This window comes from Myxocyprinus asiaticus, chromosome 34 (genome assembly GCF_019703515.2).
Source record: "Myxocyprinus asiaticus isolate MX2 ecotype Aquarium Trade chromosome 34, UBuf_Myxa_2, whole genome shotgun sequence".
Classification (NCBI taxonomy): Eukaryota; Metazoa; Chordata; class Actinopteri; order Cypriniformes; family Catostomidae; genus Myxocyprinus; species Myxocyprinus asiaticus.
In genome coordinates this window covers 8,665,683-8,717,884 of record NC_059377.1, presented here as the reverse complement: position 1 = coordinate 8,717,884, position 52,202 = coordinate 8,665,683, and the positions used below count along the sequence as shown (strand labels likewise).

The 52,202-nt window shown below is 35.8% G+C and overlaps 2 protein-coding genes across 4 annotated transcripts; one reads left to right on the top strand and one right to left on the bottom strand.

Annotated features, from left to right (window-relative positions):
• Positions 1 to 1,016: 1,016 nt before the first annotated feature.
• Positions 1,017 to 25,008, bottom strand: LOC127424863 (neurocalcin-delta B-like). 3 transcript variants are annotated; one of them, XM_051670363.1, is made up of 5 exons: positions 24,863 to 25,008; positions 24,342 to 24,649; positions 8,628 to 9,024; positions 4,046 to 4,151; positions 1,017 to 3,781 (listed from the first exon to the last, which is right to left on the bottom strand). In XM_051670363.1, the coding sequence occupies exons 3-5, from the start codon at positions 9,003 to 9,005 to the stop codon at positions 3,687 to 3,689; spliced, it is 579 nt and encodes a 192-aa protein (XP_051526323.1). In that variant the 5' UTR covers positions 9,006 to 9,024; positions 24,342 to 24,649; positions 24,863 to 25,008; the 3' UTR covers positions 1,017 to 3,686. The 3 variants fall into 3 exon arrangements, with proteins under 3 accessions (XP_051526323.1, XP_051526322.1, XP_051526324.1); XM_051670362.1 differs by lacking the exon at positions 24,342 to 24,649; XM_051670364.1 differs by lacking the exons at positions 24,342 to 24,649; positions 24,863 to 25,008 and adding an exon at positions 23,200 to 24,332.
• Positions 25,009 to 43,044: 18,036 nt separating this feature from the next.
• Positions 43,045 to 51,146, top strand: LOC127424856 (proteasome assembly chaperone 2). Its single transcript, XM_051670354.1, has 7 exons — positions 43,045 to 43,249; positions 43,348 to 43,519; positions 44,866 to 44,924; positions 48,956 to 49,074; positions 49,515 to 49,688; positions 50,363 to 50,483; positions 50,728 to 51,146. Exons 1-7 carry the CDS (start codon positions 43,193 to 43,195, stop codon positions 50,806 to 50,808), a joined length of 783 nt encoding a protein of 260 aa, XP_051526314.1. The 5' UTR covers positions 43,045 to 43,192; the 3' UTR covers positions 50,809 to 51,146.
• The last annotated feature ends 1,056 nt before the right edge of the window (positions 51,147 to 52,202 follow it).

Here is a 52,202-nt window from a genome sequence, read left to right as displayed (position 1 = left end):
CAGTTGACTGTAGGTAAATTTAAACTGTATCCAGCGCTGTATTCGTAAATATCCCATTACTGTTTTACTGTGTGAGAAACTGCTCCAAATCATTCAGTGAGAGAGCGCTCTGAACGAATTGTACTGAATCACGAATCAATCCAGATTGTTTTGCAAGCCCGTTTGGCCAATTCACTGAAAAGAACCGATTCAAAAGAATTATTCATTTGCAAATTGGTCATCGTTAGTTCTTTTAAACAGCCAACAGAAATACGGGACACATTTCATGATTGATGAAATATTTTGAGAGTAAATATTTCTCAGGTAAGTCTCAGGTAAGTTTCTCACCCACTTGCATTGTATGGACCTACAGAGCTGAAATATTCTTCTAAAAATCTTTGTTTGTGTTCAGCAGATGAAAGAAAGTCATACACATCTGAGATGGCATGAGGGTGAGTAAATGATACGAGAATTTTCATTTTTGGAAGAACTGTCCCTTTAATTGCTTCTGTTCATCACTTTTAATTCAGTTATTCAAAATAGGGTGTTTTCTAGTTCAGTGGTTTATATTAAGTATCATTTTATGTTCAATTTAATGTTGTCACCTTATTTGTTTAAACCTTACAAAAATTACCCATGGTTTTATTATAGTTATACTGCAGTATCCATGACTGTAGTAACCTAGTTAATTTTGTACTAACTATGGTTTTACTACAAATGCCATGGTTAAACTATGGTTACTGTAGTAAAACCATGGGTAATTTTCAAAAGAGAATGTCACCCTTATTAATTAATTAGTGATATATTATTTAATTCTGCAATCAGAACTTGTCAATTAAATAATATCATGCCATTGTTAAACATGTATATCTAAAAATAGTTTCTTCTTTAAATAGCTTCAGTGAAGTTAGCAACTTTTTGTTAGTAGCTTGTAATGTAGCTGACTACTTTCTAAAAAGAGTACACTGGCTTCCTCAACACTGGTGCAGACAGAAGGTAAATAATGCTCACCCACGACAGACAAGCAATTTCTTTTCTTTAATACTTTTTATTTTAGATATGATCAAGTTTATATCTACACTTACATAATATACAAGCTACCATACAAAATGATAATGACAAACATGTAGTTTGACAGATAACAGTTGTACAGCATAAACTGACAGAACACTGTTTATTTTGCCATATATATTTATCTGTGTTTGGCACTTGACCACATGCTGCTGTCTTGTGCAGTTTAGATATAAAATAAACCAAATGCTTGTTATTTTTTTGTATGAAGGATATATCACAAAAATGCAAAAGCTGCAGGAAATAATTACATTTTTTGTTGGTTTTGATTGCAAAAAAAAAAAAAGCTCCTTCGTGAATTGTTCGGTTTAAACACTGAGCATATGGCTTGAAGAATGTTTTTAAACATTATAACCTTGATTTCACAGCAAATTAGGTGGAAACCACATTTTATATGTTGCGTTAAATATTATGTTTGAATGAGTGCTTGTGCGTTTATGTATAAAATGGATTTGCATTACAGAGAAAAAGCACATGTCATTCTTTTATAGTCTCTGGCATTTTAAACTAATCACTGCTAACCCTGAGGTTGTGTAGACATATCTTTACACATACATGATCTGCCGTGATGGCCTTTCTGACAAGTGGTGACTGCAATACATGCATAAACAACACTGAATAAACACATCAGTACTTGAAAAGCACCACATACATATCGCATACATACAGAGACACATATTCATCATTAAACATGCACACATTTCCCAGAAAATGCAGAGAATACATTCCGTTTGAGGAGCTGATCCACATGTAGTACGTGCAGTATGACTTGAGCTGTAATTTTACCTAGCATATAAAAATAAAATAACTAAAAAAGACCCAAAGGCCAAGATTTAAGTCCAATTAAAGTTCAGTAAGCATTTATTTTTATTTTTTTGCATGTTGCTTGCATGTTGACAATGCAAACATATAGCATTTGTTTAGTGAGACAATCTGACAGAATCAAGGTGTGGATAGAGTAAAAAGAACCTATAAGCTGGTATTTGATAGTAAATGTTGCATTGGTTCATGGTGGCTTGTGTATGTGCATAGTAATGTGTGGTCTTTGCTGTTCATTGTCACAATCCTACATATATATATATATATATATATATATATACATTCACTGTACAAATGATTATTTGGAACAAAAGAAAATGTCATATTTGAATAATAACAGCGGCTTCGTTATAATAAAACAAATTATTTTATTTTTTTTGGTGTGGTAAATTGTTCATCACTTACCCACCCAGTAAAACCATAAATAATATCTACATTTTCTTTGTATAATACTTTCATGTTCCATGTTTTAAGCAGCAAAATAAATATAACTGTTGTCCGTATGAAAATATTATTTTGTTTGGTTGAAATTTTATATTTTCCAACTATTTGTTGTTAATATTTGCCCTACACTGCAAAAAAAAAAAAATAAGAATAATAATTTAAAAAAATGTAAAAAAAATAAATAAATCTTACTGAGTATTTTTGTCTTGTTTTTCCAGTAAAAATATTGAAATATTCTTAAAATAAGATACATTTACTTTAGAAGCAAAATTACATTTATATATATATATTATTTATTTTTTTTCCCCAATAGACAAAAAGTTTTTCTTGTTTTAAACGTAAACCCCCACCAAATTTTGTTAGATTAACAAAATCTAATATTTTAATCATTCTGCTTCTTTTTCTTGCTTAAAAAATCCTTAGATATTTTAACCAGGAAAAAAAAGACAAAAATACTTTTAAAAATATTACAATTTTGTTTTTGCAGTGTCTGCAGTGAGTATTTAAATATAGAATTTATAGAATTTTTTTAAATAATTAAAAATGACATTTTTAATTAATTATTTTATACGTTATACTTGTGCTCCTAAAAGGAGTACCATCGTCTTAAGTACATCAACTGCCCCTTTAAGATTTGCTGTCACAGGCTCTGACATCATAATGCAATAAATGTTGCATTAAAATAAAAATAAACATAAAAACTTCAAGTAAAAAATTCTGATATGGGCAAGTGCTGCCCAAGTACCTCTCCTCAATAGATTTATGTGCTGAAAAGAATTGAATTACTAGGAATTCTAGGAATGATATTTGTTATTGTATGTGTAAATTGAATTAAATGAAAAAATTCTTATAACCATTTATTAATAAACTATATTTTGGTATATAGTTTTTGTATAAACAATCATATAGGTGCATTTGAAATACTCGGACAACTTTACTTAAATGTGCTCTAAACCAACCTCGGTTAACGCTAAAATCTAACACTAAATCTGTGTTTGTTATTTGTAAGGGGGGTACATTTCAGTACCAAAGGTTTACAACAGGATGTGATGTCACATACATCACCACCTATTGTGTCAAAAAAAGCTCTATACGAGGTCTCCAGAGTGCGGAGAGACACGTGAACACAAGCTTTTTAGTGTGCAGGAAAGTATGTGTTTGCGTTTTTCAGTATGCAAGTTTTTGAACATTTTCAGATGTGTGTCCATGGAAAAATGGTTACATGTTTCCATGTTTCCCTCTCGCCTGGTGAAACACACAGACTCTTAAATGGGGTGGAGTTTTGGAGTCCAGGCTCTGTTGATATTACAGTTATATTTAACAGAAAGACCTGTGTGAGAGAGGTTATGACAGTAGCGGGACGCTCTATTGATTCACTGGCCGGCACTGCTTGGGTCACACTGCAACAGTCGCACGATGGATGGGTCATTCTTTGCGCCCTCTACAAACTCCTCCAGTGACAGCTTACCTGAGGGAGAACACAGGTCAAAGGTCAAAAATGAACAGCTATCAAACAGCAGGAGTGAGGACATCATGTAACCAGACTATTGGACATTTTTGAAATAGCATACTACCATACTACACTGTACTTCTCTAGTATATAGTATGTATATTGAGCACAGTATTATTTTCTATATGGATTGAATACTCTACCTGGATGACCTGCTACATTTGCCATTTTGAACACTGTACAACTGAGCTCACTACAGAAGGAGAAAGCGAGAAAGCTCACCATCACGATTTGTGTCCATCTGGCGGAAGATCTTTTCTGTGCGTTTCTCAGGTGTGGACTCATCCTCTGGCATCTTCATCACTGAAGAAACCATCTTATATATGGCCTGAGGAACAAACATCAAAGAGAACATCAAAATCAGCTTTACTGAAAGCGTTTACTTGCATGGAGTTTTAGAGTTGTCTTCTCACAGAGAACAAGACAAAATCTCTGCTCCAAAACTTAGTCAGCTGCCTTATTGTCTACTGCCTATGTAGGCTGCTACCTTCTAAGACAGCATCCTAACTGAAATTGAACCTCATAAGTGAGTGATTTGAAACACTTTTCATAACTAAGAGCACTACATAGTTTGAGGGGTGCCCCCTTGAGTGTCCCCTTGAGCGTCTCGCCACTGAAGTACAGGACAATAGGCGTCCTGTATGGGATGTTGTCATTTTTGGCCAAAATATGGGACACTTGGCAACCCTGCACACAGGAGATTCAATTGCAATAAAGATGTTCAGCCATGGCGTCCATTTTGTAGGTGAACCCTGAAGATTAATTCGCCATGGGTTCACTCTGGAATTTCCTATGAGTTTATTGAATAGGGATTTTTTTTTTACTTTAATAAAATAAGTAAAATAAGATCTGTGGTCAAAATTACTTGAAGAGACTTTCAGATTTTGCTCTAGTATATAAATTGCACACAGTCATAACGCAAATATGGATTTTGAAGCCGTTGTGTCTTTAAAAAAAAACAGTCTTCATTTTGTAAAACACGTTAACTCACATGCTAATAGTAGTTATCGTCCTTAATTAGCACTGTGGCAGAAACATCACTTTAAAAAAAACATTTGACATTTACATTTGAGGTATAATTGCATGTAATTTATGTTCTAGATTAAAACATAAGAGGTCTATTCATGTCATTTTAACCACTTATTTTACTCAAATCTAAAACTGCCAATTTCAGAGTGGAACCCGTGGCTTGAAAATGCTAATTGTTTTCTGGGTTTTTGGACTGCAATCTGAACAGCTCTAACAATTCCAATTGCAGTTGATGTTAGCATGTTGCTAATGCTAGGCTAATGATGTGATACTCTAATAATTCAGGGTTGCTAACACACGCTTTCAGTCACACACTCTCACGCTACCCAAATAAATCTCATGCCAAATATCAAGACAACATCATTCATTGTTAAACAAATAAAAACATAGCAACAAATCTTGCTAGTAGAATTTTTCCATTTTTGGGTCGCCGAAGCAAATTCACACAAGCGTGCTCCAGAAACAGCATAACCAGAGCTCTGGGATAGTGCAGACAGAGCGGAACAATTGCACGACTCTACAAGCTTTCCCACGATATCTCGCTGGAGACCATAAAACGTATGCACTTTATAGTTTAGTTTCACATTAAATCTATTAGGGGAAACTAACAGACTAACTTCATTTTTATGTATTTTATGGACATGTATTTATTAGGCTACTCGTTTTTTCATATCAGTTTATTTTTAGGAAGAGCTGCACTGACTTACAGTAACTAGGATAAAGTTATGACCCTATTATTATAAATGCCAGTTAAACAGTGGAAGAATTATGGCAGGGTAAACATTCATAAGGGCAAGTACAATGTAGAATGAAGGGGTTTAATGAAAACAACCATTTTCACTAGAAGCACAGTCCCAGCTTAGTAAACTGGGATACTCATACAGTCAGAATATTTTAACTAGCCCTATAAAAATAAGGTGTTATTTAAATTAAGTTAGTTAAGTTTGATTTCCCGTAGCATTTTACAGTAAAAAGTAAATAAATAAAATAAATAAATATTATTCCAGATATCAAATGTAAACATGAAATGCAATTAAGTCATTATGCTAATTAATTTATTGAAATTATGTAACCAATCATCTTTGAGCTTGTGGGGGATAGTGTCCCAAAGCCACCACTGAAAACCCTTTTTGGACCCAGGAAAACCCCTGGTTGTGCCATAGTGTATTAAATTGTAAATGCCAGGATAGTTGGCGCAAGTGAGCACAAAAAAAGACGAAAAAAGATCATTACTGCCTCGTAGGGTTTTATTAAGTCTTGTTGTGGTGTTAGAAACTAAAAATAGTAGGCCTACTAGTATCAAATATGCACACATGTCCAGGGCCGCAAGAAGGTATGGCAGGACCCCGGGGCTTGAACGGTTCACCCGTGCATTAATGCGGTCCTGGCCATGTTGTCAAAATCTTACTTCAACCAAGTATCCAAAGTTGGCAACCCTCCTCTAATAAGTATAAAAAATACATATCACACACAAATATTGGGTAAAATAGTCAATATTTAATCAGATTTCAGCTTTTAATGAAATATAAATATATTTATTATCAACTCTTGACTAGTCAGCCATATTGGTTGAATATCTTCACAGAGCTCATCGCAGTGCATACAAATGAGGTGTCTTAGAAGGATGCATAATTATTCTGCCTGTCTTTTGGAACAACTTTTAGTGTCACCAGTGCTCTAAGATGCCTTCAAATTTGTCTAGGTAGGATGCTCCTTATAGGCTCTGAAACAGAGCTAAAATCTGCCTTTTTGGAAATCTTTTTCTTTGACCAAACAGTTGTGGTGCCTCTGAATATAAGAGGACTCTGTGTATGATTTGAAACAGGAGCATTCACTAGCTAACTAATTTAACATCACCATAGTGACTTCTTTTTTTCCGAGACGCAAATGGATTGAAAGGTAAATTACAGCCATTTGCATGCACTCAGCTGTCAGATTCAGAGAGTGCACTTAGAAACTTGACGCATCTCATGAATTGCTGCAAAGGTGTGAAATTCACCTATACATAAGAAAAAAAACCTTGCCTACTGCACTCAGACTGCTCTAATTGAGCAAAAACGCTGGACACAAATGAAAATTGCGTCATGAAACTATTTATTTATTTATTTATTTATTTGAGTCTGTTCAAAAAAAGGGAATAAAACCCAGAGATTATAGGTAATATGATACTGTTGATTTGCCATATGATATAATTCTTGGACTACAGTGTTGGGTATATCACCTCTGTAAGCATTTAACCATTGAAAAGTGTTTTTTGATGTCCTCACTGGATGGTTGAATATGTTATTTCAAGTGAATGCATCTACAAATTTTTACAGTATTATAATGGATATGACAAGTTAGTAGGTTTGGTCTTGACCCTCTAGGACATGCTGCTGCTGCACAGTTAGACATTCATACAATCCCCTCGAAGCATCTCTAGAAATGTGGTGCTGGGGAGGAGGAGGCTTTCAGTGAGAAAACTCTCGTAGTTTTGCAAACAACTGATGCAGTTTAAATGCTAGACAAACGGTGGTATGCAAGCTAACAGACTATATGTCAAAGCCAATTTGCTTAACGGATTGCATCAAAGGACCTATCAGACTTGGCCATGAAATACGCAAGTCGATTGGCTAACAGATTTAAGATCAAAAGATCAATCAACTTACAGTATGTAGAGTTTCATGACTGAACTCAAAGTAATTTCTTTGGAACAGGATTTGGACCTATGAGATTTGCCTGTGTGCAGGGCTACCGGGCTCAAAAGCAAAGAAATAGAAACCAAACGGATGGCCTATTGCTTGTCACTGTCATGGCTGTTTGAGGGGCATTTACACTGACAGCTATTTGCAGCAACTAAGTGATCTAGCAACCAACAACACAGATGCAACCTCAAGCGGTTTAAACACTGTCAGTGTGAAAATACATTTAGGATAAAAATAGAATGAAAGCTGAAAACATTGATTAAAATGCTGCAAGTCGGGAAATCACTGTACTGTTAGTCACTAGTAAACGCTCCTAGTTTATCCAACGATAATGGCGGATCACTGTCTTCACTCATATTGGTAGGCGCCACATTGCATCACTACACATTTGCATAAGGTTTTACTCTGCTCAACTTTGTTGCATCGCCAATGGTCGCTGTCGCTCATATTTCCTCAAATCGCCAACTCTCTATTAAAATGAACAACTGGAGTTGGAATTAAACCCATTAGGCATGTTGGGGGTGGGACTATCTGACTGTTTGAACAACAACAGCAGAGGAGGGGCATACTCAGAAAACTGTTTTGAAAATATTATTTATTTTTACAATTCCCTTTGGTGGCGCAGAAATTACATACTTCAGCTTTAATACATATTATCACAAAATATGATTTAGAATAAAAACATTTTGATTCCTAAATTAATTTGAAATCTATATTAATAAAATGTATTCAAATCAAGTATTTTTTTTATTATTTTCATTATTATAATTATTTACAAATTATTTTACATAAAAGGACAACACACTGTGTTTAAAAAAAATAATAAAGGTAATAAAGGTAAAATGCCCCTTAAAATCCTTAAAATCAGATCTAAGGGGCAAATATTGCCCCATAAAAAATTTACTTTCTCATCCTGGCCCACCCAAAAATTCTGTTTCAATAGGAAACACGTCAAAACATTATAGTAAACTGTGCTCATTAAGCAATTTCATGGGGTCTTTAATAAGACTGATCGTTTATCGCTTTGTTGTGTGATGACATAGTTCAACCGAGCATTATAGAGGTATAAAGTCACAATCACCCAAACGCACCTGTACAATCTCTAGCATTTCTGCCTTGCTTATGTATCCATTTCCATCCAGATCGTACATACTAAAGGCCCACTTTAGCTTCTGATCCAAACGACCACGTGACGTGACGCTCAAAGCAATGATGAACTCTCTGAAATCTATTGTTTCATCTCCATTGGCATCGAAGGTCCGGAAGACGTGCTCTGCAAACTTTGACGCATCTCCGTAGGGGAAAAAGTTGCCATAGATCTTCTTAAATTCTTCCATGGTGAGTGCACCGCTAGGGCAGTCCCGCAGGAATCCCTTGTACCACTCCTGGATCTCATGCTCAGTAAAGTCTGTGTTTTCCATCAGGTCCTGCATCACCTCAGGACGGAGCTTGCTGTTTTGCTTTCCCATTTTGATTGTCTAGTTTAAACTGGAGAGATGAGAAAGAGAGATAATGGGAGGAAAGTGAGAAAAACAGTTACTAACATTCTGCCCAACATCTCCTTTTGTGTTAGACAGAAGAAAGAAAGTCATACTGGTAAGGAACAAAATGAGGTTGAGTAAATTATAAAAACATTTTAGCTTTAGTTTAGTTTAGGTTAACAACAGAATTCAATCTGTCTCTGAGGCACAGAAGAAGTGAAACAGAGACGCTTGCAAATAAAAGATATTTGCTCATTGTTTGAGCTTTGATGGGACAACCACTTTTTTGTGAATGTACTAGTATGCATGCAAAGCACTGCATATCTGCCACGTATCTAACACTCATCTTCCTTTTCTCATCTGTCAACTGAACTTTCCACTTGGAGACCGCAGCGATGCTCTCACCTGCTGCAATGTGTGTGTGTACAGCATGTGTGTGTGCAGCTGCACCAAAATCATTTCCTGATGCAAATGTCTTGTAAAGACCTGCGTGTGCTTGCAGTCCTACACAGCCCGAGCGCATAAGATCCTGACAGCACATATTAGGATCAGACTATGCAGAAGATGCTTTTGATAGCTTGATAGGATGACATTTAAAGCACATTTGTGTAAGATTTTAAACATTTTCATCAGACAAAGAACATGTGTATAACTAAATTAATACATTGTAATAGATGTTGGGACATAATTATGTCTTTAGAAGGTCCTATAGGTCTTAACAGGGTTGAAAGTTTTACTGTATAATTTGGCAATTACTAGCCTTGTGATCAAGGTTGTGAAGCTAAAAGGTGCATTTAAGAAAAATGTATGCTGATATGTCTACAAATATCCACTGTTCAATAATCACTTGCTTACTACACAAAATCATGATAACAGTGTGGACATTTTAAGATCGTCCCTTCACTTCTTGAAAGGATGATGTCGTCGATATATATGGAATAGTTTAGTACTTTAAAAGGGGAAAACTGATGTCCACAACTTAAGTCTTTTTAATGATTGTTAAAAATCCACTATTAGTGTATATACTGTATATATATATATATATATATATGATAATGTTGTATTTCCATACATTTTGTTTGCACTAAAATCCATTCAAAATGGACATTGTGCATATTTACTATAGCAAGGATAAGTTGGAAACAAAAGAGTGGGTACAAGCCAAAAAAAAAAAAAAAAAAAAACATCGTCACAAAAAAAGAAAGAACAAAAGAAAGTTTCAGTTTTAGATTATTTTTTTTTATTTTTTTTAAATGTCTGTATTAAATTATAGAAAAAGCTGGCATCAGCTATTCAGTTATATGCAGTATGTACAGTATATGAGGGCCACAGATAGCATCTGTTATATAGAATGGCCTATTATTCTCATGGGCTACTAATGGTGGAGTGACAAAATATGTAAAGATAGCTAAACAATAATGATGGAATAACCTGTTATAAATGGGTGAAAAATCTTATAGACTACCATTGCAGGAGGGACCTGAGCCATATCTAGAGAGACCAGAATATCATAGAGACTTGCATACAGGGCTCTGTTTAATTGGGCCAGTAAGCAACCACAAAGCAACCACCCAGAACATTCTAGCAACCTCCAAGCAATGCCCTAGCAACCACCCAGAACACCCTAGTAACTTTATTGCAATGCACTAAAAACCTTCAGAACAGTGACCCCCTCAGATTTTTGAGCAAATTGGGTTTTGATGCCCCATCCAACCAAAATCTAGTTTTATATATCAGAGCCATGGAACTGAACCTAATCTTCTGAGGCCTGACCAGACCTTATACTGACCCTCATCAGAGCTAAAGAGCACCTGCTGACCCCCTGTATCCCCTCTCTCAACAAATGAGAGCCGGTATCATGCCAAATCCAGAATAATTACTCCCTTGGACATCAATGCGTTTTCACTGGCTGACAGAACTTCTTTCGGGTATTTTATTCAGTTAGCAAATCTACAATATCACTTGTTAAGCCTTATAGCTTAGCATATCGCGCACACACATTCACTCATTTACTCATCCTTGTTCCAAAGCCGTATTATTTTCTTTCCTCAGTGGAAGACAAAAGGAGGCTAAATGTAAGGAAATGACAGCCTCAGACACACTTCACTTTCATTGCATAATTGTTCCATACAGTGAACGTGAAATGTGACATGCCTGAGGCTAACATTCTGCTTAACATCTCCGTTTGTGTTCCACGAAAGAAAGAAAGTAATGCTGGTTTGGACCAGTATGAGGGTGAGTACATTTTTTTTTTTTTTTTTTTTGGGTAAACTATACCTAAGCAGTCTTAGTTATTCAGGAAGTAGACATCATATGCACAACAGACCAACACTTGTGAAGGGAACACACATAAAAAAGCATCATGACCAATCAGAGTTTAATTGCTTAATGGATATGCAGCATGTGTATTATTTTGTGGTGGGTTGTCATGGTAACAGATGGTCTAATCTGGCTGTCAGTGAAGCACAAAACACAGCAACATCCTATCAAATAATGTGCAATTACTGTATACCACAATGGCAATTATCGCTAAAACAAACAAAAGAATGAGGCCACTCTTATCATGCACGGCTTAATGAATGTGGAGGGACGCATACGCTCAGGAATATAAAGAGACTTTTACATTTTCTGAAGCAAATATGTGTGTGTAATGTGTGCGCACATGCAAAAGTCATCACCGCAATGCTGTGGTCTTGTGAGTGGTTGCCAGGGCATTGCTATCTGGTTTCTATTGTGTTCTGACTGTTTCTTTGTAAGTTGCTATGGAGTTGAAAGAGTGTTTAAAGGTGAAAATCAGTCCTAGGGTATGGTGGTTGCTAGGGTGTTCTGGGCGGTTGACAGGGCATTGCAGTTGTTAGGGTGTTCTGAGTGGGATTTTTGTATGTTGCTAAGCAGTTCAAAGAGTGTTTAACCATTTCTAGGATCTTGCTAGGTCGTCATTAGGGTGGTCTGAGTGGTTACCAGGGCATTGCTGCAGCTGCCAATTTTTCTGTTTTTTCAGCTAGTTGTTATATGGTTGCTAGGTGGTTGCTTACTGGCCCAAGTCAAAAGAGCTCACCCCCAAGCAGTGTTGAGGAATGGTTAAGTAAAATGTAGCATTGTACTAACTATATTTACAGTATATATACCTATATTTTTCAGCAGTGTGGCTTGACTATTTTCACAATAGCTTTTCCAGTAAGGAGGTACATTTTCCAACAAGTAACATTGAAACTTCACGAATCGGTTCTTTTGGACACTTAACCCGTACAAAAAAATCTAAACTAGCCACAAACTTGCCGCAAATTTGCTGCTCGTTTTTTTCACATGCAAATGAGATTTTGATTCACCCTAAATGTTTGCCAGAAGTCTGCAGCTCTTCGCGGTAGTGGTGAACCTCCGGCAAACCTTTGTTAACAATGGACAATTTTCTGTAAGTTTGCCGCAAAGCTCATTTGCATGTGAAAATTATCAGTGGGGAATTTGCGGCAAGTTTGTGGCAAATTTGCCATGAGCTCTCGATTTTCGTAACGGACTGTAAATAAACTAGTATATTGAATGATTCCCTTACATTTAGCTTCTGGAACTCAAATTCATTTTAGTGAATCATTTTTTGGGAAGGTTCATGAACTAGTTCACATAAATGATTCACTTAAACTCTGTGCAGTCTTAAAGGGACTTTGCCTTTTTTTTTTCTTTTTAGCTAAATTAATTGCTGCTGTTAACTTTATTTTGATCCCATTTTTATAAAACATTGTGTTTTCTAGTTTATTAAGTGTATACTAAGTATAAATTTATGTTTAATTTAAGGTTGTCATACTATTTGTTTAACCTTTACGAAAATCAACCATGGTTTTACTATAGTGATATTGTTGAAACAATGATGTAGTAACTGGCGAAAACCATGTTTGTTTTTTTTATTATTATTATTACAATTAACTATGGTTTTACTAAAACCCCAATTCTGAAAAAGTTGGGACAGTATGAAAATGCTAATAAAAACAAAAATGTGTGATTTGTAAATTATATTCACTCTTTGCTATATTGAAAGCACCACAACTAAACGTTATATGATGATTTTATTTTATTTTATTTTATTTTTTTAAATGTACAGTAATTTCAAATCAGCTGATTGCAACATGCACCAAAAAAGTTGGGACAGGGGCAGTTTAAAACGAATAACAATTTGACGAGTTAAAATAACAAGGCGATTTGAAACAGGAGATAAGGAGCCTCCAGAAACAGCCTAGTCCTCAAGAGCAAGGATCATTCGAGGCTTGTCAATTTGCCAACAGATGCTTCAGCAAATAATCCAGCACTTTGAGAACAATGTTCCCCAAAGACAAATTGGAAGGATTTTGGGCATTTCACCCTCTAAAGTCCACAACATAGTTAAAAGATTCAAGAACTATGGTTAAATCTCGGTGCGTAAAGGGCAAGATGAAAACCACTTCTGAACGAGCGTGATCTCTGATCCCTCAGACATCACTGTTTATCTGTAATGGATATCATGAACATGGGCTTGGGATTACTTTAGTAAACCTTTGTTAGTCAACACCACTCGCCGCAGCATCCACAGATGCAGGTTAAGACTTTACTATGCAAAGCAGAAGCCCAACATCAACACTGTCCAGAAGTGTTGCCGACTTCTCTGGGCTCGGTCTCATCTTAGATGGAAAGTAGAACAGTGGAACTGTTTTTTGGTCCGAAGAGTCCACATTTCAAAAAGTTTTTGAAAAACACAGCCGTCATGTTATTCTGGCCAAAGAGGAAAAGGACCATCCAAGCTGTTATAAGCGTCAGGTCCAAAAGCCAGTGTCTGTATGGGCCAGGAGTGTGTCAGTGTCCATGGCATGGGTAACTCGGCCAGCTGTGAGAACACCATGAATGCAGACAGATATGCACAAATTTTGGAGCAACATATGCTGCCATCCAGATGCCATCTTTTCCAGGGACGTCCCTGTATTTTCCAGCATGACAACTTCAAACCACACACTGCCCAGATTATTAAGTGCATGGCTGTGTAAGCAGAGAGTGTGGGTGCTAGATTGGCCTGCCTGCAGTCCTGACCATCTCCAATTGAGAATGTGTGGCGCATTATGAAGCCCACCATCCGGCAATGAAGACCCCGTACAATTGTGCAGCTGAAGACTTATATAATGGATGAATGGGGGAAAATTCCACTTTTTAAACTTAACAAACTTGTGTCTTCAGTGCCTAAATGCTTAATAAGTGTTATTAGAAGAAATGGTGATGATTCACAGTGGTAAACACTCAACTGTCCCAACTTTTTTGGAGTGGGTTGCAATCATCTGATTTGAAATTACTGTATATATATATATATATATATATATATATATATATATATATATATAAACCAAAAAAAAAAAAAAACAATGAAATTCACAGGGTAAAACATCATATAATGTGTAGCTGTGGTGCTTTCAATATAGCAAAGGGTGAATATAATTTACAAATCACAACTTTTTCGGAATTGGGGTTGTACAGTCGTAATGTACCATGGTTTTACTTGTAAATAATGGTATTATTGTAAGTTAACATTGTTAATTTAGCATTTACTATGGTTTTACTACAAATACCATTGTTAAACTTAAACTGTGATTGGTTAATGATCATAAGGGTGTGTCACTCAAATTGAATATATACTCCTTGAACACTTTATTAGGAACACCTATGCACCTACTTATTCATGCAATTATCTAATCAGCCAATATTGAGGCAGCAGTGCAGTGCATAAAATCATGCAGATTCGGGTCAGGAGCTTCAGTTAATGTTCACATCAACCATCAGAATGGGGAAAAAAGTGGTATCAGTGATTTCATCCGTGGCATGATTGTTGGTGCCAGACGGGCTGGTTTGAGTATTTCTGTAACTGCTGATCTCCTGGGATTTTCACACACAACAGTCTCTAGAATTTACTCAGAATGGTGCCAAAAACAAAAAAAACATCCACTGAGCGGCAGTTCTGCTGACGGAAACGCCTTGTTGATGAGAGAGGTCAATGGAGAATGCCAGACAGGTTCAAGCTGACAGAAAGTCTACGGTAACTCAGATAACCACTCTGTACAATTGTAGTGAGCAGAACAGCATCTCAGAATGCACAACATGTCGAACCTTGAGCCAGATGGGTTACAACAGCAGAAGATCATGTTGCTATAGTGTTCCTAATAAAGTGCTCAGTGAATGTATATCTATAATATAGAAGAGTAGCTACTTAAGTATGGGTCCCTACTTCAATGAAAAAAAGTTTTTTTGTTTGTTTTTTTGTGGCCATTTTATCATCCACTTGGTGAAAATCATGCAGGACAAGTTAAAGTTATGGGTTTGTTAAAATCCCTATCTCCAATTATGAGCATTAATAGTAATAGAAATACTTGCATTAGCATAACACCTAATAATAACACATTGTGGTTAGTTTTAAAAGTGTTGAGGTCTGAGTGCTATCACCAGATTTTGAGAAGAAACAGACTCTTTCTAATCGCACAGAGACATCTGTCATTATCCTGTCTGTGCCATCACCCATGAAATCACTCCTGATCCCTGCTCAACACAAGCCATGTTCTTCAGAGCTGGAGCTTTGCCTGTACTTATAAAGCAGAGCTTGTAGCCTGCGGGATCAGTGATGTTCTTGAATTCTCTATTTCCAGGGTCAGCCACTCAAAGATCTGTGTCTCAAATTAACTATAAGACTCTTAGAGCCTTCAATACCTCACAGTGACGCCACACTTACATAACAACAAGCCGACGGATTGGCTACAGGTGAACACAAGGTCCTGATGTCCCCACAGTTAGGCAAGGCAGGTGACAGGTAACTCAGGAACATATCACACATGACCGTCAGTCACATCTGTTTGTTGTGAGCAGACACAGTGCACATAATAACCTTAATTCAATCAATGTTTACATTAGCGTCATGCTAACGTCCAACTAGCCATTTAATCCTGAGCCCAAACAAGATGCAAGATGAGACTTTGAAGCCTGTTGGCCAAAGATGATTTAAACGTAACCAAAGTTGACCTAACCATAAGGCATACAGTATACAGAGTTAGTACACAGCAGAATCTTATAAACCTATATAAAGCACAACAAAGCAGCCAAAGCTCAGGATGAGAATACAAGGCTTTATCTAACATCTAATTTTATTTTTTGTCTTTGTGCCACTTTTTTATTTATTGCTCACTTTATTTACTTATGTACTCTGTATTTTTTTATCTTGTTTTCCAGTTAAAATATCTCAACTACCCTTGGACACCCAGTCATATAGATTTATTATGTATTTAAATTTTTCTTCCTTAAATGCGTTTTTAGGAAGCCACTGATTATAAAAACTTGATTATTAAGCATATTTTGTTTTGGAGTGAGTTTTGTGTGACTTTAGCAAGCTGTGTGATTCAGTATGCAATTTTGTTCTTTTGATAGAGTTCAGAGTGTCACCTGCTGTTATGTGTAGTTTTATGCCATTTTAAATAATAAAAAAAAAAGTATTAATAAAAAGTATAATTGCTGTAAACAAATGTTGCAATTCTGACTTGAGAGACAGGGATAGATAAATTGTCTTCAGAAACTATACCTTAAATTAAGTTTATTTTTTACTGGTGTTTTTCTTGTTTTAAGCATAAACCTCCCTATATTTTGTTAGATCTATGCCAAAAACAATGGTAAGAAAACAAACATATTCAAGATACCGTCTATGATAACAAGCATTATTTTATATTATTATTATTTTTTTATTTTTTATTTTTTGCTTCTAAAGTAAATTTTACTTGTTTTAAGTATGTTTAGATATTTTTTTTAAAAAGATAACATTTAATTTAGAAAATTATTTTTGCAGCATTTCTTTATGGACAGTGGAGAGATGAGCTCAACATGTCAGAGAACGTCAGACAAAAAAATAAAATAAAAATAAATAAATAAATAAATAAATGTACCAATGATAAGAAAATTCAACTTAATTCATGATACAGTCTCTGTAAACAAGAGTGTGTGTGTATATCTATCTATATATATATATATATATATAAATACTTTTATGTTTTGTTTTTTTTTGTTTTGTTTTTTTTTTTTACATTTTTTGCTTCTACAATAAATGAATGGGTTTTTTTTTTTGAGGATGTTTAGTTATTTTTACTGGAAAACAATATAAAAATTCTCTGTAAAAAATGATTATGGCAGTGTTTTTTGAACAGTGAAAGAATACAAGACAAGAAACAATACGGCAAAGTAATAATGAAATGTTGCAGGCCAGATTGGAACTTGCACCACCCGCATGACCATCACAGCTCAACATGTCGGAGAAAGTCTGCTAACTGCTACACCACATCTCCAATGGTAATTCACAATTTAATATAATATTTAATTTAATTCTCAGCTTTGGTGTAACAAACCCTTTGATGCATCAACAGACAACAGGTAGAAGATCCAGCTTGCCTTTGAAATCAAACTAATGACTTGGCCGATTGTTTTGCCTGTTGACGTGATTTGTGTTGACAGCCTTAAACGAATAGTTAACACAAAAATGAAAATTCTGTCATTTACTCCAAGGAAGAAAGAAAGTCATATGGTTTTTGAACATCATGAGGGTGAGTAAATTATGACAGAATTTTCATTTTTGGGTGAACTATCACTCTAATGCACTTTCAGAATGATGACAGAAAGGAACACTTTCTGATGGAGAGTCAAACAAATGATGTGGATCTCTGCACAGGAAGGTGTGTGTCACAGAGGTTTATATCTCCTCCACCCTTCAAAACCACAGTGGGCAAATAAAACCCCATTGGCATATCTTGGGGGTATTTTTTATTTACTATTTATATTAAATTAATAATTTTTTAATAATATTTTTTGAAGTATAAGTGTAACAGAATATAGTTAGGTTTATGCTTAACACATTCAAAAGTTTCTTAATTCAAGATTTGTTCTTTGAAAAAAAAAAAAGTCTTAGTTTCTTACACAATTGCTTCTCAACTAAATGTATCGTTTTTATTTTACTGGAAATCAAGACCAAAATCCTGGTAAAAAATTTTTTTGTACAGTGTGAAATGTATGTAAATGGAATATTATATTAAAAGTCATATTAGGAACAGTCTTTCACCACCAACTGCATGTTTTTTCGCAGATCTCGTGATTTTCACACATAGCTGATAAATTTAGGTCGACTCTTGCAAGGCTGTTGGTTTCTATGGGCTCGCTGTTGGCACCAATGGTTTACCTCAATCTGCAGTAAACATCTGTGCAATGCTAACAAGTCTGTGACACGTCAAAATATAAATGTAGGACTCATTTACATCTATTCCACCCAGGTTTCACTTTTTTACAGACAAATGTGATTTTAACGGTTCAAAATGCAAACAAGAGTTCTGTGGTTGAAGAAAAAAAGGAAAAGTCTGTTAACAAATCTGGTTACGCATTTCTTATTTATTTATGCAATACAAATGACTGATGTACTGTACGTCAATAACCTGTGATATACTTCACTCATCTCGTTTCAAATCCCAATGTTTTCTTCCATGGTACACAACAGTAATTTTACTATTAAAATCATGGTTAGGTTTTGGATTTGGTTAAGGGGTTAGATTTTATGGTTAGGTTTAGGTTTGGGTTAGAAGTTAAACTTAGGAAAAATCATCATAACATTGTTTGTTGGTTAGTTTATTTTATTTTATTATATGGGAATAAAAGTTGTGTGTTTTGTACGAGCAAACTTTTCACAATTTCTTACGATTTTGCCATCTCGTACTATTTTTACCACTTGTCATTAGACCAGGTTGATGTGGCTCAAATGCATTATAGATGGGAGATTTATATGGGCCTCTATAAACCCAGTGAAGTCTGTATAATAATGCTGTCACACAGCTTACAGTACAAAAGATGTATAACCTCTGATTTTCATGCCATCTCCCTTCTTCCATATCTCAAAATAGAACAAACAACTCACATTTAACAAGACCTGCCTATGCATTTATTAGGGATGCACAAATACCACTTTTTCTCTTCCGATTCCGATATCTGAAATCTCAGTATCGGCCGATCCCGATCTGATACCAGTGTTGTTTTTTTGCATAATCAGTTTAGAATATCTTTACAATATTGTGTGGAACTAATTGGGGGTACTCTTTAATATGTAAAGAAACACAAACCTCTAACTACACATTATTTCAATATAAATGTATAGCTTATTAAGAAACTTTATTGTTAACTAGTTTACTGGATAATGTAGCAGCAAAATTAACAGTAATTCCAGTATAAGTCATCAGTAGAAAAGAAGCAGTTTTCTTTGCATACATTTTTTAACTTGTATCTGGATTTTAAATCTGTTTTTTGTTCAATTTAGTTGTAAGATATTAGTTCACTTTTCAGTCAGTTATTTTTTTGGAACCTATTCATCTTAAATATTGTTATAATTTGTAAACAAATAATAATGATTATAACAATAAATTATTATTATCATTGACTTTTAGAATTTTAAATACAGTAATATATTCAATCATGCACCTTTAACTTTAAAACCTTCTGGCTTTTATTTTGACATTCTGAACTCTCCAGGAAGTCCTGTAAGTGGTATGTAGGCGAGTTCACAGTAGTTTAATTCGCTTCTTATTCAAATTCTGGTAAAATGCTCCTCCGGTGCCATTCGAAATATAAGTGAACCGAACTATTGAGCATCTGCATCTGAGATGTTGTTCGTGAGTAGCGCTCAAATATTGTGCACCACATGAAGGCTAAAATTAGCAGCGAGTGTGTGTGTGTGTGTGTGTGTGTGTGTGTGTTTGTGTGTGTGTGGGTGGGTGTGTGCGTGTGGCTGGATTTGGGTGGTTTACGAGGACATTGTTTTAGGTTACAAACTGGTAATTACAAGAGTATTATGCTATAAATGTGGTTTATGAGGACATTTCTAGTGTCCCCATAATTGAAATTGCTTAAAAAACATACTAAACTATGTTTTTTTTTTTATCTAATAATGTAGAATTTGTTTTGTGCGGGATAGGTTTAGGGGATAGAATTTATAGTTCGTACAGTATAAAAATCATTATGTCTATGAAGAGTCCTCATAAGGATAGCCGCACCAACGTGTGTGTGTGTGTGTGTGTGTGTGTGTGTGTGTGTGTGTCAACAGAGCAGCGCCATTCACTAACGCACTGGCGTTGCGCGTGCATTTTATATTTTTACTTTTTAGACAAAGCTATCTCACATCTTCAAGTGGCTTTGAATAGTTTCCGTCTAAAAACGTCAATATCGGAGCCGATACCAATCTAGGTATCGGATCGGTGCCATCCCTAGCATTAATAAGTGGTGCAGCCAATGAATGCTAATCTTGTGTCTGATGGTGGAATCAAATATGAAATCTTCTCGCAGTGGTCCTGTATTAACTGTGCAGAACAAACAATGCTTAAAAAACTTCATATATATAAAAATGCATAAAACTAAGTTACTATGGATTAAAATGTTGGTCACATGTGTAAAGGAAAAAGTAATGTATTGTATCTCAATATTGCAGGTGTGATATTACAAAACTGCAAAATGAGAAGGACAAAGGGAAGTTAAACTAAAAAAAAATAGCTCTTTGGGTGAACTTAATTCAATCATGGACAGTGGTTCCACATGTTTGAAATGAGTTATCTTAACTTAAAATTACTATTTTAAAATTACTATACTATTTTTTTTATTTATTTATTTTTATGTACTAACTAGTGAAAGTGAATGTCAGCATGATAAATACATGCTGGTTGGAAGCACTACAGAGTGTAGTTTAGTAACTATGTTATGGTTAGCACAACATTTGTTCAACAAAGCGAGCAAATCAGTTTCATGTCTTCATCATTAGCTCAAGCTCCACTCTTCATCATAATGGAAACCCCCAAAACTCCAACATAACAGAAACTCTTCTAAATCTCAGCATAACAAAACATTAAACACTAACAAGTATCCCCCTTTATATTCATCTTGCACAAAACACATAAAATAACACTTCATTTGAACAATTAATTTCTCCCTATCGAGTTCCATGCAAAGCATGCTGTATTAATACCACAAGAAGTATTCATGTAGTCCCAACTCAAATGGATTAAGTAAACTTTTTACAAATTTAAATGGATAAAACCAAATGAAATGAAGTTGTGACAAAATGTTCTAGAATTTTGTTGCTTTAGTTCATTTTAATTAAGTAAACTGAACAAGCAGCAAAAATCTTTTTTTTTTTTTTTGTATATTCAAAGGTAATTATAAAGAGTTCTGACCTAACCCTGATCAGCAAAGGACGTTTTCACTTTAGATACTCAATCTGGTTTCTCTCTCCTTGTACCTGCAGGATTAACTTCTAGGCTCTGTGGGGCTAATCTGGAGCAATAGGATATAAATATAGACTCATGTCTGTTATGTAAGGAGCACTAAATATCTTATTATAGGACATGGTGATAAAGAAAAGCAGAAGGTAGATACTGGACTACACTGTGCAATGTGCTTTTTTATCTCAATATTACCAATGATTTGAGAAATGAGTGGACTAAAAGTTCTCAGGACTAACCAAACATGCATCACTGTCAACTGTGCATAAATTTGCTACCTAAGTACTGCAACAGTAATGGAAGATGAACAAAGGAACCATTTTTCTCTGATGAAACAACAATATCTACTGTATATAACATTTTTGTCTAGTTCAAATATAAATGTCCAACCATCAAACAGCATCAGAAATCAGCATTAACTCTTTGTTAACTATCCTTGCTTAACCCTGTCTCAATCCTTTTGTGAGAACAATACCAACCGCCACTGTTTGACAAGTGGCGACTGAATTCCAGTTCATGCTGTTAGTGTAAATATTTGTGCAGCTCCTATTTTTAGAAACCTTATTTATAATGTTTACTCTTGCACTTTTAAACCATTGTCAGTTAAAGCAATAGTGACATGACACTTAACAAATTCACGACAACAGGAAATGCTTTAACATTAAATGTCTCAACACTCATAAATTAAATGTAGAGCAACTGAGCCGTGAAATGACTGTCGCTCAACATCATGGCTAATTATCATGCTTTGATGTTCATTATTGTTCTCAGCTGCTATCATTGTGAATGTATTTACTTTAGCTTATCATTGGAGTGATAAATTGTGTCCTTGGTAATGGCTCAGGCTCATTAAAAACACAAACAATCTTGACACCTCACAGATTGAGGTGCCACTAGGCATCAAGCGTCATTGTGTTTCAAAAGCTCTCAGAGACATCAATGAAAAGCTCTCGAGACCTTCTAAAGGTATGCTATACTGACACTAAGATTCAATGAGAAGGTAAATGGTTGGAAGGGCTTAGATCTTTGGAGCAAAAGAAATTCAATCTGGATATTTACGAATCTTCCACCAAGTTTATATTTTGGCTCTCTTGAGGTGCACGACAAAAATGAAGATATTAATGGATAGCAACATTCATGATGCCCTAATCCCAATCCCTAAAATACTAGAGATGAACTGGCTATACTGACAATATCCATGCTTTCCTTCAAAGTGCGTACTTAAGCTTTTTGAATATCAGAATTAGAGACAGCTTTGACAAAGCAGTTGTTGATAAATTACGTCAACTTTTTCAAACAAAAAGATTTTAGGGTAACACTTTACAATAATGTTGTATTCTGTAACATTAGTTACCTACATAAATTACATGAAGGAACAATGAACAACACTTTTTCAGCACTTATTAATCTTGGTTAATGTGAATTACAGCATATAAAAGTACATTTTTAATATTAAAATTTGTGTATGTTAACATTAGTTAATGCATTATGAACTAACATGAAATAACGATGACCAGTTGTACATTTATACATTAATAAAATATTAACCAAGATTAATAAATGCTGAAAAAAAAGTTGTTCATTGTTAGTTCATGATATCTAATGCATTAACTAATGTTAATGAATAAACCTTACTGTAAAGTGTATGTGAATGTAAAAAGCGCATATTTTACTGTAAATTTCTTTACTACATTTTTCACCATTTTTAATAATATTTTTGCCAACACTAGATCAATTTAAATACAATTAATATGATTCCATAAAAACGGTATACTTATTATTACACAAATATTCAAAAAATGTTGTTTTAAATAGTTTTAGATGGACTATAACAAGTCACACTGCAGTACACCACTGTCACTTTTCAACTACTCACTGTCAGATTGCCTTCTTTCACCCACCTTGACATAATTGCTGGAATTCTGTTTCACCTGTTCACTTTTAGGACTTTCCTCCTTTGTTTCCACTCTCTGTAAGCTCTATCTGTCACCAAAGTTTAGTTACAGCTCTTCACAGGAATCTCTGCAGCCCTTTAATCGACACTCCCCTCTCCTTTTCTACATTTCCTTCTCACTCTATCTCAGTCTCTCAGCTCTCTGGGGCTTTCCTAAACTCTCCCGCAAATCTGAGGCTCTCTGTTTCCATATCCCTACAGAACGTCACATATTTCTGAGCACCCACTTGTTTCTGAGAGTGGGCTAAAACTCTCTCTCTAAACAGCATTTTTTTTTCTTTTTGCTTGCTTCTGAACTGCCTGCGAGATGAAAACTTCATTTACGTCACTGTGCAACCTACATACATGCCACGACACTGTGAAAGGGAAAAAAATAGGCTTCCTGCAACCTGATCTGTTTTGTTAAATGTATTGAGAGCACCTCTTTCACTTTGTTTATCAAGCTGAAGTCTGAACCTGAATCTCCCATTACATTCCAGAATTGTTTCAGTGGACATGTGATCCGGCCCCTCAATAAGGTGAATTCAGTCTGCTGAGGCTTATTTCCTCTTTCACATAAATCCATGTGACTTTTGTAAACAATAGGTAAGTTGTTTAAACTACAGTGTGACTTAGAAACCTTTGCATATGCATAGTAAAATAGTTGCAAACACACTGTCTGACTTTTTCATACGGCACTGAAGTTTAGAATTTACAATATCAGCTCAGATTAATTTAGAGACTACATGGTGAACTTATACTTTTAGAATTCATTTTTCACACAGGTCTATTTAAAAAAAAAGCCAAAGGGTGATTAAACATGGTAAAAACTTGAAAGAAATTGGTGACCAGTCAAAGCACTTACAATATACACTGCAAAAACTAGTAACCTGCAACAGTTTGCTAATAGGAGGTTTTTCTACCTGGTCTAGCCCTTAAAAATTGTATTTTTGAGTTGAATCAAACGAGGCAATTTAGATGTTACCACATGAAGCACATTTTTTTTCAATATACACTTTCCTTTATACATTTATATACATTTGAACCTAAAATCATGTTGGACATGTTATTTGTCAACTATCCCTGTGTCTAAGCTGCTGAAGTATATACTTTGCTGTCTTAAATGGCACTTCAAAGTGAATGCTGAGGCTTTAGCATCCAGGTGAGAAGCTCATCATTTGGAATCAGGTGGTGTTCCCTCCTCTAAGCCTTATGTTCCAGGATTTATCCAAAGCCAACAGGTCTACTATAAATCCACTCTGGTCGGCTCCTGGCAGCTTCCTCAGAGCAAGAAAGAATCAAATCGAAGAAAAACATGGGCAGCCCTGGTGCTCCTTAATTCTGGGTAGAGGTGTCCTCATCCTACAGTATCAGCTTTGAGAGTGGCATCCATCCTCTTCACTTTTAGAGCCTCGACACTGTACGTCAAGCAACAGTTTTCCTTTATTTATTCAAACCTCACTGAATACCTCAAATATGACAGATCTTGATCTTTTGGATTCAAAGTCCTCTTCCTCTTTTTGACAATGGAGCATGTATGTCCAATGTAAAGTATAACAGCACTTGAGTCTTTACCTTTAAGGAAAACCCAGCTAAGCACATTGTATTTTGGACAAACTGACAGAACTCACCTCAGACTGTTGTTATGGTGCTGTGCCGTGTGATTTTAGATGGCCATAACCTGGGGAGCTCTGTGGAGAAGAGGCGTTGGGTGGCCTCAGAGGTGAGATGCAGTCGCAGGTATCAGTAGCACGCTTTGATGAAACCAGCAGAGGCAATGAGAAACTCCACAAGACTCAGCTTAGTTCAGAGCAGGAAACTGCCTCCCACAGTGACGTCAAAGCTGCTGGTCACATGACTCCTCTGAAAAGCCTATCAGAGCCACCGTTGCCCTGGCAACAGGAACTCAGCAGTGACTCTTGCTGTCAATCTGTCACTTGCTTGAGTAATTCTCAAAAAGTCTGATGAATACAATTATTACACTGAAACTAATCCAAAAATTGAAAATCTGGGATTTGTTTTTGTCATTTAAATCTGGAAATTAACTGAGTTTTAGGATTTTGAAAAAGAGAAGTTAATATGTAAAATGTAGAAGAAATATTTAGGATTCTGGACATAAGGTGCTCTTTGGAACATTGTCAAATCATGCGGGATAATATGAATCATCAGGTTTTGTACAAACTTGTGAGGTTCATGCTAACTCAAGTGCATGCTGTCATTGATGCAAAAAGGGGGACATACCAAATACTCAGACATTCTCAAACTGATGTCAATTTTTCAAATTAACTTTTCACTCAAATGCAAAACTCCATCTTTTGGACCCAATGCAATGAAACTGTCCAAAAAATATTTATTGATTGAAATGTACACAAATATGTGCAATGTATTTATCTGAAGAATTATAGTGCAAAAAATGCATGTGCTTTTCGCATATAAAGTGCATGTTTGCTTTTAGGAAAAATGTGCTTTTGTTCTGCAGTTCGGCTTGTTTGGTTATGATCACATTGTAACGCACAGGTTAGGGAGAATGTTCTCCCGTTAAGAGCAGACGTCCCTCACATTGGAGTACATGCTTTACTTAAGCAGATTAAAGGGAAGTCAAAGCCTTCTCTCATTAGCCTTAACGTACATGCACCTTTTAAGGTTGCATGCTGAGTCAGTGATCTGCAGGGCTGCAGTCAGCACTGGCAGAGATGAATGCATTGTAATAGAACAGGAGCACATGCAAAATACATGTAATGCAATTCCGTGTACTGTAGATCGCTTTCGATTTGCATGCACAATGCATGAAACATAACACATTATAATACAACTTTTATAATGAGTGCAAATTCAGGCACTGTTTAAGAAGTATTGTATAACTGAGAGGCTGCTCTTTCAAAGCTCAGAACACTTATGGGATATTACAGGTTCAATACAAGTTAAGCTCAATCGATGGCATTTGTGGCGCAATGTTAATTACCAAAAAACAAGGTTACAGTGAGGCACTTATACATAATACATTTAAAGTGAATGTGAAGAGAAACAGCTGAGATACTAAGGTGATCTCATTTGTGATTTTTCTTTTCTATGTGTAAACACTGAAATAACTCTCCATCTGATTAGATGCTCTGATTTGCTGGATAAAAGCTGGCCTTGTCCATCTCACATAATGTTCTACTGGTGTAAAGGCACCAGTTAGCCCTGAGCCGGTCCGTGCAGTGCCACGGGCTCTTATCTTTAGATAATGTCAGCTTTAGCATGGATAATGAGAGCTGCATGGAGGGTAGAGCTCTCTCTGATTATTTGTTACCTAACTGCCCATTTACACTCCATGGGCATGAGGAGCGGCTATTTGAGTCAGAGGTGAAGAGTAGTGCGTGCTGCTGTACGGTGCATATGTGTGTGTTTGTGTGAGGTGTGTGTGCAGGTTTGCCCTTTGCTCACTTTGTTCTAAAGCCAAGGCTTTGGAGGGCTTATCTGGTGAAGAGAATGCAACATTAGTTTCATGTGGGTTTTGCAATGTCAGCAAAAAGGTGATGATTTCGCAGAATATCCTCTCGATTAATATGACTCTTCTGCACAGTGAACTCCGAATGCAGTTTCTAGATTTGCATGTTGCACATATCTAATACAGCACATCTTCCTCTTCAGCATTTTACAGGATGGAGAAAGAATTTGCTATAAGCTTAATTAAAAGTGATGTTTGCTAAGGCGAGCATCTTTATTACTATTGCACATACTTAGAGTTTTGAACAAACTCATAACCCTATAACTATGAAACTAGTAATACTTGTAATTTAGTGATAACCTCCTGAGACCCGAGCATGATTGCTGTGTGCATTTTCAATTTCCCTTTTTGATTCTTAACTAGTAGTTCCTAATAAACATGCAAATAATAATAATAATAATAATAATTTCTAGTGCAAATAGTTTTCCTAAAAATTAATAGCAACATATATGGACAGTGGAAATAATTTGTGAAATTTTAAATAATACCAAGCTATAGAAAGTCAGATTTTGGTTTTAATAAAATTGTTTATTATGTTTCCAGGAGTGTTGGTTATTCATGTTTTTGAGACATTACAGACATTACATCAGAAATTAGCATAATTAATTCTGATTTAAAGTAATGGTCAGCATCATCCAATCACTGCCAACCATGTGACACAATTATACTAGGGATGTCCTGATACCGATACTGGTATCGGAATCACGTCCAATACCACACTCATGCACTTGTGCTCGTAAAAATGCTCAGATACCAAAAACCCATACCATCTGACGTACGAATGTCATTACGTAAACAATTATGTCCGAGTTTGATTATTTAACTGCAAAAGCTGCAATTGAATGAGATAAATAAATAGTTTACTTTGCATGCGCAGCACGCTTCAAATGTGAGCAGAGCACTAGTGAAATGTGTGGAGAGAGTGTTGTGTCAACGCCGGCTGCACCGCATGGACCTTTTAAAGCTTCTCCTTGGCTCATACAACACCGTCATGAGCATCGAGTGCTCTGTTTGTTGCAGATGTCAGCGAACAGAGCGCAAAAACTTTGTAACGCGAGGCACATACAGAGTACATACTTATTTAATTAAATAGCAGCCTTTTGCGGTTTAATAATGACTTTGAGTAACGTAGCACCCGGCTTTTTCGGACTGCAAAGCTAACATTATAACACAGAAACACTTCAAAATAAAAGCTCAATTTAAATGAAAAAAGACAGAAATATATCACTATTTTAAAGTTATGTAATATTTCACTGTAAAAACGTTGTGATTTGTAAATTATATTCACCCTTTGCTATATTGAAAGCACTACAACTAAACATTATATGATGTTTTACCCTGTGAATTTATTTTTATTTTTTTTATGTATATATATATATATATATATATATATATATATATATATATATATATATATATATATATATACAGTAATTTCAAATCAGATGATTACAACAAGCTCAAAAAAAAATTGGGACAGTTGAGTGTTTACCACTGTGAAACATCACCATTTCTTCTAATAACACTTATTAAGCATTTAGGCACTGAAGACACAAGTTTAAGTTTAAAAAGTGGAATTTTCCCCCATTCATCCATTATGCAGGTCTTCAGCTGCACAATTGTACGGGGTCTTCATTACCGGATGGTGTGCTTCATAATGCGCCACACATTCTCAGTTGGAGATGGTCAGGACTGCAGGCAGGCCAATCTAGCACCCACACTCTCTGCTTACACAGCCATGCACTTAATAATCTGGGCAGTATGTGGTTTGAAGTTGTCATGCTGGAAAATACAGGGACGTCCCTGGAAAAGACAGTGCTGGATGGCAGTATATGTTGCTCCAAAATTTGTACAAATCTGTCTGCATTCATGGTGTTCTCACCGATGTGCGAGTTACCCATGCCATGGGCACTGACACACAACAAGTGAAAAAAATCTACCAGTGCTGAAGAAGTAATCCAAAGTATTTAGAATACATTACTGACCTTGAGTAATCTAACGGAATACGTTACAAATGACATTTTACAGCATGTATTCTGTATTCTGTAGTGGAATACATTTCAAAAGTAACCCTCCCAACCCTGGCTGTGACACAGTTGCCTCACCAGTTTAACTTCTCCTGTCTCATATGAATATAAAAGCCTCAAGTTGACTGTTTACCTGGCCCCCGCTTCCTCCCTCACAACTGAGCAAGAGAGGTATCACAGTTTAATAAATACACATATTCATATTTATATTAAACAAAACCACCGTATCAACCACATATCAACATCCTGTCAATCACTCACAACACCTTATTATCACGATTTGTACAGGCAAGCACCAATCGCATTTCCTTTAGAAAACAATAAAATCTAGTTTCAAGCTTCAAAATCACATCTCTGCCTCAAAATTCCCACAAATGCACTTCTGTTTATGAGATCTCACTTCTGAGATAGAAATAAGATTATTTTGAAAATAAGAACAATGCTCTACAGCCAAAGGTCACAGCTACAGTCCTGCAGGGTATGCAGCTGAGATGATGCAGGTGAGAAACGAAAGCATGTTTTCTCTATTTATAGATTTACGCTTTTTGCATATTAACACTGCAAAAACAGTCTTGACCCACTCGCTTGTAGTTTTTGTCAGTCTCTGGATGACACTTGATTAGTTTCATGGCTGTTTGCAAGAATTTTGTAACTCTAAATGAACTTCTTTATCATTTATTTTCACTTTTCACAAAGTTCCAAATACATTTGACCATCACAGCTTATTATACAAAGCAAATTACATCATATAGAAGAAGCGCAACTCTCATGTGATCCGCAAATAGTCAACACAAGAGATAATCCGCTAGTCGATTAAATCAACTAGTCGGTGCATCCCCTAGAGCAGGGCACCTGATTTTATTGGCTTTATTTTGCATTGTCTCAGCAGTCAGTGCTGGTTAAGGTGTAAAGACTGAGAGTTTGAGGCTGTCAGCCAGAGAGAGTCAGCAGATGCCAAAAAAAACAAAAACTAACAAGTTTACTTAGCTTAGATTAGGTGATGTGATCTGAGTGCTGTTTGCAGGTGCATGTATGTGTGAGAAGACAGGTGTAGCTATTCAGAAACAGAACATGATGGGAAATTCAGCTGTTCTTGGCTCTTAAAAAAAAAATCACATGGCTGTTTTATGACTCAGCCTCTCTAAAACCTGGTGCCTGGATGCCAGAACTTTACCATTCTGTGGGATAAAAAAGCATGTTTCTCCATTGAAGACCATTTAAAAGTAGCCATGCATTCTGTTAAACCCTTCTATTGTCATTTTTGACCCAGCACAGGTAAAGAATTCATTTTAAATACTGCATAGTTTTTTGGTACCAGAACCAAATGTTGTGACTTTGTCAAGAAAATTAAAATTAACTAATTAAAAAAGAAAATGTAAATATAACTGTTTAAGTGAAATAACTATTTAAAACCAATTGTTCCTTCCATTGTCTTAGCGGGTCAATTTTGACCCGCACGGGAAAAACTAGTTGTGACCTTTCACCTTCAGACATTCTGGATGTTATACAGCTTTACACACTTTTTTGAACATCTATGAATCAAATTTGACCTAAAATATTTAACATTTTCTCAAATTTAGACCCTAGCCCCATACTGTTCTATAGCTTTCCCACTTGTTTCATTGGGTACTGCATCTTTCCCACAAATTGCAGACTTTTTCTCTAAAACGGAGTTTGTGCACACATGAACATGTCCAAACACACACAAATACACACAGAGAGAGTATTTTTAACAGTTTTGAACAGGTAATAGGTAGTAAATACATTTACTAACATGATTTTTTATGAAAGGGTACAATGGGGCTAAAGGCAACATGTTTGAAATGAGCTTTCCTAACTTGAATTTACAAAGTTATCTCAACACAAACACTTTTTTTTAATAGAAAAACCTAGTTGAATTGGGTAAACTCAACAAAATTAGATGTGTCAATGTAACTCAAATAAATCTATTTAAATGTATTTATGTATTAACTATTGAAAGTGAATGTTAGCATGATAAATACATGCTGGTTGGAAGCACTACAGAGTGTAGTTTAGTAACTATGTTATGGTTAGCACAACATTTGCTCAACAAAGAGAGCAATTGCAAACTAGTTTAATAGAATAAACGTTACTATCAGTAACTTAACTCCCGAAAATTACAGGTAGTGACAGCCGCATTCTCAAAAATTCCACATAGTGTGTACAGAACCGAACTGAACACCTAGTTAAATTTAATGACATGATCAGTGGCGCATGTGAGATTTGTTCGTCTTCTCCTGGTGCAAATCACACTTACAGAGGTATGTGTGTGTCTTCTCTCATTCATATTTTCCAGTCTGTCACTCCTCTGTAGTTTCTCTCATCAGCCCTGTGGTCTCGGGATAACCGGTGCATTACAGCAGAGACTATTTGATTACAGTCAGAGATTATTTAGCAGAGATGGGCCACTTCTATTAAAATGAATGGGAGAAATTGGAATGCCCAACGGCAGAAAATGGTCAACTGATGAAAGGAAGGAAGAAAGGAAGTCCCGCCTTACAGGTAAAAGAGCCAATCACATTTTAGATACAGACATCGCCTGTCAATCAACTCGACAACAGGCACGCACATTAGCTATACAAGCCGCGAAAATTTTGTTTTTTAGTGTAATATGAGGGAAAGAATCACAATTTATGAAACCAGTATTGTCAGATTTTATTGCTGATTTGAACTATGTCCTTTGGTCGTAATCTTGACCAACAGTTTTTGAGATTTTGGTCTTTTCCCATTCAAGTCAATAGCATGACTTGAATAGCACTGGCATGACTGGAAATAGCCTCCCGAGAGCATTCTAAAGATGGCCGACAGTGAACTGACTTGCTAGAACTTACAGTCCAGCAAGAGCGTGCGTGCTGCTTAACTGCAGCAGCTTAGACGCGCATGAATAAAAGACTGCGATTCCATTAATGGCAGCTTACTAAACATTCGTAAACTCTTTGCTCAAAAACAACAAAAACAAAATGGGTTAAGCTGGTGGCATTCATGTGTCTTGTTCAGAGGCGCAAGACACTACACTATTGCTATGGTTATCACTTGTCAACCATCGCAAATGCGGCAGTCAGTCCTCTGTCTCACACCCCACACCTGCTCTGACCTTCACTCCACACAAACACCAACATCTCCTGCAACCACCAACCTCCTCCCTCCTCTTCCTTCAGTTTGCTTATAGAGCAAAGAGATCTGTGGATGATGCAGTCAACATGGGATTGCATCATATCCTGCAACATCTGGACAGACTAGGGACATATGCAAGGATCCTTTTGTGGACTTCAGTTCGACTTTTAACACCTTCATCCCAGCTCTCCTATGGAATAAATTAACCTAGCTCTCTGTTCCCATGTCTATCTGTCAGTGGATCACCAGCTTTCTGATGGACAGGCAGCAGCTAGTGAGACTGGGGAAATTCACTTCCAGCACATGTACGATCTCCACTGGTGCCCCTCAGAGATGTGTGCTCTCCCCACTACTCTTCTCCCTGAATACTAACAACTGCACCGACAAGGACCCCTCTGTCCAGCTCCTGAAGTTTGCAGACGACACCACTGTCATCGGCCTCATCCAGGATGACGATGAGTCTGCATACAGAAGGGAGGTTGAATGGCTGGCTCACTGGTGCAGTCAAAACAACCTTGAGGTGAACACACTCAAAACGGTGGAGATGATTGAGGACTTTAGGAGGAACACCCAAACACTGACCCCCCTCACCATTCTAAACAGCACTGTGGCAGCAGTGGAGTCATTCAGGTTCCTGGGCACTACCATCTCACAGGACCTGAAGTGGGAGACCCACATTGACTCCTTTGTGAAAAAGGCCCAGCAGAGGTTGTACTTCCTTCGCCAGCTGAGGAAATTCAACCTGCCACAGGCGCTGCTGATACAGTTTTAGTCAGCAGTCATTGAGTCTGTCTTCTGCACTTCAATAACTGTCTGGTTTGGTGCAGCTATGAAATCTGATATCAGAAGACTACAAAGGACAGTTTGGACTGCTGAGAGGATTATTGGTTACCCCCGACCTCCCTTCAAAAACTGTACACTTCCAGAGTGAGGAAAAGAGCAGGAATCACTCTGGACCCCACTCACCCTGCCCACTACATTTATGAAAAGTTGCCGTCTAGCCGGCACTACAGAGCACTGAGCACCAGAACCGTCAGGCACAAGAACAGTTTTCTCCCTCAGGCTATCCATCTCATGAACAGTTAAAACTGCCCCACTGAGCAATAATTACGTGCAATACACAGCTTAGTCAATTATATTAATTTAACATATCCTACCTCTTCTGCATTATATTCCCTTGCACTGTATATAACAGATTTGTATTTGTACATACGTATATATTTATATTTTGTCTTATAGTGTCATTCTATATATACTTATATTTTCTATTAGCTTTTATTTTTTTATTATTATTATTATTATCTCTGTCTTGTTGCTTTATTGTATTGTTGTGCACTGGAAGCTTCTGTCACCAAGAAAAATTCCTTGTATGCGTAAGCATACTTTGCAATAAAGCTCTTTCTGATTCTGATTCTGTGAGACAGCTTGTGCCGTGCACGTGTGTGCCATTAAACCTCTAAACACAGCAAATCAGAAATGCACGTCGATGGCTTTTCTGTCGTCTGTTCTTCACAATATAATCGAGTGTGCTTCTTCAAATGCACGTCTTTGTGTAAAACTACATATCTTGCCATATGTCACTCCGAGATGTCGATGTCACCTGCCACACTGGCGGGTGGATTTGCAAAATGACCCACCGCTGCATATGATATACCTGCATTTGGCAAGTGGCGGGTGCTAATTTACTACGCTGGTCATCAGCCTCAGCAAAACGCTTAACCATTCAAACCCACAGAGAAATATAATGTCTACAAGTTTATCACTATAAAAATTCATTTAAAGCACCACTAGCGCCACCAAACGGAATTGCAAAAATCAAAACAGCTTTCTGAATACACCCCTGTCTGCCGTTATTCAAACAAAGAGATAGTCCTGCCCCCAACTCACGTAACTGGTTGAGTAATGTTGTTGGGGCAGGTCTAAGCGGGTCGTTCAAAACAAACAGAGCAAGTTTCACAGTGCAAGAGAAACACAGTGTTTACAGATTTCGAGAAAATGTACCTATGAATGGATTACTAATAACTGTCTGCATGTTAAGATGGGATATGAGAAAGTATGTTAACACAGAAAAAGTTACATACTTCAGATTTAATGTACAGTACCTCTATAACCAAGAAGGTCAAACCTGTGAACTACAGACATGCAAGCTCATGCCATTTAAAATGCGTTTTACCAATGATTGAATTTGGCATGAGACTATTAAACATTTTATTTGGTCTTCATTCTGAAGTTACTGTATAACATTGCGTGATTATTTTTATTTGTGTCACAGGCCTGATTACTCCAGTAGATATCACTTCAGAGAAAAAGAGAACTCATCCTCAGAATTAGACTATGGGACTTTAAAGGTTCCCTCAGTAATTTTTTTGCTCATATTAAAAGATTTACTTCTAAAGAAATGAATGGTAATTTTGAAACATATGTATAAAATTATGACCACTCATGTGAGATGAAGATTTTCATATCAGAAACCTTATAAAAGCTATTTTATTCTACATGGGGCAGCCATGTTAGCATCACATGACCAGCTGAATACGCTTAATCTTAGTAATTGCCCTGTTGTTCACACTTCATTCATGGATTAAATTTAATCTTGGTTTACTGTGCATAGTGAATTTTTACAATGGCTTTGGTAACTGAAAACTACTGTGTTTGAATGTTGGAGTATCCAGGCCACTAGGTGTCAGTGTAAGACAGAGTGCGCCTTTAAGTATTAATGTACGTTGTGTGTGTTTATATTCACAAAATGTATGGCATTGTGTGCCTTTTTACTTGTATAAAACTGTTACTGCTTTATAAAAATATTAAGGACACAAATTTACATTAATTCATCATTTTATTAAGCCTTTCACTAGAAAATATACAGTAGTCTGTGATATACAATATAATCAACAACAGAATGTTGTTCTATGGGTGCTGTGCAGTGATATCATATTATAATTACTTATATATTATTATATTTATATATATATTTAATTAAGAACACATAAGGTAAGTTCTTTTTAAAGCAGCTTTTTTAAGTGAGTTTTTAACAAATTTACATTAGACCTAGGCATTACAGAACTCATTATCTGTGTGGTGAAAATAGCGCACCTGCCAGTTAACCTCATGTAGGGTCACCAGCTTATGTCATTTGATCAAACTCTCTTTTAGATGTCCAATCCTAGATTAGAGTCACACTACAGACTTCACTCTCAGAAATGTTAAATTTCATCATTAAATATATTCTCTGATTGTCAGTTTTTCACTCCATTTGCATTAAAAGCCCACTGTCCTGGTGTGTGCTGTGATTTTGAAGGGTCTGTTGGGTGTGTGTGCTTGAAGGAGGATCAAAGGGTCTTCACCTGTGTGCTATCTATAGAGCATTAGATAATGACCTGACTTTAGAGGTAAGAATAAAACCCTTCTGTTCACATCTTTAATGCGCACTAGCATTATAACACCTTCTTTGATTACTGCATTATATCAAGGTCACAATGTACGAGCACAATAATACAATCAGTGTTCATAGATGCAAACCACAAACCGCAACAAATCGTACATCATTCAGATTTCTGCTTTGACATCTCAGCAATCAAAACAGGTTGACAAGGTTTAATTTCATTCATATGGTGAGGTATTATTAAATATGTACTCGAACAATATAATGGGGTTGTCAAAATGAAGACTGAAATTATGATATGAGGAGATATTGTGGGTGGCTGAATATGGAGTTATCTGCACAGAATGAAATGAAATTATTCATTTACATTTCTTTGCTTAATTACATTGATAATCAATCGAATTATTAATTTTTTTTTTTTTTTGCTGTCTTCTTTCATTTTTTCTCTAGATGGAAATATGTCACTAAAAATGTCCAAAAAGTCATACTATTTGGAGCAGGCCCCCCCGCCACTCAAAATTAGGATATTTGCTGCTTGTTCAATTTACTTAATTAAAATGAACTAAAGCACTTCTAGAACATTTTGTCACAACTTGATTTCTTGTGTTCTATCCATTTAAATTTGTAAAATGTAAGTTTACTTAATCAATTTGTGTTGGGACAACATTTTATTGTGGTGTTAATGCAGCATTGATGAAACTGGACAGGGAATTTTTATTTCCCAGCATGCTTTGCATGGAACATGATAGGGAGAGTAAATGTTCAAATGAAGTGTTATTTTATGTGTTTTGTGCAAGATGAATATAAAGGAGGATACTTGTTAGTGTTTAATGTTTTGTTATGTTGCAATTTAGAGGAGTTTTGGGGGTTTCCATTACGGTGAAGAGTGGAGCTTGAGTTAACGATGAAGATGGTAGATGTCACACATGAAGTTGATTCAGCCTGATCTCATGAAATGTATGTGACCACAGCAACATTTTTGTAAACCGAAATTACGTGCTGTATTTCACGTTTGGCTGCTGTTTCCTATTGAAATATACAGTGAGTGAGTGCCAAAATCTAGTAAAATGATATTGTAATTACACAAGGTTATTAAGGTGAATTTTTTTTTTTAACCTAAGGTGAGGTTTTAATGAGTAAAATACACTTCCCTAACCTAAAACTTAAGCCTAAACTTAACCAATAGTGTCTTTGATAATAAACGAGAGATAAACAAAATAGACATCCTTACCCTTAACGAATGCCTAAACCTAACCAGTAGTGTTGTTGTCACAGATGTGACACAAAAAGCATGTTTTCTGAAGCAACCACGTAATTTTGTGTCGCTTCTATGACACTTTTCATGCTTTCATGCTTTGGGCTCGAACCTCCAAGTCTAAAGTCTTACACTCTATCAGGTGATCTACTGTGGAAGTTAATCATGCTTAAATAAGTGTATAAATGTCGGTATAGAAGTATACTGTTTTTGTGCATTGTCATTTGTGAAATACAATATTTCTGAACACCCTGCCCAAAGCTTAAGCCACAGTAACCTTATTGTGTTTTGTGAGTTTCTTAGCCTTTGGCTCAGGGATATTATTAGTCATGAATGCCACCTTCAGCCTGATTTTCATATTGCACGTACTGCAACAAACACTGACACATGATCATAGATTTCTTACCCTGACACATAAAATGAATCAAAATGTGTTTTGTGGAGAATTACAGTATGTGTAAAGTAGAGATTTATTCACTTACACATTGAAAATAACTTCTAGGACCAACATTATTGAACCCTTTGCTCTTCAATGTGTTCTGAGCTATCATACTGTAATAAATAATGGGCTCTAAAAGTCTGAGAACACACTAAACTGGGAAGTAAGCAGAAAGCTTTGGGATAAAAAAAAAAAAAAAAAAAAGAAACCAATAAAAAAATAAACATTGTGGTGTAAACTGAATAAGAAAATCTTTGAAGATTCAGAAATGGATTGCATTAACTCCTTTGTACAGTCAGATTTTCTTGCTTTCTCCGGAAAACATCTGGGAAAATCAGGTTTTGCACAAACTTGTGTTGTTTGAATGCCAGTTCAAGTGCATGCTGTTATACAAAAGCAAAAGGGGACATACCAAATACTGTGTAATTTGGACCCCACTGTATGTGTCTGTAAGAAAGCAAAAGTAATAATCAGAACAAATAATAGCAAATGTATTTACAACTTTCTAGCTCTCAGATTCCATTTAATCAAAAGTTTTGTATTGAGAGAGTCATTTGCTTTTGTTTTTATACAGTTCGTAAGGTAGGCTACAAAAACTTTTTACACAAAGTTTTCTTCAATTTTATTTAAACCTAATGCTATAGGCTTAATATATATATATATAACTAATGAGCCTAATTTATTTCTGTTTAACAGTCAGACCATTATAAAACATTCAAGTGAGCTTTTAGGGATTCATCTGAATATGAAGTCAATACAATTTTCTCACTAGAAATTGAGTCATATGTTGAAAAAAAAAAAAGAACAGAGAACAAAATACATTTTTCAGACTTACACCGACACCCAGCGTAGACACATGATTAATGTATTCTGCAGATAAAAGTGATAAGTCAGTATATTATCATCTGGTCATGTGATCTCAACATGGTGGAGATTTAGTAGTGGCAAATTTGCTGGTTGTGATTGTAATTATGCCACAACAATAAATTCACAATAAATATCGAAATGATTTGTTTAGTTTATCATAGTTTTAAGAATGTAATAATTAATATATTTGAATATGAATGACGAATGATTTTCGTATTTTAAGATCAATAGTTTGGGTCTGGGACAAGGGTAAAGCAATAATATTTATATATAAAAGACTTTAAAAAAAATTAATAAAACTAGCAAAAATAAAACGAAAGCATGTACATTTCCAAGTTTCCAAGTTCTAATATGGCCTTCGTATAAAGAAAATGAAACAAATGTATTGCTCTTATTTGATCACTTAACCTTCCAAATGTATTTGTGCTCATGATAGCTACTAATTAAAATAGTTATAAGAAAGAAAGAAAGAAAGAAGATAAAAAAGAAAGAAGTTAGATTTAGCAACTTTTCAGACTACTCTGGCAAATAAAAATAAAACATGTATAAATAAATGTGTTTTTTGCTACTTTTACATTTTATTTGGAATTTTTAGCAACTTTAGAAAAGTGACAAACGTTTTCTGGCCACACAAATAACATCAGCTCTGTCAGTGTTCTAGCACCCCCCTGTGTTTCAAGTAATATGATTGACCTGCATGCCATCAGCAGTTGGATTGATGTGCATACGAATGTTCAATAAATCAAATGACTGAGGAGCTTACGTGCTGTTGATATGTGTTGCGACAATCTCAACCTCAATTCACGTGATTGCTCTCCATTTAGAAAAGAAAAGTCAGCCTGCAGTGATAGAAGAGCACTGAGAAATCATCTAGCAGGGCGAGAGAAAGAAAAAGAAAATGTATATGAACCCCTTATCTAGAATTGAGTGTAGAGATAAGTGAAATGAACAGATGAGGTGTCACTGTCAAAAAGTCATTGTGATACAGTAACACTGGCACAAGTCATACACTGATGGTTCAGCATCACACAAAAAAAAATGAAAAAACATTAACCAGTAATCAGCAGCAAGTGCATGCCGGTGTCATGATAAATTTAGTCCACAGGTAAATCGAGACCCCATGAGGGTAACCGTTTGTAATGCCTGAGCAAAACCTATCATGTTATCATTATAGCATATCATTGAAATCTAGGCTTACTAAAAAACACAAACAACGACAAATCTTTAATTTCACAATCTATAACTTCAGTTATATACTATTATGTGTAACTTATGGTTTAAAACTCATTAAATGTCATATTTACAAAGTTATATCGACATACATCATAAAACTATTTTAAAGGATTTCAACTCAGGCAGTGAATATAGTACCCATTAATAGGTCCCTCAGCCAATGAAACTGCTGTGACGTCAGAGGAAGATCTGATTTTCAGGGGGGACTCGATTTCTCACAACACCTGTCACAAATCTGTCCATCTAGCTGTGATGTCATGGTGACATATGCCAGAAAAAGTCTCGTGAGGGCAAGGTGGTGCAGTTGTTTTTCCGAGCTAATCATGATGGGAAATGACTTGCTGATGACACAGCTTAATGCTCATTGGCTTAAACAACCGTGATGTTGAAGAACATGTGTTGAAAGTACTAACTAGATACCCAAATTCTTTTCTAGTTTTTGGAGGAGACTTCAACGTGGCTTTGGATGGCAACTTAGACAGATTTCCTCCGAGGTCTCTTGATAACTCTAATCTTTACTTAAAGATGTTTATGCAACTTTCTCTTTAGTTGATAACTGGAGGGAGACTCACCCCTCTCTAAAAATGTTTACTTGGAGCAATAATTCTCTCTCTAACCAGTCTCACATCGATATGTGGCTTATCTCTAAGGAGTTAGATAACTCAACATCTGACATTATTCCATCGGCCTTTTCTGATCACAAATGTGTTTCTATATGCACTGTTTTTTCAGCTTCTGCCAATTTACCTAAAACTACCTCATATTGGAAAATGAATAGTTCAATTCTTAACTATACTGAAGTTAAAGAAAACATTTATTCCATAATTGCTGTTTATTGGGGCATTGCAAATAAGGAAAATGAGTTTGCCAGCAATTGGGAATTGACGAAATATGAAATTGGTAAATAATTGCATAATTTTAGTAGTAATTTGACAAGGGGAAAAAAAGTATGAAAATATGATAATAAGTCAAATTTCGAGTCTTTTATCTAAACCGGTTATTAATCTAACTGATGCTGAAAAAGTGGAACTTGCAGATCTCCAGAGTCTATTAGATGAGTTGTATAAGCAAAAAGCTGAAGGAGCATTTGTTAGATCACAGATAAAATGGCTTGATGAAGGTAACCAGAACTCTTTTTATTTTTTTAGACTGGAAAAGCAACAAACGAAAAAGAAACTGATTGAAAAACATATGATTGATGGTACTCTCTGTGAAAACCAAAAAACCATTGCAACTTTTTGTGCTAAGTTTTATACTGATCTATACACATCTAAATTTTGCAAACATCATGCTCTTGATTTTTTTATTCCTTATCTTCCTTTAATCAGTTAAGTTCTACTGATCAGGCTTTGTGCGATGCCCCCATAACCTTAAAAGAGATTGATGAAGCAATTAAATCTTTAAAAACAAATAAATCTCCTGGAACGGATGGTTTTACTTCCGAGTTTTATCATTTGTTCATTAAAAACATTGCTCCTTTCCTGTTAAATGTTTATAAGGAAAGCATAGAGAAATCTTGTCTTCCTGCTACTTTATGTCAAGAGCTGATTACCTTAATTCCCAAGGCAAATAAACTCTTAGATAATTGGCGTCCGATAACCTTATTAAATAATGACTATAAAATAATTGCTATAGTATTGGCTAAAAGATTAAAAGGAGTACTAAATTCTATCATAGATGAAACTCACAATTTCACAATTTATGCATAACAGACACATTTCTAATAATATAAGACTAATTTTAGACACCTTAGATTACTCTGACTTAATTCACAAGGACAGTTTTATCTTCTTTTTGGATTACTATAAAGCCTTTGACACTTTAGAACATGATTTTTTATTTCTAGCTCTTCAAAAAATTGGCTTTGGTAATATGTAAATAAAAAATAGCTCAATTAAGTTATGTATCATAACCTCTATACTTAATATCTATACTTGAAAAATCAACTCTCTATTTGGCATCTTTTTCCGAAGCTAGCTTTTTCACATATTGGAGGTATAAAATTTGTGCTGATGTGCAATTATATCATATCAAAACTCCCCGTTAAACTTTCAAATTTCCGTCAACAGGTACTTGCATGGGCTCTAATATATCAACATAATTTTAACCCGCATATGTTTTTTATTTGGAACAATCAAAATTTTTTAATCAGTAGTTCAATAATGGTTTGCATTTGGTTAATCAACTATTCAACCGTAATGATTTTCTAATGACCTACACAGAATTTCTTTTAGAATACAATATACCAGTTACCACAAAAGAATTTGCAACAGTTATGGGAGCTATACTTTTGGGGATAATGTATGCTTTGCAAAAACTGTGTTCATTCCCCAAGTATACTTGCTTCCTTTCCTGAACCAACAGATACCCGGATAAGTAAAATATGCTTCTCTGCTAAAAAAAAGATAGAAAATATAAGGTAAGAACTCTATTTCTTGAAAATATTGTTTCTGCCTCGTTTAAAAATGTATTTAAAAATCTAAATTGGAAAAAGATTTGGTCCATGCTGCACAAATGTTTTTCTCACAAATAAAGTTAAAGAAGTATCTTACAAGCTGATTAATACATTTTAACCTGTTAAGCTTTTCCTAAAGAAATTCAGAAATGATATGGACACAAGTCGTTCCTTTTGCCAGAGTCACACTGAAACTGTCCTCCATTTATTTTGGATCTGTCTTGATGTCCAACAGTTTTGGAAGGATGTAAAAATGTTCATAGATAATAATGTCTTGCAAGATATCTTGATACATTTTTAAAGTATTATTTTTGGCCACTTTGAATCAGACTCCTCTGAAAATGATGCTTGCTTTGTTATAAATGTATTTTATCTTCTAGGCAAATTCACTAATAACAAACCAGCTTTCCGTGTCTTTTTGTAAGAAAGTAAAATGTACCTGAATATTTCATCTTCCAGAAACAAGAAAGCACTCAGAACTATTACAATTTGCAATATCTTTAATGTTTGTTCTTCAACTGTTGTATAAAGGGTTAATTTCATGGCCTCTTGTTTTCCTTCTCTGTCTCTTCTCTTTCTGTTTATTTATTTATTTATTCTCTTTTTTCTTTCTTTCTATCAAGACCTTTGTAAGGTGTTACCTTAGTATGCATTTTTCTTAGCTTCTTGTGATATTTACGTATTGTCTTTGATTTGTTAAACTTTGGTTTGTATATCCTTGCATTCAATAATAATAAAAAATAATAATAATAATAAAGAAAAAACAACCGTGATGTTTCATCCTCTTTTAAAATGTTGGATTTGTTATCTCTAATATAATGTGTTTTTATGTGTATAAAGTATATGTGAATATTCCCAACCAGGGCCATAGCAAGGTAATCTGGGCCCCTTTCCTATTAAAACATACAGTTTAGAATTTGTTGTGGGGGCCCCTGGACCTCTAGGCCCCTAGAATCGTTATCACATTTCACCTCATTAGCTGGGGCCCTGTTCCCAACACTCTGACAGTGCGCTCTTTTAATGGGATATGTGATTTTGATCATGTGTCTGAAATATCTAAAATACGTGATGGAAAGACACGTCTTATTGGCGAAATTAAATAACATGTACATTGAGTGTCTTTTTCATCATGTTTATTTTCATTTAATGCAACAGAATTTAAATGATAGCAACTTTATCAGCAAGAGCGCATGAACATGAATCCCGCGATATCTGCCTTTGATCTCGTAGGTGTCCGATCCACTACGAGATGTGAGATTTGACAACATGTATTTCACTCCTCCTCTGACTGCAGCTGTTTGCTCTCGTCTACTTTCAAGGCAAAGTGTTTGGCATCTCAAACGAGCTTATAGTTGGCAACACTGCCCTTAACTTAGGTCTGGTAAAGATGAAAATAATAATAATAATAAAAACAAATTAAAAAAAATATCATTATCAAAATAATTTTCGCTTCTATAAAGTGATTAAACACATGCACACAGATGACACAACTTATTAGTTTCGTTCTGTACGTTTTTGTTTTTTTTTTGATCAGGCATCAGGGTGTCCCGGTGAGGCATGTCGCAGTTCTGTCAGGTCCTTATTCACAGTGCAGGAAATTGAAAGTAAAAATCACTACAATTTCACTTCACTTATTCCACTTTTACCTTGTAAATCCATATAAATTAATTAAACGAAAATGTTCGTTTCAACGGAGGATGTTTCTCCTTCTTTTAAAGGCTTTACTTTGATTATGGTAAGTGGACATTTAATGCTAAATATATTTATCATCACACTCGCATGTGGGCTTCTGTATTATGCTGCAGTTATTAAACACTGAACATTTGTGCATAGCCTGCAGTATCTGTTGGAAATGTGGGGCAGCTCGCCGTTGATCTCATCATCTCCACACTGAATATGCCCAGAGTGGGTTACATCCACACTGACTGTCTCATTCCCATGACTGGAAACAACCCATACGCCACATCTACTGAAGATGCTTCCCAGCTCAGCACCAATGCAGAAGGTAATAGGATAATATCACTTTTACCATTGAATTAATAAATTCTGTCAGAATTTACTCTCCTTTATGTCCAAAAAAGGAGAAGTAGAATATACAAGCTGCTCTTTTTCATACAGTGGAAGTGCATGAGGACTGGGGCTCCAAAAAGGATCACAAAGCATCATGAAAGTAATACATATGACTCTTGAACTACACCAGTCAGCCACAACATTAAAACCACCTGCCTAATGTTGTGAAGGTCCCCCTCGTGCCACCAAAACTGCTCCAACCCGCATCTCAGAATAGCATTCTGAGATGCTATTCTTCTCACCACAGTTGCACAGAGCGGTTATCTGAGTTAACGTAGACTTTGTCAGTTCGAACCAGTCTGGCCATTCACTGTTGACCTCTCTCATCAACAAGACATTTCCGTCCACAGAACAGTTCTTTGTTTTTGGCACCATTCTGAGTAAATTCTAGTGACTGTTGTGTGTGAAAATCCCAGGAGATCAGCAGTTACAGAAATACTCAAACCAGCCCATCTGGCACCAACAAACATCCATATGATTATCTAATCAGCCAATCATGTGGCAGCAGTGCAGTGCATAAAATCAGGCGGATACGGGTCAGGAGCTTAAGTTAATGTTCACATCAACCATCAGAATGGGGAAAAAATGTGATCTCAGTGATTTGGACCGTGGCATGATTGTTGGTGCCAGACAGACTGGTTTGAGTATTTCTGTAACTACTGATCTCCTGGGATTTTCACACACAACAGTCTATAGAATTTACTCCGAATGGTGTCAAAAAAAAACAAAAAAAACAGTGAGCGGCAGTTTTGTGGACGGAAATGTTTTGTTGAGAGAGGTCAACAGAGAATGGCCAGACTGGTTTGAACTGACAAAGTCTACGTTAACTCAGATAACCGCTCTGTACAATTGTGGTGAGAAGAATATCATCTCAGAATGCTATTCTCCGATGCGGGTTGGCGAGGTTTTGGTGGCACGAGGAGGACATACACAATATTAGGAAGGTGGTTTTAATGTTGTGGCTGATCGGTGTTTATTCTGCAGTCTTCTGAAGCCATACGATAGCATGGTGTGAGGAACAGACTGAAATTTAAGATGTTATTAACTGCTCAACATCTGTGGTCAGTATTCACTGTCATTGAATAGAGAGGAGCAACCTGGACATTCTGCTATAAATAAATGCTTTTGTGTTCCATTAAAGAAAGAAAGGTATATGGGTTTGGAACGACATGAGGTTAAGAAAATTATGATTGAATTATCATTTTTCGGTGAACTAGTACTTTATCTGCCTTTCTTGTATTATTAATTCATGTGCATACTTTTTAATGTGTTTGTGTGCAGTATATTCCCACAGTGACCTAAAACTGGCTGTACTACAGATAAGGACACCCATCATCCAGGTTAGTGATTGTGCATGTACACAAGTAGACACTTTTGTAGAGATAAAGTCTAATTTTCCGTTGCAAATGACTTTAAACAGAACCATACCCCTACAAAGTGCTTTTGCCCCTCATACAATTGCATATACATTCTCATCGATATGAGGGTGTTTCTTCAACTTCAGGCACTTTTAGCACTGTGGGCTTCTAAAAAGTAAAGTCTCGTTAAAACATCTTTCACACTCACACCATTTTTTACTACTAACAATGTCCAACAGTGTATGTACATGCATCACAGGAGATTTGTCAATTTTTTTTATGTATTTTTTTTTATTCTGAAAGTCATGAAAATTCCCACCACAGTGTCATTTCCAGCATATCTCAAATTCTGTGTTGTTAATACTTTTTTCCTTATTTTTCTTATTTGACATTATATATTTCAGGGTGTAAATAAAGTAGCTCCAAAAACTGCTTTTGTTTTGTTCCCAATCATGTCAACTGTAACTGAGAAAAATTTTATGTTGATACGACTAAGCAATCAAAAGTTATAGCGTTACAAATATTATTTATCCTAGTGTACAAAAACACCTCCAAGTGTCCTGAAGCCTCTCCAAACAAATAAAGCTTAATAATTGTACATAAGAATTAATTACACATGCAAATACAACAGTAACTAAAGGTGTGCTCTCTCTCCAAAGAATGCCGACATCAGTAACTAGATCTCATTTAGTTCCAGTCTGTGTCATTTGAGCCATCATTGAGTCTGTGTCACGTACTTAGCGCCATCTCCTGGTGGCTATATGTAATTAGAGTGAGCAATCCTCTGCCCATATTTGGATGACTTCCACCTCTGGTTGCAGAGATCTATCTAGGAAAGCTAATGTGTTTTTTGCTAGATAGCACAATATGTGCTTTGTGCACATTGTGCTTTGTATGGGTTATCTAATGATCTATTCATCCAATTACGTTGTGTGTGGGCTCGTTTTAACAGGAATCCCCGTCTAAATAATGGTATGTGATATTTTACGTTCTGTTTATTTTTTGTGAAGTTATAAGCGAAAACGCGGCTTATAAGTAACACCTGTTTACATGTAACATGTATGTCAAAGAGATATACTTAGCTATTACTCGCTAAATTTTTGTCTAAAACAAATAGGCTGGTTGTATTCTACTCTGAGAGCTTTCCAATGACATATGACACATGACTATTTAATAAGTTTGATGTTTTTACTTGGGATGTCCCAATACCGATACTGATATCGGAATCGGGTCTGATACCATGCTCATGTACTTGTGCTCGTAAAAATGCTCTGATACCAAAAACTGATACCATCGGACATACGAATGTCATTACGTAAATATTCAGCGCACAGATTAAAATCACATAATGTCCTAGTGAGATTATTTAACAACAAATGCTGTGATTTTAATGTGTTCATACCTTTTAGAACTCATTGGCTCATACACAGAAAACACCATCACTGCAAGCTCTTTTTGTAGCAGATGACAGCAGGCAGAGTGCTAATTCACTTTTTAGCAAGAGTCATATACAGACTACATGTTTATTTAATTAAATAGCAGCCTTTTGCGAATTAATAATCACTTTGAGTCACATAGTGACTGGCTTTTCCGGAGTGGGAAGCTGCCGTCATAACGTCTGAGCTTCTTTGTCATAACAACAAACAGAAACACTTCAAAATAAAAGCTCCACCAAAATACATAGATGTGAAAAAAGTATTTCCTGATTTCTTGTATTTTTCATACTAAATTGTTTTAGATCTTCAAACAAGATATAACATAAAACAAAGCAACCTGAGTAAACACAAAATACAGTTCAAATATATATATATATATTTTTTTATTGAAGCAGAAATGTTATCCAACACCTATATCACCCATGTGAAAACTAACTGCCCCGTTAAACTTAATAGCTGGTTGTGCCACCTTTTATAGCAACAACTGCAACCAAACGCTTCCGATAACTGAAGATCAGTCATTCACAACGCTGTGGTGAAATTTTGTCCCACTCTTCTTTGCAGAACTGCTTTAGTTCAGCCACATTGAAGGGTTTTCGAGCATGAACTGCCCGTTTAAGGTCCTGCCACAGTATCTTAATAGGGTTCAAGTCAGGACTTTGACTAGGCCACTCCAAAACTTTAATTTAGCTTCTTTTGAGCCATTCAGAGTTGGACTTACTCCTATGCTTTGGATCATTGTCTTGCTGCATAATCCAGTTGCGCTTGAGCTTCAACTCATGAACTGATGACCGGATGTTCTCCTTTAGGATTTTCTGGTAGAGAGCAGAATTCATGTTCCCTCAGATGTAACGGGACCTCTGTCTTCCAAACAGTTCCACTTTCGACTCATCAGTCCACAGAACATTCTCCCAAAAGATTTGAGGATCATCAAGGTGTGTTTTTGCAAAATTCAGACGAGTTCTGGGTTAGCAGTGGTTTTCGCCTTGCCACTCTTCCATGGATGGCATTTTTGGCCAGTGTCTTTCTGATAGTGAGTCATGAACAGTGACCTTTAATGATGTGAGAGAGTCAGTTCCTTGGATGTTGTCCTTGGCATTTTTGTGACTTCCTGGGTGAGTCGTTGCGGTGCTTTTGGAGGATTTTTGGAAGGTCGACCACTTCTGGTAAGGTTCACTACTGTGCCAAGTTTTCTCCATTTGGAGATAATGGCTCACTGTGGTTCTTTGGAGTCCCAGAGCCTTTAAAATAGCTTTGTAACCCAGACTGATGTATTTTATTTACCTTTTCCGTCGTCATTTCTGGAATTTCTTTCGACCTTGGCATAGTGTTCTACTGGGTGAGACCTTTTAGCTAACTACATGCTGCTGAAAAAGTTTTATTTAGGTGTTGATTTGATTGAACAGGGCTGGCAGTAATCAGGCCTGGGTGTGTCTAGTCCAGCTGAACCCCATTATGAATGAAGTTTCATAGATTTTGGGATTTAGTAATTAGGCGCAGGTGCAGTTGGTACTGGATAACTTTTTTGCTTCAATAAATAACTTTATCATTCAAAAACAGAAGAAATCAGGATGAGGCAAATATTTTTTCACAGCACTGTAAAAGCTAAATTTAAAGGCTAAAAAAGCACTACAGAAATGGATAACTACTGTATAGTTATGTAATATTCTCTGAAATATGAATAATAATAATAAATCAGTGGTAATTGTATTATATTTAAGATATATCTCACATCTGTGATGCTCTGTTGTGCAGCACTTTATTTGACAAAAATAAATCCAATGTTGTATTTTGGATTGTGTTTGAGGTTCTGTATAAAATCACTTTATTTGATAAAAATAATACAATATCATGTTGAAAATTAATTATTATACTTTCATTTGATTCTTAATGAATTAATTTATTTAAACACCATTTTGATGATAAAATTGAAATAAACTGTTGATATAGAGTTCAAAAAAATAATTTGGTGTGGTGGAAATGATGCCACATAATTCTTTAAAAAAAAAAAAATCATCTTCGCACAATAAATATTGAAATGGTTTATGTTTATTTCACTCTTTGTTAAGAGTTTTAAACATGTAGTAATTTATATTTTAATAATGGATTTTCATTGTTTAATATTAAAAGTTTGGGTCTAGGACAAGGCTAAAACAGTCACATATTTTAAAATGTATAAAATACATTTTAAATTTTAATAATTTAAGTTTTACATTTTGAATTAGGTTTTAATGAGACCAAATCTCTCTCTCTCTCTCTCTCTCTCTCTTTCTTTCTCTCTCACACACACACACACACAAACACAAAACTGTTCTGTTGTAATAAAAATTAACCCGTGGAACATGAAAGTGCCCAAAGTTGATGAAACACTGTTATATGCATTCAGAAAGTATTCAGACTCCTTCATTTTATGCTAAAATGCTTAAATTATTTTTCCCCCACATCAATCTACACTCCATACCCCATAATGACAAAGCAAAAACCAGACAAAATATTTTACTACTTTACCTGTTTACTATTGTGTATGTGACAAATAAATCTTGTGAAGTAACAGTTTCTGTTTATTGTTTGTCTTAGACAAAGGTGAGATCCTTCAGAAAGCTGATGGTTTCCTGGATCAAGAGCTGTGGATTTCTCAGAACTGTGCTGCTGTCCAGCAGTCATGCTTATCAGAGAGATGACCGACAGCTGCTTGGGTAAACAGGAACTCTCTTTAAATCCCAATATGTGTGTTTTTGATGGAAATGGAAATGTAAACTATATTTTTATATTTCTTAAGTAAATGTGAGTGTTGCCTGTGCACCACCAGGATGCTAAAGTGTTCTGGGTGGTTGTTTACTGGCCCAAGTCAAAAGAACCCACCCTCAAGTCTCTCTGGGTTTTATCATCCCTATTTCTTAGAAAAGTAACAGCACACATCTCAACAAGCAACATGATTTGAGGTCTCTAGCACAAACAAGCGGAATGAGTTACACACTAAAGTTTAATACTAATGTTTAGGGATTTCACATACATGCATTCTAACAGCTACAGATTGACTTTCAGCATACATGAGGCATTCACAAATATTGTAAAAGGCTGGTTATCCAGCAGGATATTCAGTGTTTTGTGTTGTGTTGTCCATTTTGTTGAGCAGCACCCCTCTGCGATACCTGCTGACTCCGTCTCTGCAGAAACAGGAAGGACAGAGAGTGGAAAAGCTTGGCTGGAGGGAGATGGAGAGAATCAGTATATTCCCTGATGTCTCTGACTCAGAACAGCGCCTCTACATTCCTGGAGGAGGAGTGACCAAAGCCCTGTACACAGACTGGTAAAACACTTTAAATCTTCAACTCAGAATCATTTGTAACTTTCGGCTATCATAATCCTGTTTTATCATGGTCCATGTGTCACACTAGTCATACTTTACTAGAGATGGGAATTTTGAGTTGCGTAACTATTGCTCTTGTACACTCTCATGAGCACAGGAGATCAAAGGTCAGTCATGAGTTTCACTTAATCATACATTAGATTTCGGTCTGTTTCTCACCAAACATTACCGTATGCTTTCATAACAATCATGAGTCTCATGGAATAATTTATTTGACTTCTGAATTATACTTTTGCGTTCTTTTGAAGCTTGAAGATGTGGTCACCATAAACTGCCATTGTATGACATCACTGAGCACAAGATTGTTTTCACAATTTCTCCCTTTGTGTTAAGAACAAGAAAGAAAGTCATATGAGGTTATAACAACACAGGGGTGAGTAAACAATGACTGAATTTTCATTTTTGGGTGAAATAATCCTTTAATGGTTGCTTCACCCAAAATGAAAATTATAATGTTGTTTACTCACCACTTTCTCCGGTGAAACACAAAAGGAGATTTCATCTTTTTTTTTTTTCATACAATGAAAGTGAATGGTGACCGAGGCTAACATTCTGTCTTTATTTCATACTGATGGGAATTTCTAGTAACAGACTTTTCTTTTTTGCTCTCTCAGCTGTACAGAGGACATATCTATGGCAGTATTGCTAAACTTCTGTTCAGAAGGGGACAACATTCCTGATGCTTTCACCCTCATCAACCATCTCAATGACTGGCTCCATCTGCTGGAGAAACCTGTAAGTTATTTAGCCATTAGCATGAACCGTTGCTTTAAAATGTAGTGAACTACATATTATCTAATGGATCTAAAATTTTAGTGACCACTGAAACTGAACCTTAGATTTAAAAGACAGTAGTTTTGTCCAGCATTTGGTTCGGCATGGCACGTTACCTTAGGAGGATGTGGTTACTGAATGTCAGAAGTGAGAGAGATTTTTCTTCATTAGTGCTATTTTGTTTATGATGATCTCCTTCTCTCAGGTACAGGGGTCAGTGCAGTGGAGGGTCCCTCCATCATGGAGACTTTTGTTCGGCAGCGGTGTCCCGCCTCTACTTTTCTAAAGCACAGCTGCAAGCTCGTAGACACACTTTTTGTAACTCTGTGCTGTGCTGCAACAGTCACTGCTTTTAACATGAATGAGGAAAATTATGGTGGACTGCTGAAGAACTGTAATGAATGCTCACAATACACATTTTGTTTGTAAATAAATTAAATAGTGCAAACATCATAAACTGAAAACTGTATTTTTGCCAAATCTTGAGTCTTGTAGTTTTTCTCATGTTAAAGGGATAGTTCACCCCAAAATGAAGTTAATGGTTTTGTTTCTTTTCTTTTGAAACATGAAAAGGGAAGTCTGAAATCATTGTAAACAGTATAATTAAATAATTTGTAAAAATTTCGACATTTTTGAAAACATTTTCTGGAGCATGTCTATGCAAATTCTTATTACAGCAGTACCGAGTATTTTGAAAAATAAGTGAAATTGATTTGAAGCATAAATTAATCATTACTTACCAAATTTGTTTAAATCTCATTTACAACACCAACCAAATTCGCAGTTTCTTTTAATAACTTCATAAATATAATAAATAAAAGATTTTATGTATATAAAGTTTATATATACAGTGCATTCAGAGAGTATTCAGACCCCTTAATTTTTTTTTCACATTTTATGTTATGTTGCAGCCTTATGCTAAAATGCTTTAAATTATTTATTTTTTGTCACATCAATCTACATTCCATATGCCATAAAGACAAAACTCAGCAAATAAAAAAAAAATAAATAAAAAAAATGAAATATCACATTGACATAAGTATTCAGACCCTTTGCTATGACACTTGAAATTTAGCTCAGGTGCATCCCATTCCTCTGGATCATCTTTGACATGTTTCTACACTTTGATTGGAGTCCACATGTGGCAAATTCAGTTGATTGGACATGATTTGGAAAGGCACACACCTGTGTGTATATAAGGCCTCACAGCTGAAAATGCATATCAGAGCAAAAACCAAGCCATGAGGTCAAAGGAACTCCCTACAGAGCTCAGAGACAGGATTTTGTCAAGGCACAGATCTGGGGAAGGCTACAAAAAAATTTCGGCTGCACTGAATGTTCCCAAGAGCACAGTGGCCTCTATAACTCTTAAATGGAAGAAGTTTGGAACAACCAGGACTCTTCTTAGAGCTGGCTGCCCATCCAAACTGCGCAATTGGGGGAGAAGGGCCTTGGTAAGAGAGGTGACCAAGAACCCGATGGTCACTCTGTTTGAGCTCCAGAGATAATGTGTTGAGGTGGGAGAAATTTGCAGAAGGGCAACCATCACAGCAACACTCCACCGATCTGGGCTTTATGGCAGAGTGGCCAGACGCAAGACTCTCCTCAGTACAAGACATATAAAAAAAGCACCTAAAGGACTCTCAGACTGTGAGAAACAAGATTCTCTGGTCTTATAAA

Bases quoted from the DNA above. Each gene is read 5' to 3' on its own strand.
- LOC127424863 (XM_051670363.1), bottom strand. From the start codon at position 9,005: ATGGGAAAGCAAAACAGCAAGCTCCGTCCTGAGGTGATGCAGGACCTG. The intron at 4,152-8,627 runs GTGCGTTTGGGT...TTTGTTCCTCAG, and splicing joins AAATGCTAGAGATTGTACAG to GCCATATATAAGATGGTTTC. The intron at 3,782-4,045 runs GTGAGCTTTCTC...GTTCTCCCTCAG, and splicing joins GATGGACACAAATCGTGATG to GTAAGCTGTCACTGGAGGAG.
- LOC127424856 (XM_051670354.1), top strand. From the start codon at position 43,193: ATGTTCGTTTCAACGGAGGATGTTTCTCCTTCTTTTAAAGGCTTTACT. The intron at 43,250-43,347 runs GTAAGTGGACAT...ATTTGTGCATAG, and splicing joins AAGGCTTTACTTTGATTATG to CCTGCAGTATCTGTTGGAAA. The intron at 49,689-50,362 runs GTAAAACACTTT...TTGCTCTCTCAG, and splicing joins AAAGCCCTGTACACAGACTG to CTGTACAGAGGACATATCTA.